Consider the following 71,515-nt stretch of genomic DNA (forward strand, 5'->3'; position numbering starts at 1 on the left):
CATTTTTCCGCCGTTTACGCCTGAAGGAGTATTTTCATCACACACAAGAACAAGACAAAGTAGAACAAACTACATCCCCACAACACAACACCTCTCAACTTACTGGGGAACAACCATCACCCTCCAAACGCATCAATGAACAGAACATTGACCACCAACTACCACCGAAAAGAAGTTACACAAAAAGGGACTCCACATGGACCCCTCCTGATGGACGCAATACCACACTAGATCTGTACATCGAATGCTTCCGCCACAGAATCCAAACGGATGTGACCAGAAAACACCATCGCTTACAACAAAATCTAAACCATGCTGAAAGGAGAGCCATAGAAAATCTCAGGAACAACCCAGACATTATAATTAAAGAGGCAGACAAGGGTGGAGCTGTCGTCATCATGAACAAAACTGATTACATCCAAGAGGCCCACAGACAACTTTCCAATACTGCCTTTTACATGAAATTGGACTCAGACCCCACACAAGCATACAAAAAAGAACTGAACAAGATTATTAAGGAGCTACCCCTACACATCCAAGAACAGATCCTCACAAACACACCAGCGGAACCTCGGCCAGGAACTTTCTATCTTCTACCCAAAATACACAAACCAGGAAACCCAGGACGCCCCATCATCTCAGGTATTGGCACCATTACAGTGGGTGTTTCCGGCTATATGGACTCTGTTCTGAAACCATATGCTATCAGTGCTCCCAGCTACGTACGTGACACCACAGATTTTCTGAGGAAAATACAATATTTGAACAATCTTCCTAACAATACTATACTAGCCACTATGGATGTGGAATCTCTATATACCAACATCCCACACAATGATGGTTTACAAGCCATAAGGAACACCATTTCAGATAAAACCACAGCGGACTTTGCTACCAAACTCTGCCACTTTGTCCTTACCCACAACCACTTCAAATTTGGTGATGACCTGTTCCTCCAGATCAGCGGCACAGCCATGGGCACCCGCATGGCCCCACAGTATGCCAACATCTTCATGGCAGATTTAGAACAACGTTTCCTTAACTCCTACCCACTCAAACCTCTCCTGTACCTGCGATACATTGACGATATTTTTATTATCTGGACACATGGACAACAGACCCTGGAAACCTTCCACCAGACATTCAATGACTTTCACCCCACCATCAACCTAACAATGAACCAATCTATGCAAGAAATACATTTTTTGGACACTACTATAAAAATACAGGATGGACGTATAGACACCACCTTATACAGAAAACCAACTGACCGACAAACATATCTACATGCTTCTAGCTACCATCCCAAACATACCAAACAATCCATCGTATACAGCCAGGCCTTACGTTACAACCGCATCTGTTCCAACTCTACAGACAGAGAATCTCACCTAAGAGATCTACAGCAAACCTTTTTAGAACTAAAATATCCACCTGATGAAGTTAAACAACAGATCAACAGAGCCAGACAGATACCTAGAGAGAACCTGCTGCAAGACAGACCCAAAAAAGAAAATAACAGAACACCACTAGTCATCACATACAGCTCCCAAGCTAAAACAGTACAACGCATCATCAGAGATCTACAGCCTCTCCTGGACAATGACCGCTCCCTTTCTCAAGCTCTGGGAGGAAGACCTTTCATTGCCTACAGACAGCCACCCAATCTTAAACAACTCCTCACCCACAATAATACAACCACCAGACTTAACATGGACACTGGTACCAGAGCCTGCAATAAACCCAGATGCCAACTTTGCTGCCACATACACCCAGACAACACCATTACTGGCCCCAACAACATCCAACATACCATCTCAGGACTATTTAATTGCTCATCCTCTAACATTGTGTATGCCATCAAATGCCAACAGTGCCCTTCAGCTCTCTATATTGGACAAACAGGCCAAACCCTACGCCAAAGGATAAATGGACATAAATCTGACATCAGGAACCAGAAGACAGAAAAACCAGTAGGAGAACACTTCAATCTCCCAGGACATTCTATACAAGATCTCAAAGTAGCTGTCTTACTACAAAAGAATTTCAGAAATAGACTGGAAAGAGAAGTTGCTGAATTGCAACTTATCACCAAGCTCAAAACCATGGAGGGACCTGGTTTGAACAGAGATATCGGGTTCTTATCTCATTATACATGATAAGCGATCTTCAGCCATCTCAACCCTTGCTTTTTCATGCAAAACCATTTGCAGTCGTTTGCGGTCATCAACAGCTATCAGTCAGTCAATCACCCATTTCCACCACCCTTCTGAGTGATCCCCCCTCCCCATCCCCACCCCTCCCCACCCCTTCTCTACATAAGTGCCTGGAAACTTCCATTTCACTGTATCTGAAGAAGTGTGCATGCACACGAAAGCTCATACCAAAATAAAAACTTAGTTGGTCTTTAAGGTGCTACTGAAGGAATTTTTTTATTTTACTTCGATCCAGACCAACACGGCTACCTACCTGTAACCTGCTGTGATCTGTACCCTCTCTACCCCCCATCTGACCCGTTTGAGAACCCAAAATAGCACGATGAACTTATCTCAAATGCTTGGCTGAGATAAAAGATAAATTGCATCTGGCACTTTTTGACACTTTTTATGAATTGATGAATTGTTATGAAGACTCCCTACAAAGCGACTCCTTTATAATCTATTCTGGTATCTCCGAGAGGCATAAATAATAATACAATTATTATTCTACTGAAGTCAGGCTGACCCACTGAATGTGCTCCTGATTCCTCTTTACTTTAGCCACATCTTGAAGTTTCAAGCGGCAGAGAAAGGTGCACGTTTTTTGTGTGGTGGGTTTGCTCAAAAACCACACCACTGTGATGCTCAACCCATCTTTATTTTGGCTAATGCAGTGGCTTCTGGGGAAATGAATCCCACCGCCAGGACACGCCAACTTTTATAAACTTCCAACTGAACAGCGCTAAGCACATCTTCACTTTCCAAATCGCATAACGGGTTGCAATCCGTCAACCGAGCAGCGACCTTATCGGATGGAACGAAAAGCAACGACACAGGGAAGATGCGAGGAAGGGTCGAGGCTGCAGATTCATCTTTCGGTGTCAGCAAATTCCTTCACGCTTCTTCACCGAAATCTCAACTTTATCCTTTCATCCTGTTTGCACTTTCTTTGGTTGCCTTAACGTCTTAGGCCAGTGGTTTTCAACCAGTGTGTTGTGGCATCCTGGCGTGCCTTGAATGCCGGGCAAGGGTGCTGCAGGCAACCGTGGCCACTGGCCTCTTTCCTTCCCTGCCTCCTATGATGCCCTCTTGCATCAAACAACAAGAAAGAAGTTTCTACCTAAACATTAGGAAGAACTTCCTGACAGTAAGAGCTGTTCGGCAGTGGAATTTGCTGCCAAGGAGTGTGGTGGAGTCTCCTTCTTTGGAGGTCTTTAAGCAGAGGCTTGACGGGCATATGTCAAGAATGCTTTGATGGTGTTTCCTGCTTGGCAGGGGGTTGGACTGGATGGCCCTTGTGGTCTCTTCCAACTCTGTGATTCTATGATTCTATGATCTCTGCCTCCCAAAGGCTTGCATAGCTGTTTCTTGCAGCAGCCCTGGCTATAAGCTCCCCAGGTGAATGGTGCCTCTGGGGCTGGCCAGGGGGTACTGGTTGCCAGGAGCTGAGGTGGCCTCAGAGTAGGCAAGCAAGCGGGCAACGGAGTCAGGCCTGCCAGTCCGCCAGCCCTTGCTGTTGGGAATGGACAGACAAGTCCCAGGCCCCTGTGGGGCAGTGTTAGGAGGCACCTCTCTTTGGGGCAGGGGGGCCACAGACCAGGGGCGGCAGCAGTGGCTACGACTCCCAAGGAGAGGGGAGAGGGCTGACGGAACACTCCAAAAGGGAGGGTGTTTGAAAAGGGTTGAGGGGTTGCCAGCTCAGCAGGCAAAGGGTGAGCTAACTGGGCTCCTGGACCCCACAGGGGTACCCCAGAAAGAAGGTAGTTGGTCAAGGGAGCCGTGGACTCAAAAAGGTTGAACACCTCCACCTTAAGCTATCCATCAATGCCGATACCATAACTTTCCCACTCCACTTGCCCAGAGCAAATGGGCAGGCTAGTCGCTGCGGCATGATAAGCCCTGTTGCCAAGTTCGAGGTATTACTGTTTGTCTATAAGGCCCTTAACAATTTGGGGCCAGTTACAGGAGCTGTTTATTCTACTGAGTAGATGTTCTTTGAATGGGTGTTTCATTCCAACCACTGCAGAGAGACTCACAGCTATCAGGAGACCATCTCTTCTCATTAACTCCCCCTCAGGAAACATCAGCCGAGCATCCTTCTCAGTCATAAACAATTAGATTCCCCGATGCTGGATAAAGAGTTCTGCAAAGCCCGCATCTTTTCCTTCTGTCATCTTCAGGACGAACAAAGCAATTGCTACAGACTCAGTAGTGTCCGCGTTATTGATATAGCACTCAACAGACTACAGCTGTGTCAGTCAGAGGAGGCACTGGGCAAGAACTGATTTATGTCATTGAGAAAAATAGATGTAATCTAGGCAGCAGAGTGCGGCGGAATTGGGTGCCATTGTGCTGGAATTGAAACGGCCGTGGATGTGGAGATGCAGCAATGCTGCAAAATGAATCTGAAGCATAATGGTTGCAAAGCGGAGCGCAGAGATATGTTGAGTTCTGCAATGCCGTAGTGAAGGCACATATCATTATATGCTCTCTCTCCACATCCTTGAGCGAAAAGTTGGTCTGGGCCACTGCTGCAGAGTCGCTCAAATGATTCTAGGACCTAAGGAAGTCGCCTGGGCGAACATTCAAAAGCTTTACTTGCAGAAACTTAAAGTTGTTGTTGTTTAGTCGTTTAGTCGTGTCCGACTCTTCGTGACCCCATGGACCATAGCACGCCAGGCACTCCTGTCTTGCACTGCCTCCCGCAGTTTGGTCAGACTCATGTTGGTAGCTTCAAGAACACTATCCAACCATCTCGTCCTCTGTCGTCCCCTTCTCCTTGTGCCCTCAATCTTTCCCAACATCAGGGTCTTTTCCAAGGATTCTTCTCTTCTCATGAGGTGGCCAAAGTCTTGGAGACTCAGCTTCACGATCTGTCCTTCCAGTGAGCACTCAGGGCTGATTTCCTGAAGAATGGATAGGTTTGATCTTCTTGCAGTCCATGGGACTCTCAAGAGTCTCCTCCAGCACCATAATTCAAAAGCATCAATTCTTCGGCGATCAGCCTTCTTTATGGTCCAGCTCTCACTTCCATACATCACTACTGGGAAAACCATAGCTTTAACTATACGGACCTTTGTAGGCAAGGTGGTGTCTCTCCTTTTTAAGATGCTGTCTAGGTATTCATCTATAACTTAAAGTTATAGATGAATTAAAACATAATATTTGCCGTCAGGTGCTTCTCCAACCATGGGCTTGCAGTCTCTTCTTCTAACTTCCAAACTGTATTTTCCTCTCTTCCCAGAGCTCAGCACTCAACCTTCTGTATCTCAGGCCGTGCCTTGCAGCTCCTATGAGAGATTCCCACTTGCACCTTCTCCTCCAACTTTTGTTCTTTTTCTTCCAAGCAGAGAAGAAGCGCTCCAATGCCCTGTTCAATTGAAACACATGCTAAAAACAGTTTAAAACGACTTACAGTCACTGAACATACCCTCCAACATTTATCCTAATTTTATTATTTGTACTCTGCCCATCTGACTGGGTTGCCGCAGCCACTCTGGGCAGCTTCCAACCTATATAAAAACATAATAAAACATGGAATATTGAAAAACGTCCCTATACAGAGCTGCCTTCAGATGTTTTCTAAAGGTTGTTTAGTTGCTTATCTCCTTGGCTCGGGGGTCGCATAACTCCATACCCTCCAACATTTCTCCGATTAAAATAGCGACATCCTAAGGAAAAGCGGGACATTCCAGGATCAGATCAGAAACCAGGACGGCTTCTGTAAATCTGGGACTGTCCCTCGAAAATAGGGACACTTGGAGGGTCTGAAATATCATCCCCAATGGAAATGCACAAAAGAACATAAGAAGAGCCTGTCTGGATCAGGCCAATGGCCCACCTAGTCCAACATCCTGTTCTCAGTGTGGCCAACCAGATGCCTGTGGGAAATCTGCAAGCAGGATCCGACCACAAGAGCAACTCTCCCCTCCTGTGGTTTCCTGCAACTGGGATTCGGAAGCAGTTCCTAGACGGAATCACTGACAAAGTAACTCTGTCTCCTACAAGCCTGACAATTTTGGTCTATCCGGAGAGGTATTGAAGGGGTCCTCTCTTGAGGACGGGTATTCCCTACTGTTGCTGCTCTCAGTCCACAAACAAGTCACAATTAATCACGACCCTCCCCCATTTGCATGGTTTCCCCCTTGCATTCAGATTAACGGAGTGGTATAACGTAATGACAATGAAATTTACGTAATTTATGTAATGACTTGTGTTATGCCATTTTGCCACAGCAGATTGTGAGACGAATCGTGTAGGTTTTGGCGGAGACCAAACTGCAGCAGAACGGAAGCATTGCTGCTTGCAATGGAAGAATGCCTTCCGACATCCCTGAACAGAATTAGCACGAGTCAAGAAAGTCAGTCTTGTGTTAATCACCAGAAAAAGGCCTTGCCTTGGGCAGTCTGAGGCTGATAAACCCAGCAAGGTACCTGCGTCACCTTGGAGCGTAGCCTCTGAGGGCAATGCCCATCGTGAATTTCTCCAGTCCTACTTTGACACGAGTTACGGGGCCGACCTTGGTGGCTTCCTGAGATGGGACAATGAGTTGTTGTACTCATTCGTTTCTGTCCTGGGTGTTCTAGTAATCTTCGGGAAGGCCTTGACAATACAGAAAAAGCCTTGCAAGATCAGACGAAACGCGTATCTAGTTCCCCCTTCAAGTTGGGCTATTATGGTTTTTGCGGGGTGCCTGTTTGTGTGAAGAAGGCATACCCGAGAGGGGGGAGTGCAGTTCCAGCCACCTTTGGGTGAGAGTCTCGGGTGGGAGCCAACACCATCGGTGAGAGCCGGGTTGCTGTCTAGGACACGAATACAAGTGAGATTGATGGGTGGAATCTTGTAACCCTATTCACTACTGTGAGGGACAGGGGATACCGGGAGGTCCCTCCCATCTTAAGAACCAGCTCATCGCCAAGCGCTGGGGAAAGCAGGGAGAGTTCCACCTCAAGCGGAGACTCAGGAAGTGGTGACTGAGGCTCCGGCAAGGTAGCGGAGCCCATGCACAAGGTAGGACAGCAAGGGGGGAGCAAGGGGGGAAGGCCGATCCCGCCGACCCTGGAATTACGCAAGAAACGTCGTGGGAGGAGATTAGGTCTTCCCAAACTTCTTTGCTGGAAGAAAACGCACCAACCTCCATTCCGAGGTACTGACACCTGACTGACAACATGTATATAGATCGCTCCGAGCACTGTAAATAATCAGCACTTAATAAAAGCCTAAAAGGACAAAGCTGTGAGGAGTCGTTACTCTAGAGTAGCCGCATCTGCATCTCTGACAATTACGATACGCTATTTTATACAGTTCACTCGGTGAGTGTCTCCTGCTGTTCTTGCAGTGTGTTTTTCGAACGGAATGAGTGATATTGGAAGAGTAGGCGGGAACAGCAAGATTTGTGTTTGTGTAGTAGGGAAATGAGCTGGCGGCAGGTGTGAGATGGAATCTGGGTGGGATGAGTCAGACTTAGTGGGGTGATCACTCCACGTTGTGAGCAGAATGTGGCTTAGCAAAAGCAAGCATGAAAAAGGATTCTTAGAATCATAGAATCGTAGAGTTGGAAGAGACCACAAGGGCCATCCAGTCCAACTCCCTGCCAAGCAGGAAACACCATCAAAGCATTCCTGACATATGCCTGTCAAGCCTCTGCTTAAAGACCTCCGAAGAAGGAGACTCCACCACACTCCTTGGTAGCAAATTCCACTGCTGAACAGCTCTTACTGTCAGGAAGTTCTTCCTAATGTTTAGGTGGAATCTTCTTTCTTGTAGTTTGAATCCATTGGTCCGTGTCTGCTTCTCTGGAGCAGCAGAAAACAACCTTTCTCCCTCGTCTATATGACATCCTTTAATAGATTTGAACATGGCTATCATATCACCCCTTAACCTTCTCTTCTCCAGGCTAAACATACCCAGCTCCCTAAGCCGTTCCTCATAAGGCATTGTTTCCAGGCCTTTGACCATTTTGGTTGCCCTCTTCTGGACACGTTCCAGCTTGTCAGTATCCTTCTTGAACTGTGGTGCCCAGAACTGGACACAGTACTCCAGGTGAGGTCTGACCAGAGCAGAATACAGTGGTACTATTACTTCCCTTGATCTAGATGCTATACTCCTATTGATCCAGCCCAGAATTGCATTGGCTTTTTTAGCTGCTGCATCACACTGTTGACTCATGTCAAGTTTGTGGTCTACCAGGACTCCTAGATCCTTTTCACATGTACTGCTCTCAAGCCAGGTGTCTCCCATCCTGTATTTGTGCCTTTCATTTCCCCCCCCCAGGTGTAGTATTTTACATTTCTCCTTGTTAAAATCCATCTTGTTTGCTCTCTCTCCAGGTGTTTCCAAAATCTGCTGTTGTGTTTTTGCTTTTGCAAGATTGTATTGTTTTGTTTGGTGTTGTAGTTTTTCAGTTTCGTTGTTTTATACATATTGCTGCATGCCACCCCTTTCTCCAAGCGGTGCAAGATTCCAGGGGTTTCAGGCAAATGCCCAGATTTCATGTTTCCTTTACAATGAGGCACAGCAGAGACTGTGGTGTCTTTCTGATATATGGTTTATTCACACATATCTACCACCTGAGCCTATGAAGGAGGAGGACTTCACAGCATTAACACCCCAATGAGTGTTACTACTACTAAACAACAACAACAACAACAACAACTACCAGTGAGTTGTGGGAGGGGAGACCACCCATTTTCTCTCTGGCACAGACCCACTTCCTTTGTTACCTTAACAACCCATACACAGGACACACCACCTCGCCAGGAAGCTGGCTAATCCAGACATTGGCTAATCCAGACATTGGCTAATCCAGACATTGGAATCCTTGCTTAGATTCTAACACTTGCTGGGTCCAGGAATTAGAAGACAGCCCAGGCATACAGCCCGTTGCCCCCGCACGCTCATAACACTATAAAACAAAGGGTCTGGTTCGGAAACTGCAGCTGGTGCACAATGCGGCAGCCAGATCGCAGACGGCGGTTTCTGGCTGAGAACATGCGACATCATAGTTGAAACAGCTGCACTGGCCGCTCCCTTCCTGCCCTGGTTCAGGGTCCGTGTATTAATTTGCAAAGCCCTGAACATCTTAGGTCCAGAATAGCTCAGGGATCACCCAAATGATCTCATATCCCAGCTCAGTCACAGAGATCATCTGCAGGAGCGTTCGTTCCCCGAGTTGGTGAAGCTCCTTTGACAACAATAAAATGAATATTTAGTGTCGCCAGCCCAGTCCTGTGGACTACTCTTCCCAGAGAGATCCAGCAGGCTCTTTCTGTGCCAACTTTTAAATGCTTGCTGAAAAAGTCTTTGTTCCTAAATGCAGGCAATCAGGAATACATCTTTCCACAATGCTTAATTGATGCCTGATCTTAACTTTTTTAAAAAAATCAAAGGGTTTTGTGCAGTGTTTTTTTCCTGGGGGGGGATGCAGATACCCCTAAACCAGGCACCCCCAACCTGCGGCCCTCCAGATGTTTTGGCCTACAAGTCCCATGATCCCTAGCTAACAGGACCAGTGGTCAGGGATGATGGGAATTGTAGTCCAAAACATCTGGAGGGCTGAAGGTTGGGAGTGCCTGCCCTATACATTTTGTGAATCTTTGTACTTTTATCCATTTACTGTATTTATTTTCCCCTGATTTGAACTATAAAATGGTGGTTTTCATGAGTCAAAACAAGATTACCCCTAAACATTTTTTTAAGGAAAAAAAAGCACTGGTTTTATGTTCTTATTGCTGTAAACCGCTTTGATTTTTTTAAAAAATAATACAGAAGTCTACAGATATTTTTATAACTGATACACACCCTCATGCCCCATTGATCCATACAGCTGTGAGCTCTCTGTGTTCTCTCCAAGAGCATCTCTCCAAGGGCTGGAGCAGACGAGCCCTTTGCTGCTCTGGTACATGAGATTTTGTTCAATCTGAGGAGTTGGGATTTTGAACCAAGGACCCCATTCCCTACTCCCAAAATAAAACCAGGATTTGAAGCCGGGACGTTCTGCCTGCCGGGGTCCATCGCACAGTGAAAAGGCAAGTTCCTCCTCTGTTAGTCTCAGAAAGGTTTCTTCAAAGTTTCTTCACTATAGATTTCAGCCTTGCGGGGTGGCAGGCTGTTTGAGCTGCGCTTGGCTTGGGTCCTTGCATTGCTTCCCACTTCCTCTTCCATGACTCCCAAGATATATATAAAGCATTCTTCTTTTCCTACTTCACAGGAATAAAAACGGCAGAATCTTTGCGCCAGCCACCCTGCTGTGGCAATTTAATAACGTAATAAAGCTGGGCTTTCAAAAAGGCTCCTCTGACCTTTCTTCTCCACCCAGAAAGAGACTCGGGGGGAGCACTAAAGAATCAGCTAAATGCCCGTATCAAAGGCTCTTTCAAGTAGATTCCACGTGATTTAAAATAACATATAAAGACCAGACGTCACCCTCTGTGAAGAGCTAAAGAGCGCCTTTGGGAGAAATCTGGATTTCTTAATAAACGGCTCATTAAACCAAGTTCTCCTGTTTGCCTTTAAAACGGTCAGTGAACCTGGATTAAAAATGGGATTCTTTTGCAATAGGAATTGAAATCAGAAGGCCAAGAGTTATGGTTAGCACCTGCTGTAATTGTGGTTTGTGTTCCAGGGGCGCAGGCAACCCATCATTTGGGCAGCTGCCCTCTAAATAATAATAATAATAATAATAATAATAATAATAATAATAATAATAATAATAAATTATTTATACCTTGCCCATCTGGCTGGGTTTCCCCAGCCACTGTGGGCGGCTCCTAACAGAACACTAAAAACAGAACAAACGTTAAAAACTTCCCTGTACAGGGCTGCCTTCAGATGTCTTCTAAAAGTCAGATAGTTGTTTATTTCCTTGACATCTGACAGGAGGGCGTTCCACAGGGCAGGCGCCACCACCGAGAAGGCCCTCTGCCTGGTTCCCTGTAAATTGGCTTCTCGTAGTGAGGGAACAGCCAGAAGGCCCTCGGAGCTGGACCTCAGTGTCCGGGCAGAACGATGGGGGTGGAGACACTCCTCCAAGTATACTGGGCCGAGGCCGTACTGGGAGCCAATGTAGGTCTTTCAGGACCAGTGTTATATGGTCTCAGCGGCTACTCCCAGTCACCGGTCTAGTTGCCGCATTCTGGATTAGTTGTAGTTTCCGGGTTTGCGCCCGAGAATCCCTTAGACGGTGCTGCAAACCATCATTTTGCATTACGTGAGCGTGGGGTGAATCAAATCAAACTGTTCCTTCAACTATGCAACTAATTATGCATTCCCCTGCCCAAAAAAGCAACATGATTATTCAATTGGACCGCTGCTAATTCCTCCAATTAACGTTTTCTTCCTGATTCAGCAATGCCATGGGATATACCTTGGGAATAGCTAATCCATTTATGCAGTGGAAACGGCTTGGTGCTGAAGTCAGCTTTGTTGTGAATGGGATTCTAGATGCAAAACCCAACACTGAGATCAAAGAGAAGGGGAGGGGGTTGTATCGAAAACTCTGGCAGAATACTTACCTTCCAAGTCCCGGACTGCATAATCCAGGACCGGCAGCCGTGTGGCACCAGAAGTTACGTCAACGTAACTTCCGGTGTCGCTTTGCCCTTCTATGGGCACCTAAAATGGCCGCTGCCGGCTTCGAAAGTCGCTTGTACGCATGTCAGGAAGTGCGTAGACGCAACTTTCAGTGTCACTCCGCCCATCTATGGGCACCAAAAATGGCCGCCACCGGCACCGGAAGTCGCGTCTATGCACTTCCGGACATGCGTAGATGTGACTTTTGAAGCTGGCGGCGGCCATTTTTGGTGCCCATAGAAGGGCAAATCGGAAAGGGGGGGAAAATGGGGTACTTGGCAGCTATGAGAATAGCATGTGAAGATCACGGCCCACAGGAAGATAGCAGAGAAATTTAAGTGACACCAGGATCAAGGAATCTTGTATTATTTGGCAAAGGAAGAGCAAAGCAATATAATTAAAGTAGGCCACTGTGAGAAAATATAGGCAGTGTGCCCTTTAACTAGTGAATTCCCTTCCCCAGTGTGGTGTAGTGGTTAAGAGCGGCAGACTCGTAATCTGGGGGACCGAGTTCGCTTCCCTGCTCCTCCACCTGCAGCTGCTGGGTGACCTTGGGCTAGTCACACTTCTCTGGAGTCTCTCAGCCCCACCCACCTCACAGAGTGTTTGTTTTGGGGGAGGAAGGGAAAGAAGATTGTTAGCCGCTTTGAGACTCCTTCGGGTAGTGATAAAGCGGGATATCAAAGCCAAACTCTTCTCTTCTTCCCCGGGGAAGGGATGCAATTTTTGGAAGAGGCTCTTTCAACTAACTACTCCTTCCTCTCCTGGTTAAATCTGTGGTTTTCAAGCTCCCTAGCTTCAGATTACAAGAAAGGAGATTCCGACTAAACATCAGGAAGGACTTTCTGACAGTAAGAGAGAGCTGTTTGACAGGGGAAAGGTCTCCTGTAATGTTTTTGTGTTTTAAGAGAATATTTTGTGGCCTGTTCATCACGCTGCCTTAAATGCGTGTTTCATGTTTGAACTTTTATTTATAATGTTTCAGTCTGATATTTTGCAGTGTTCCATTTGGAGCTCAAAGTCGGCCTCTAAATTGCCCTGAGGTTATTGGTTTTTTTAATAAAAAATAATTACATGAAGTGGGATGGGAAATGATGGAAACAAATAAATGGAATGGAATAAACAGATAAATAAAATCCCAGTTGCTAGGATTCGCAAGTGGCGAGACAGCAAACTTGCCACAGGGATCGGGTTGCCCACTGTGATAATGGCATCCCAGGCAAGAGGACTCTTTTATGATGTAGAGCAAGGTTTTCCAACCTGTGGCCCACAAGGCCTTTTTTGGAGGCAATATTCAAAGAAAAAAAACATCTTAAAGCCTTTGTGTTGTGCATATTTAACAAAAGCACATGGATCGGTTTGTTCATTAAAATGGTTTAATAATTAAATCTATTAATTGTGCATTTAATTGTGTCTATATGTAATTAAATATATTAATTGCATATATAAAATAATATTAAATACATTGAGAACACTGTAATTTATATTTTAAAAAAATCCTTCCAGTAGCACCTTAGAGACCAACTAAGTTTATTATTGGTACGAGCTTTCGTGTGTGTACATGCACATGAAGCCTTATTATAATTATTATTTTTATTACCCCACCCATCTGGCTGGGTTTCCCCACCCACTCTGGGCGGTTCCCAACAAAACACTAAAAAACAAACAAACCGTCAAACATTAAAAAATTCCCTGTACAGGGCTGCCTTCCCATGTCTTCTAAAAGTCAGATAGTTGTTTATTTCCTTGACATCTGATGGGAGGGTGTTCCACAGGGGGGGGGGTGCCACCACCAAGAAGGCCCTCTGCCTGGTTCCCTGTAACTTCGCTTCTCACAGGGAGGGAACTGCCAGAAGGCCCTCGGAGCTGGATCTCAGTGTCCGGGCTGAATGATGGGGGTGGAGAATGGGGGGGGGGAGTGAGGATGAGGCCTCGGAATAAAGATGCCCTGTAAGAAGTTCTGAAATGTAGCTCAAAAGCCACTGTTTTAAAAGAATATGGGAGTATTTTTAAAAAAATGTAAAACAGGTACATACAGTATTTGTTTTCCAACATCAAATGCAAAGAGATCCATCGACTGTTTTGCCTTCCCGGGAACTCAGATTACAAGCTGGAATTTACTCTCTCTGTTGCTCCGGCTGCAAGCTCCAGATTTCACAAGGACAGGAGGCTCCCAAATTTCCTTCCCCCTGCCTCTGTGACTCCCACTGGGCCACCCCGGTTCCACATTAGTGCTCTTCCAAGATTACAGCCTTAGGGTAAAACTCAGCTCGATGCCAAGATCTCCCAGCAGCTTTCAAGAGCTGCCTATGAAAATAAAATAAAAACTCGCACATATGAAAAGCTTTATAGGGGCCTGCAAATCGTTGCTCTGTGGCCAAAGGAAATAATCCCACCCAAAACCACAGAGTCCCCTGGCTAAATAAAAACACAGTTTTTATTGCAAATGAGTATGTTTTGATATATCTATCCTGGAGGATAAGAGAACGTAAGGGGAAATAGTAAAAATAATAATATGCAATTTACCTGGCTGCATGATGAGGCAAATTGCCTCCATGCAAAATGGGCTGTGTTTTCATTTTCTCTTGTTGTCTAAACTCAGCAAGTTTCAAACTCATCCAGTTCTGGATATTTTATAGATCAAAGGTGGTTGAAACATTTCTTCTGACTTTTCTCCCTTTGGGGTGTTTTGTGGATGTGTAACCCTTTGTACTCGGCATTTGGAATCTCCAAGCAATGGTCCGTTTTTGGCCTTTATTTTGGTTTTCATCTTAAATTGTCATGTAACTCATTACCCTCACGTTGCATCTGCAATTAAATCCCTTATTGCCTCATTATAACCCAGGCGGGGGACTCTGAACTTTGAATAAGCAAATTAGAGAGGCATTTTGCTGCAGAATATGTGATGTTATTCCTTATAGCTACTGACAGAACTTTTAATTTGCTCCAACACTGAGCCTTTTAAGTGGGGACAACCACATTATTATTATTATTATTATTATTATTATCATCTCTATGTGACCCTCTGGACTCAGCTACATTGGCAAAGAAAAAGCACTTTATATGTGTTGCATGTGCATTATAACACAGTGACACCAGATGGCGCTGTGGAGTTCCGTTTCTGCCAACTCGATTTCTCATATAAAGCTTACAATGTGTAGATTTCAGGGGGCAACAGAGTACATAACCACCTCCCTCCCATCCAGGGGCCGGCCAGATGCCTGTCAGAAACCAGCAAGCAAGAGCCCTCTCCCCTCCTGCGGTTTCCAGCAACTGGAGGCAGAACAGAGCCATCCTGGTTAAATCACCTAATCACCATTTGTAGCTTTATCCTCCTTTGTGAATTTGTCCTTCTTTTAAAGCCACCCCAGTTGCTGGCCATCACCGTCTCTTCCTGCGGAAGCGAGTTCCATAGTTTAACTCTGCATTGCTCAGTAAACAGGTCATTTAGGAGCAACCCCTTGCGCGTCTGTATCTGAAACCACGGGACTTCATCATTTGCCTCCATTTTCAGGCTGTAAAAGCTGGCTGGGAGATCCTTTTGGCTGGCCAAGCAGAGGGTGAAAAGAAGGGAATTTGCGTGGATGAATGGCAGAAGAAATTGATAGAATATATGGAACTGTCTGAATTGACGGGGAGACTTCAGGATCGGAGTAAAGAAGCAGCGGAAGAAGATTGGAAGAAATTCAAAATTTATTTGAAAAATAAGCGTATAATAGATTGAACCAATGGAAGTGAGGGAGATACAAATAGGTTGTAGATAATACAAGGGTGTGAAATATGTATTGAAAGAAGATAAGGATAAATTAATTAAGAAGTAGATATAGATTGAGTTTATATGGACAAGATATAAAAGATATGGTAATAAGGTAATATTGAGGTAATAATTACATAGCTGCCAAGTTTCCCCTTTTCTCGTGAGGAAGCCTATTCAGCATAAGGGAAAATCCCTTAAAAAAAGGGATAACTTGGCAGCTATGTAATTAGAGTTTATATAAGATTTAGAATTTACTAAGCATGAAATGTAAAGAACCGCAGTAGGAGGTGGAAAGAGGAAGTCAATAGATTAGAAATGAGGGTTATACAGTAAGTTAGAATTTTTATTTTTGTATTTCTTGTATTTTGTATTTTTTTGTGTTTTGTATTTCTTTTTTGTGTTTTGTATTTTTGTATGTTTTTGTTGTTTGGAAAAATCTTTAATAAATATTTTTTTAAAAAAAGGGGGGGGGATTTGCAATGTAAACTGCACGTGTGATAAATGAGGATCCGGACAATTACCAGCCCGGCTTTTCACTTAGAAGAATGTCCCCGGGGCTGGAGACTTGCATGTCTTCTGCCTCCTGCACCTGAGCGAATCTCAGCCTCTGAAACGGGAAGAGAGAGAGAGGCCCTTTTAAAAAGAAAAAGAAAAACCCTGCTCTTTGATCCTAGAATTATCTGCCCACAAACCAGATCCCACCCAAGGAGACTCAAGGAGATTTACCCGTTGTCTCCATGTGGCACGACAAATATTTGCCTTGAATTCCCGCACCCAAGGAACCTTGTTTCTCTTTGTTGGCCTCACTGAAATGTGCAAATAATGGCATGTGTGCTGTCCGAAGCGTCCCAGAAAAGTCTGGATCCTTCACAGGCGAGGTCTGCGTTGGTCTTCCACAAAGTTTTCTGGCCCATGTATGCAGAAGAGGGTGACAAGCCTTCTGAGGAACGGATGAGGGTGTTTAGCCTGCAGAAGGGAAGACGGACAGGTGACATGAGAGCCATCTTCATATATCGCAAGGGCTGTCACATGGAAGATGGAGCAAGCTTGTTTTCTCCTGCTCTGGAGGGTGGGTCCTGAACCAATGGAACAAGAGGACAAGGAAGCAGATTCCAACTAAACGTAAGGAGACGTTAAGTTTGACATTGGAACAAGCTACCTTGGAAGGTGGCGGACTCTCCTTCCGTGGAGGTTTCAAGCAGAGGTCGGATGGCCATCTGTCGCAGATGCTTTAGCTGAGATTCCTGCATTGCAGGGGGTTGGACTGGATGACCTTTGGGGTGTCCCTCCCAACTGGACGATTCTATGTCTGTATGCCTATGTGAGAGGGGCCTCAGTAACTGGTGAAGCACCAACCCAGTCAGGTACGAATGTGCATCTCTCTGCCTGCGCATATTTGCTGCCTGCAATGGGCTGCAGAAACCGTGGGTGCTGTTGTTGCCACGCACCTGGGCAGGCTCTGCAGCCAGAGCCGTCTTTCCCATTTGGCTTTAGTGGTTCGTTGCGCCAGGGCGCTGGCCTCTCGGGTGCCGCAGCAAGTGGGGGAGCTGCGTGGCTTTGCCGCCGGCCTCCCCTTTCCCTCCTGCATACCCACCAGCTGGCGGGCATGCAGCTTCCTTCCCATGCCTCCGCGGGAGGAGAGCGATCCCTGCAGAGGTTTAGGATGGAAGCTGCGCCCCGCCAACTATATGGATGGCGGGCGCACAGCTTCCTTCCCAAGCCCCTGTGGGAGGAGAGTGATCCCCGCAGAGGCTTGGGAAAAGGTTGACAACAACTCTGAGAAACAGGGGGGTGGGGCACCGGAGGGATCTTTGCACCACGGCGCCGGATACGCTTAAGATGGCCCTGTCTGCAGCATTGCCACATGACCAAGGCGCACATTGTGCTCATCCTGGTGGCGGCTCCCCTGCTGCGCAAAGCTTCTTGTGTACCTGCAGCAGCAGCAGCTACTCAGAGTAATAAGCGTAGCCGGGAGGATTGCAAACGGAAAATTGGATCGCGTGACCGGAACGATGCCTGTCAGAGTTGGGGGGGGGGGGATAGGTTTATTGCTTTGGCTGCATGCACACACCATACATTGAAAGCACGTTTCCAAGATTCTTGGGAATTGTAGTTCGAGGGTGCTGGGAACTGTAGTTCTGTGAGAAGCAACTTCCGTCGTTCCCAGAATTATTGGCGGGGCAGGGGGAGATGTGCTTTAAATGTATGAAAATTCCTTCCAGCAACACCTTAGAGACCAACTACTGTAAGTTTTAGTTACAGGTAGGTAGCCGTGTTGGTCTGAGTCGAAGCAAAATAAAAAATAAAAATAATAATTGTGCATGCACACGAAAGCTCATACCAAAATAAAAACTTAGTTGGTCTTTAAGATGCTACTGAAAGAATTTTTTTATTTTACTGTAAGTTTGTCATTGGTATGCGCTTTCGTGTGCATGCAAACGTAGTTGGTCTCTAAGGTGCTGCTGGAAGGAATTTTTTTATTTTGTTTCAACTACGTCAGACCAACACGGCTACCTACCTGTAACTTTAAATGGATGGTGTGTATGTTGGAGGCCATGGGTTCGATCCCCAGTGGAACCACAAAGGTGCCCCCCCCTTCTATTTCCTTTTCTACAGCATTGGTTGTTCAGTGGTAGAATTCTCGCCTGCCAAGCAGTAGGTCTGGATTCAATTCCCGGTCAATGCAGTAACATGTCATTAGCCTGGATGGCTCAGTTGGTTAGAGCATGGTGCTGATAACACCCAGGTTGCAGGTTCGATCCCAGTATTGCTTGTTGTTGTTGTTTAGTCGTTTAGTCGTGTCCGACTCTTCGTGACCCCATGGACCATAGCACGCCAGGCACTCCTGTCTTGCACTGCCTCCCACAGTTTGGTCAAACTCATGTTCGTAGCTTCAAGAACACTGTCCAACCATCTCGTCCTCTGTCGTCCCCTTCTCCTTGTGCCCTCCATCTTTCCCAACATCAGGGTCTTTTCCAAGGAGTCTTCTCTTCTCATGAGGTGGCCAAAGTCTTGGAGCCTCAGCTTCAGGATCTGTCCTTCCAGTGAGCACTCAGGGCTGATTTCCTTCAGAATGGATAGGTTTGATCTTCTTGCAGTCCATGGGACTCTCAAGAGTCTCCTCCAGCACCATAATTCAAAAGCATCAATTCTTCGGCGATCAGCCTTCTTTATGGTCCAGCTCTCACTTCCATACATCACTACTGGGAAAACCATAGCTTTAACTATACGGACCTTTGTAGGCAAGGTGATGTCTCTGCTTTTTAAGATGCTGTCTAGGTTTGTCATTGCTTTTCTCCCAAGAAGCAGGCGTCTTTTAATTTCGTGACTGCTGTCACCATCTGCAGTGATCAAGGAGCCCAAGAAAGTAAAATCTCTCACTGCCTCCATTTCTTCCCCTTCTATTTGCCAGGAGGTGATGGGACCAGTGGCCATGATCTTGGTTTTTTTGATGTTGAGCTTCAGACCATATTTTGCCCTCTCCTCTTTCACCCTCATTAAAAGGTTCTTTAATTCCTCCTCCCTTTCTGCCATCAAGGTTGTGTCATCTGCATATCTGAGGTTGTTGATATTTCTTCCGGCAATCTTAATTCCGGCTTGGGATTCATCCAGTCCAGCCTTCCGCATGATGAATTCTGCATATAAGTTAAATAAGCAGGGAGACAATATACAACCTTGTCGTACTCCTTTCCCATACTCCTACATTGCAGGGGGTTGGACTAGATGACCCTCAGGTTTCCCTTCCAACTCTATTATTCTTTGCACTTAGGTCCTTCCAGCCTGGGACGCTTTGGGGGTTAGATTTTTTTTTGTTCTGTTTGCTTTTCTTTTGTCATGTTTGCACTTAAAAAAAAATCAATCTGAAAAGAAAAGGGGGGAAAACAGCAGCGTGCCCCTGGGCATATGCAGAGCGCGACCCTCTCCCCATGGCAGAGCCACTGCCCCCTCCTTCCCTCCCATCCGAGGGCGGAGCTTTTAGCAGCAGAGAAGGAGCCGGCGCGATCCTGCTCCGCCTCGCCGTCCCGTCGGGCGTCTCGTGGCGCGGGCACGCCCTCTGGCGGCGCTTTAAAAGCCCTGCAAGCGGCGGAGCGAGCGGCAGGCAGGCGCTTCCGACGGCCGGGGCACCGGGCGAAGATGCAGCGGCGGCGGCGGCGACAGGAGACGGGCGATGGACGGAGCCGAGGTGAGCGCGGTCCCTCTTGGGGTGGCTGCAGGGGAAGCCCCCCTGGCAGCCGTCGAGGCGGACGGACGTGCCTGCTGCCTGCCTTGCTCGCGGGAAGGGGCGCGGGGACTGCGGGGAGAGATCGGGGCGAGCGGCGGTTAGGAGAGAGAGAGAGTTTGGGCTCTGGGCACTCGACGTGCGCTCTCGAAAGCCCTGTCCATGAATCCTAAATGGTGGTTATTCTGGAATTGCCAAGCGGAAGGCGGCATGCACTCTGCACATGCCTAGAGGCGATTCTCTTTCATCTTTGCCCAGTGGTTTTGGGGGGCTCGGCTGAGGCGCGGGATGAATAAGCCCGGTTGGGGGGGGGGGGAGCCTGTTCATCCGATGAAGAAAGCGGAAGGTCGAGGTGGAAGGGACACCACGGGTCCAACCCTAGTCCAACCCCGGCTGCAAGTGGAGGTGATGAGGGGTTAGGGAGCAAGAGGTGAGCCGGATCGACAGGGAGGTTGGGGTGGCGGCTGGATGGAAGGAGGACCCGGAGAGATCTAGTAGGCAGACAGCGAGGGTGCTAAACTAGATCCTTAGGAGCTGCCTTTGGACATTGGGGGCAGCAAAAGACTGCTTGTTGCAATACTTGTTGTTGTTGTTTAGTCGTTTAGTCGTGTCCGACTCTTCGTGACCCCATGGACCATAGCACGCCAGGCACTCCTGTCTTCCACTGCCTCCCGTAGTTTGGTCAAACTCATGTTCGTAGCTTCGAGAACACTGTCCAACCATCTTGTCCTCTGTCGTCCCCTTCTCCTAGTGCCCTCAATCTTTCCCAACATCAGGGTCTTTTCCAAGGATTCTTCTCTTCTCATGAGGTGGCCAAAGTATTGGAGCCTCAGCTTCACGATCTGTCCTTCCAGGGAGCACTCAGGGCTGATTTCCTTAAGAATGGATAGGTTTGATCTTCTAGCAGTCCATGGGACTCTCAAGAGTCTCCTCCAGCACCATAATTCAAAAGCATCAATTCTTCGGCGATCAGCCTTCTTGATGGTCCAGCTCTCACTTCCATACATCACTATTGGGAAAACCATAGCTTTAACTATACGGACCTTTGTCGGCAAGGTGATGTCTCTGCTTTTTAAGATGCTGTCTAGGTTTGTCATTGCTTTTCTCCCAAGAAGCAGGCGTCTTTTAATTTCGTGACTGCTGTCACCATCTGCAGTGATCAAGGAACCCAAGAAAGTAAAATCTCTCACTGCCTCCATTTCTTCCCCTTCTATTTGCCAGGAGGTGATGGGACCAGTGGCCATGATCTTGGTTTTTTTGATGTTGAGCTTCAGACCATATTTTGCGCTCTCCTCTTTCACCCTCATTAAAAGGTTCTTTAATTCCTCCTCACTTTCTGCCATCAAGGTTGTGTCATCTGCATATCTGAGGTTGTTGATATTTCTTCCGGCAATCTTAATTCCTGCTTGGGATTCATCTAGTCCAGCCTTTCGCATGATGAATTCTGCATATAAGTTAAATAAGCAGGGAGACAATATACAACCTTGTCGTACTCCTTTCCCAATTTTGAACCACTCAGTTGTTCCATATCCAGTTCTAACTGTAGCTTCTTGTCCCACATAGAGATTTCTCAGGAGACAGATGAGGTGATCAGGCACTCCCATTTCTTTAAGAACTTGCCATAGTTTGCTGTGGTCGACACAGTCAAAGGCTTTTGCATAGTCAATGAAGCAGAAGTAGACGTTTTTCTGGAACTCTCTAGCTTTCTCCATAATCCAGCGCATGTTTGCTATTTGGTCTCTGGTTCCTCTGCCCTTTCGAAATCCAGCTTGCACTTCTGGGAGTTCTCGGTCCACATACTGCCTAAGCCTGCCTTGTAGAATTTTAAGCATAACCTTGCTAGCGTGTGAAATGAGGGCAATTGTGCGGTAGTTGGAGCATTCTTTGGCACTGCCCTTCTTTGGAATTGGGATGTAGACTGATCTTCTCCAATCCTCTGGCCATTGCTGAGTTTTCCAAACTTGCTGGCATATTGGGTGTAGCACCTTAACAGCATCATCTTTTAAAATTTTAAATAGTTCAGCTGGAATATCATCACTTCCACTGGCCTTGTTATTAGCAGTGCTTTCTAAGGCCCATTTGACTTCACTCTCCAAGATGTCTGGCTCAAGGTCAGCAACCACACTACCTGGGGTGTACGAGACCTCCATATCTTTCTGGTATAATTCCTCTGTGTATTCTTGCCACCTCTTCTTGATGTCTTCTGCTTCTGTTAGGTCCTTACCACTTTTGTCCTTGATTATGGTAATCTTTGTACGAAATGTTCCTTTCATATCTCCAATTTTCTTGAACAGATCTCTGGTTTTCCCCATTCTATTGTTTTCCTCTATTTCTTTGCATTGCTCATTTAAGAAGACCCTCTTGTCTCACCTTGCTGTTTTTTGGAAATCTGCATTCAGTTTCCTGTATCTTTCCCTATCTCCCTTGCATTTTGCTTGCCTCCTCTCCTCCGCTATTTGTAAGGCCTCGTTGGACAGCCATTTTGCTTTCTTGCATTTCCTTTTCCTTGGGATGGTTTTCGTTGCTGCCTCCTGTATAATGTTACGAGCCTCCATCCATAGTTCTTCAGGCACTCTGTCCACCAAATCTAAATCCTTAAACCTGTTCCTCACTTCCACTGTGTATTCATAAGGGATTTGATTCAGATTGTATCTTACTGGCCCAGTGGTTTTTCCTACTTTCTTCAGTTTAAGCTGGAATTTTGCTATAAGAAGCTGATGATCTGAGTTACAGTCAGCTCCAGGTCTTGTTTTTGCTGACTGTATAGAGCTTCTCCATCTTTGGCTGCAGAGAATATAATCAATCTGATTTCGATGCTGCCCATTTGGTGATATCCATGTGTAGAGTCGTCTCTTGTGTTGTTGGAAGAGAGTGTTTGTGATGACCAGCTTGTTCTCTTGACAGAACTCTATTAGCCTTTGCCCTGCTTCATTTTGAACTCCAAGGCCAAACTTGCCAGTTGTTCCTTTTATCTCTTGATTCCCTACTTTAGCATTCCAATCCCCTGTAATGAGAAGGACATCCTTCTTTGGTGTCATTTCTAGAAGGTGTTGTAGGTCTTCATAGAATTGGTCAATTTCCCTTTCTTCAGCACCGGTAGTTGGTGCATAAACTTGGATTACTGTGATGTTAAAAGGTCTGCCTTGGATTCGTATCGAGATCATTCTGTCATTTTTGAGATTGCATCCCATCACAGCTTTTGCCACTCTTTTGTTGACTATGAGGGCCACTCCATTTCTTCTACAGGATTCTTGCCCACAGTAGTAGATATGATAGTCACCCGAACTGAATTCACCCATTCCCTTCCATTTTAGTTCACTGATGCCCAGGATGTCGATATTTATTCTTGTCATCTCATTTTTGACCACATCCAGCTTACCTCTATTCATGGTTCTTACATTCCAGGTTCCTATGCAATATTTTTCTTTACAGCATCGGACTTTCCTTTCGCTTCCAGGCATATCCGCAACTGAGCGTCCTTTCGGCTTTGGCCCAGCCGCTTCATCAGCTCTGAATCTACTTGTACTTGTCCTCCGCTCTTCCTCAGTAGCATGTTGGACGCCTTCCGACCTGAGGGGCTCATCTTCCAGCGTCATAACTTTTATATGCCTGTTGTCTTTGTCCATGGAGTTTTCTTGGCAGGGATACTGGAGTGGCTTGCCAGTTCCTTCTCCAGGTGGATCACGTTTAGTCAAAACTCTCCACTATGACCTGTCCATCTTGGGTGGCTCTGCATGGCATAGCTCATAGCTTCTCTGAGTTATTCAAGCCCCTTCGCCACGACAAGGCATTGATCCATGAAGGGGTGTTGCAATACTAAATACGTGCAAATGGTCAGTAACGGAAGTGTTCTTGGGGAGGTCAGGGACTCAGTGGTAGCACACCTGCTTTGCATCCAGAAGGTCCCATGTTCAATCCCTGGCAGTATCTCCAGGCAGGGCTGTGTGGTGTAGTGGTTAGAGAATGTCAGATTAGTACCCAGGAGACCAGGGTTCAAATTCCCAACTCACTGGATAACCTTGGGGGCCAATCACTGCCCCTCACCTTCGCCCACCTCGCAGGGCTGTTGTGGGGGGGGATTAAATGAGGGGGAGAGCTGTGTAGGCCACCTCCTTGGAGGGAAAGCTTGGATATCAAGGCAATAAATAGGGCAGGAAGCGTCGCCCGCTTGAAACTCTGGGGAGCTGCTGCCAGTCAGTGTAGACAGTATTGAGCTAGATGGACCCAATGCTCAGCTTTCTAGGTTCCTAAAACAGGCTTTGGGCTACAGGAGTGTGGTGGCTCAGGAGTAGAACACCTGAAGTCCCAGGTTCAGTCCCAAGGCAGCACCTTCCAGTAGGGTTAAGAGATGCCCCCTGTCTGAAACTCTTGAGAGCTACTGCCAGCCAGAGTTGACAGCATTGGGCTGGGGAGCTGAATGGATCTGGCTGAAAATAAGTCAGCTTCGTACATACAGTGTCCTTCTGCGCCATTTCTCCTCTTCCCGTTGCTGCTTACAGGGTCCCTCCAAAAGCCATCCGAAATCTGCAGTTTATCCATACGGATGGAGATAAGAAAATGCCCTGCAAGTTTCTGCCTTGGCCTCGTCTTTTAGCCATGGTTGGCAGGATGGAGGGAATTGTAACCAGAGGATTTAGGAAGGATGAGGCAATGATGCCTTGTTCTTAAACAGCAGGATCACAGCCTGAGCGCAGATCAGTTTTGCCTTTGCTGTTCAGAAAGCCTGAATATTTATATTCAAAATGCACCAAGCGACTAAGGAGACCAGCAAGGAACCCAGAGGTCATCTAGCCCAACCCCCTTCGATGCAGGAATCACAACTAAAGAGTCCCTGGCAGGTGGCCGTCCAATCTCTGCATATAAACCTCCAAGGAAGGGGGAGTTCACCGCCTTGGTATTTATAGCGCACCTTCTCTCTAAAGAGCTGGAGGTGGTGTTTGTGCCTCGCCGCTGTACCTTTCCCACAACCCTGCGAGGTAGGTTAGGCTGGCTCAGAGAGAGAGAAGCTGAAGCCAGGTCACAAAAGCGAGCTCCGTGGCTGCGAGGAGATTTGAACCTGGGTCTCCCCCCACTATGTTGCGCCGGTCTTCTGGCTCCTGGTCCTGGAAAAATCTCCTTGGGGTATGTGTGTATGTGATGTTTAGAGACGCCCGTGAAGCTGCGTGCAGCTCCCCTCTCCTTGCCACCAGTCCAGCCTCTGCAACATTGCGAGGGCAGTTGGGTGGGGCACCCACCACTCAGCTTGCAGTGTGATAAAACACCTTCGGGGAGGCGGGGAAAGCCCTCAGCACCCATCACCCACTTAATGCCTGTGAGAGCTGCGCTGGACTCGCTTCTGAGTCAGCGTGCATGGAATTGCACATCAGTTGCGCTGAGCGCTCCTGGCCATGCCAGCTGTGGGAAGAGTGTGGGCTGCTTGAAGAGCTGATTCCCCATCCCAGGGGTGTGTGTCTGGGCTGGGAGGGAGGGAGGGAAAAGACCCCCCCCTCGTGTGTATTCTCTGGACATCTCCTGAGCTCCTGGCCGCCTTCGACGGGACACAGGTAAAGCTTTGATATGGTGCCATTGGAATCTGCTTCTGGTGCGGGGGGGGGGGAGGGTAATTGTAGGGAAATACTTGAACCGGGAATAGAAGACAGCGCCCCTGAGCGTGTGCAGAGTCCCTTTCTTTCAATATTCGGTAAATTGGAAGGAGTTTGCACAGATCAATGGCCAGGGAAAGGATTTGCAAGCAGGAGGGTGTGGGGCTCCTCAATCTCGCAGACAGGCTGGAAAAACAAGGTCCCTTTTTCATAGAAAATCAGCACAGGGCACAAAATGCGATTAGGTCTGTGCAATGCTCAGCAGTGAACATAGAGAAATTTGGATTTAATGGTCTTACGGTAAATGCCCCCCCCTTAAATGGTCTTTTGTGTTATTTCACTTGCTCTGGAATGTGGGGTGCTGTGTTTGCAGACCTCCTGTTGCTTCTGCAAAGTGGGGTCCTGGACTCCTGCTCCGAGTGCTCCCTCGGCGATGTTGCAACGCTGATAACATAACAGTACGAGAGAAAGCGGTCCGTAGCTTTCCGTTGCTTAATAATAATATTGAACGACTGCTCCTACCTAATACGCTTAAAGCAGGGGTGTCAAACTCAAATTCATCGGGGGCCGCATCAGCAGTTTGGTCACCCTCAAAGGGCCGGTTGTATCTGTAGGACTATGTGTCCACTCTTTATTATCATAAATTATTGTCACTGCATTCAATTATTACTGTTTTTTGTAATAATGTAAGTAATAACTAGCTCTGAAAGCAGAAACATAGTCAGAATAATGGCAAGTAGATATTCAAATGTACAATTATTGTACAATTTATTGAAAAATTATTTTTGGTAACTGCACTGGGTGGTGGAGGCTCACTGGGGTTTCATGCAGGACCTTTGCAGAGCTACTAGTACCTGGAGATGCTGGGGACCTTCTGCATGCATGACAGATGTTCTGCCAGTGAGCCACCACCCTTCACCAAAGGGACTGGCTGAGGTTGACTCACTGGAGCTGCTCTCCTGGTTCCAGGGTTTAAGGGCCAGAAGTATAAAGCAGCATCCTATGTTTCTGAGGAGAGGGAGGGGAGAGGAGGGGAGGGGAGGGGAGGAAGGAAGGAAGGGAGAAAGGAAGAAAGGAAGAAAAGAGGGAGTGGGAGGGAGAGAGGAAGGAAGGAAAGAGGGGAGAGAGAGAAGAGTAGGAAATAAGGAAGGGAATAAAGAAGGAAAGAAAAAGAAAGAGGGAGAGAAGATGGAAAGGGAGAAAGAAGGAAGGAAGTAGAGGGAAAGAAAGAATAAGAATGAGGGAGAGGAAGAAAGATGGGAAGGACGGAAGGAAGAAAGGAAGGAAGTAAGGAAGGAAGAAAGAAAGAAAGAAAAGAGGGAGCAGGAGGGAGAGAGGAAGGAAAGAGGTGAGAGAAAGAAGAGTAGGAAAGAAGGAATAAAGAAGGAAAGAAAAAGAAAGAGGGAGAGAAGACAGAGATAAAGAAGGAAGGAAGGAGAGGGAAAGAAAGAATAAGAACGAGAGAGAGGAAGAAAGAAAGGGAAGGGGGGGGTCGCCGCCTTGATTCAGCACCAGAAAAGAGCGTGAAGGGACCCAGGGGCAAAAAGCATTTACCGTGCAGCGTGAGGCAGCGGGTGTCCGTTTTAGGAGAAGTGCGTAAAGCCTCAGAGTTGCACGTTTGTGAGGCTGAGCCGCTGCTGAGCTCACGTTCATGAGGCTGAGCCGTGGCAGGAGGAGGAGGTGAGGCAAGAGGAAGAGGAGGAGGAGGCTTGCCGAGTCGGTGCCCGGCAGCGCCGTGCGGAGAGTCCCGAGCCTCTGGGACGCAGCAGTGCTCTGTAGCACTTTGAATCCTCCTCCTCCTCCACGCGGCGCTGCTGGGTGCTTTGTCTGTGCTTCAGCAGCAGCAGCAGCAGCAGTTTCCAGGCGCCGAGCCATGGCAGGAGGAGGAGGATTCAAAGTGCTACAGAGCACTGCTGTGTTGCAGAGGCTCAGGACTCTCAGTGCGGTGCTGCCGGGCGCTGACCTGGCAAGCTGCCTCCTCCTTCTCCTGCTGTGGCTCGGGGCGCTCCACGCAGCGCTGCTCCGGCTGCCTTTCTACCCCCCCTGGCCCCAGCTGTTTGTCGGAGCTTTGTCGGCGCGGCGGTTCAGCAGCAAGGTCCCGCTGCTGGGTCTCGCTGGCTGGGGCGCTCGGCGGGCCGCATGACGAGGTCTGGCGGGCCGGATTTGGCCCCCGGGCCTTGTGTTTGACACCCATGGCTTAAAGTAAAACACTCGACAAAGGGGTGAGACCTTTAAAGGGCTTAAAGCCGGGGTTTTAAAGAGGGATGTGGCAAATTTGTGGAGGGAAACGGGTTTCTCCCTGTATATTTGCCACGATGGCTCTATGGAGCCTCCAGTTCGGCTGCAGTATACCTGGAGGGGGAGTTATTGCTGGGCTCTTGCCTTTTGTTGCCCTGCTTTTTCGATGGAGGGAAGGGGCTTCCCCAAAGCATCCCTTTTGTACGATCTTGAGTTGGATGGTCCTTTGCTCTGACCCAGCAGGGAAATCCTTGTTTTCTTATGGTATGCTTAGCATTATGCAGATAATGGAAGACTTGGGTTAGTTTGGTTTAACTGAATATCTTTGTCTAAGTAAGCTTTAGCAGAGCATCAGAGGAAAGAGAGGAGGGGGACCACATATATTCCTCAATCTGTGCTGTAAAAATGTATTTATTAGCGATGGGTTGTGCCGAAAAGGTGGACAGGGACATGCAAATGCGATCCAAAATGCACAGCCTATCGAAAGCAATGCAGTTAATTCCCTGCCCAGGAAGTGGACAACGGCTTGTGTGCAGATCTCTTTGGCTGTCTCGGGATGCAGGGAGAGGAAGGCAGAGCTGGGGAAAGATTGGTTTCATAGAATCATAGAATTGTAGAGTTGGAAGGGACCCCACGGGTCATCTAGCCCAACCCTCTGCAATGCAGAAATCGCAGCTACAGGAATCCCTGGCAGGCGGCCACCCGTCCTCGGCTTAGAAACCTCCAAGGAAGGAGAACCCACCACCTCTTCTGGGAGTCTGCTCCACTGCTGAACAGCTCTGACTGCCGGAAAGTTCTTCCCGATCTTAAGTCGGAATCTCCTTTGCCATTTGAATCCACTGGTTCTGATCCTGCCCTCCGGAGCAGCAGGAGGAAGACCTGAAATGTTTGGGAAGAGGGAGCGGCGAGAGGAAAAAGTGCAAGGCTGTTTAACAGGCCCATCTAGCAGAGCATCCTCTTTCTGATGGGGTCGTGTATGTGTTCTATAAAATGCATGTTAATGTGTAGAGCTATGGTGCCCTTTTGCCTGTAATCTGTCATTATTTTTCCATTTTCAGAAGCTGAGTGCTCAAACTTGGGGTGTGTGTATGTGTGTGTGCTTGTGAAGCCCTTTAAGTCCATGCCAATTCTTCATAACTATTTCCCCAGGCCAGTACAGTAGTAATGTCCTACATTCAAACCACGCTTAATTTTAGAATAAGAAGAAAATCTCGGAAAGTTGTCCGCTCCCCTCTCCTTTTCAACACTTGTGTTCTCTTTGTGTGTGTGTTTTGCAATAAGCAATGCGTTTTGTTGAGTGTCTGTGTCCCCTGCTGTTGGGATTGAGGCAAGTTTAGAGCAATTGCATGCTTGCAAGTAAAGGGAGAGAGGTGGCTTGTCGGAATGAAGGAGGGCAAAGCCAAGCCGTTGCTCTCTGTTTTGCACTCTCCACAAGGAGCAGATCACTGCAAAATGGGGAAGAGAAGCAGAACCGCAGGGGAGATCAGAATTGCCCATTTCTGCCTTCAAAAGGACTTAGCATCTGGGGAAGGGAAGGGCTATAGCTCAGAGGCTGTGCATGCAAAAACCTCGGGACCAGTTCCATGCCTGGCATCTCCAGGGAAAGCGGGGAGAGACTGGTCAACAGTGTGATGCAGCAGCAAAAAAGGCCAAGGCGATTCTAGGCTGCATCAGCAGAAGTCTAGTCTGCAAATCAAGGGAGGCAATAGTCTCGCTCTCTTCTGCCTTGGTCAGACCACGCCGGGAGTCCAGGGTCCAGTTCTGGATGCCACAGTTTAGGAAGGAGGTTGGGGAGAGGACTCCCTTGGAGGTGGTGGACTCTCCTTCACTGGAGGTTTTTAAACAGAGGTTGGGTGGCCATCGGTCAGGGATACTTCAGCTACGATTCCTGCATTGCAGGGGGTTGGACTAGATGACCCTCGGGGTCCCTTCCAACTCTACAATTTCTTGATTCCGAATGTCGTTGGGCTGCAACGCCCATCGGCTTTTACCGATGGCTCTGCTGGCTGGATCTGATGGGACTTGTAGTTCAGCAATATCTGGAGAACCAAAGGTATGTCTCCTCACCCGATGTCAAGAGTGCTGAGCTAGACTGGCTCTGACTCAGAGCATCCGGTGCTTCAGGAGCCAAAGGCTGGTGGAACAGGGGCGAATAAGGAAATCTCTCTCCTCTTCTGTCACTGAGTTGAGCCCAGGCTGGGTGGGGAGCTGTGCCTGGGAGTGGGCAGGCCCTGTTTTTTTTGGGGGGGGGCGCCTATGGCACCCCATCATCTCTCTAGGCGGCGACAGGGGAAACGGGGCGCTCTCCGGCTAAGCTCGCAACCCGAGCGGCGCAGTTTGATTTCATTTATTTACTTACTGCACTTTATATCCAAAACGCTTGTAAAATATTTCTGCAGCTCAAGCTGACTTGCTTAAGCCATCGTGATGCTTTTTGCTCTGAAAAGTTCTGGCAGCTTCTCCAGGATTCTGTCTTTTGCACATACATTTTGGCAGCCAGTCTAGACATTCGGTTCTTTTAAACCAAAACAACATCTGAGCCATTCCACCCCCCACCCCCACCCCCACCCCCACCCCGTGGGTGGGTGTTGTTTGGCAACCGCAAAAGGAGAAGCTATATGTTAGTGAGACTTTAACCCTTCCCCTCCAGGAGGGGACAGTTGCTCCTGTGTTCGAATCCTGCTTACAAGGTTTCCCAGTTTCCCATTTGGGCATTTGGTTGGCCACTCTGAGAACAGGATGCAGAACAGGATGCTGGACTTAGATGGGCCACTGGCCTGATCCAGCAGGCTTTTCTGATGCTCTTACATAAAAAGGAGAAGGGATATACCTGGAACTTCTTTCCCTCCCCCTTTAAAATGGCATCTCTGCTCCCACAATTGAAGAGGAGGGTTGTTTGGGGAAGACTTTAGCCAGGAGATGCTGGCCAAGATGCCCCTCTTCCCCCCCTGCACTTTCCACAATGCCCAGCTGGAATATTGCACAGCTAGTGCAGGTGGGGAGACAGGTACCCAAGATATAGCCCCCCCTCCGCCCCCCACCCATGCCTTGATGAATGCTTGTGGACAGGCAAATGAAAGCAATTCCTTGCCACGAGACAACCTGTCAGCTCTCTGACAGGGTAGATTTCCGCAGATGGATGGATAGACCGTAACTCACTTTGCGCTCCGGGTATGTACACAAGCGTGATTAATATCAGTGCTAAATTGTCAATTGGAGGAAGGTGGGTGGTTTGGCCAGATATGGGGAAACAGGTAAGCAATCTTCTGGGCTTTTGATGGGTGAGGTTGTCAGGTGCGTTAAAGGGGTTGTTTTAAATAGGGATGTTTTTAAAGAAGAAGGATATAGAGCATTGCAAAATCTATAAACAAACCCAAACCTCTGCTGGCTCCAATACGGTATGCATGTCTATATACTCTTCAGTTGGTCCCCTTCATATGCGAGAGGCAGACCCAGGGAACTAGTCTGATCTGGCCTGCCTCTTCCTATGTCCCTTGCATAAAACTTGGTGGCAGAGCAGCTGCTTTGATTGAAGAAGGTCCCATGTTCAGATCCTGGCAGCATCTCCGGGTAGGGCTGGGAGAGACCTTGGAGAGCTGCTGCCAGTCTGTGCAGGCAATATTGAGCTAGACGGGCCTAATCATAGAATCATAGAGTTGGAAGAGACCACAAGGGCCATCCAGTCCAACCCCCTGCCAAGCAGGAAACACCATCAAAGCATTCTTGACATACGGCTGTCAAGCCTCTGCTTAAAGACCTCCAAAGAAGGAGACTCCACCACACTCCTTGGTAGCAAATTCCACTGCCGAACAGCTCTTACTGTCAGGAGGTTCTTCCTAATGGTCTGATATTCTGCAAAAGGCAGTAAAATTCAGCTTCCTATGTTCCTAAACATGCCTCATTTTATGTCTTGGATTCCCAGAAAATGCTTGAGCTTGCTGCTTTCTGGGGCCAGCCCCACACCAATATCAACCCGCCTGCCGGCATCACCCAATGATGGCAACAGCTCACTGGGAGAGGCATCCTACAGGCGCCCAGAAGCCCTTTGCTTTACTACGTTGCAGGTTAAACACAGGGGAGCTTTCCTTCCCAGGCAGAGCAGCTTCTGAAGACTTGCAAGCAGTGATATCTGTTTAAGAAAAAGGGCGATTTGAGGCTTATGTCTGCCTGAAACGGGGGTCTGTTTCTTTGACTGTCCTGCCCCACCAGAACTGCAGTTATTGAGGGGGTTTTAAGTGCTTTACGCTGCCCTGATGGTTTGAGAGGGTGCTATATAAATACCAGGGTTCAGACAAGGGTCTCTCTGGGGGTGGGGAATTGGATTCAGTTTGCATTTTAAGTTGAATTTATTAAATTCCCAGGTCCCGAAACAATATGAGAACTGAAGTACCACCATCTTCCAAGTTCACACTTATTTGAATCTGCAACACTGTTCTCCAGCCAAGCAAACATTTACAAAAATGTTATTATGATATGTGTTTTTGTGTTTTTATACTGTATGTCGCCATGTGGTCCTCGGATGAAGGAAATCAACAATGAGTAGAGGGAAATGTGCAAAAAAATCAATATGAAAACAGCATACAAAAATCATCATATTAGGAGCAATTGCTGGCAATAGTGTGGACATTGGTTAAGACTACAAGCAAAAAATGTGTCTATTGAGGAGAATTCGGCCCTAAAAGTGGAATAATATCCATGAGGTTTTTAAAAATAAATTAAAAATTGCAAATTGCTGCAGAACGAAAACTTTGGAGAGCTGAATTTAAGGCTGGAAAAATTGAGAAATGGAGAGAAATGAAATTTGCAGATCCTTCCAGCCTTACCTGGGGATACAACTTGCCACCTTCTGTATTCAAAGCAAATGCTCCACCACAAAGCCACTAAGCCAGCCTTCTCCCAATCCACCTGTCTTCCAGATATTTCTGACTACAACTCCTATCATCCATGACATCTGTTTGCAAAGTGTTTTGTCTGCCCTGCAGCCACAGAGATCATTTTACTGCTGCATACATAACAGGGTTGAGTTCCGGGACCAGATCTTTCCGGGAAAGATAAGAAACTTATTTTTCACTTATGGTCTCTTTACTGTTATTATTTTTATCCCTTTGCTTATTTTTTATCTTCTTCATTTTCTTTCTTTCTTATTTCTTGTTCTGTTTCTGTTTTTTGTTATATGTTGAAAAGTTTTAATAAACCAGTTCCCTGATGACGGAGGCCTGGCTAAAAATATACCGTACTTCGAAGCAAGGTTTGGGTGTGCTATGTTACCTTACGGTTTGATTAGAAATTCTACTGCCTGGCCCAAAGTGAAGAACTGTGTATGAATACAAAGGAAAGAGACAGCAGAAGTACAATGGACTCAATCAATCAATCAATCAAAAAGAGTATAGAATGCCAAATATCGCAAAATAGCCCACCATGCAAACAGGAAATGTTTTAGGAGTGCCAGTTCACCTTGTGGCAAAAGACACAGAAGATCCATCCATTGTTCCAGCCCCATCTCTCCCTCTCACCGAATGTATACACACTCCCTTCTCATCTCTCGCCCAGGGGGACAGGATACCGAGAAGTCAGTACGGGGCAAAGTGACAAACCTGCCAGGGCTCTGGAGAGATTACAATCAACCGGCTGCAATTCATTACATCTCCATTTTGAATTTTCATTTAACCCAGTAATCGGATAATGGCCCACTCGTGAATCCATCACTTAAGCCAGTCTGGTATCTCAAGTATCGGACAGGTGCTTGTTTAGTCTTCCCTGCGGCCTCTGGCCTGTCCACTCTCTGCCATGAAAATGATTGAACCCTTCTCTGTCTTTTGCTGTCCCCCTGGATTCTCCCCATGCCTGCTGGCCAGCCAGGGAGTGCAGGAGATTGCTTGCAGAGAAGTCAGACTGCGTTCAGCGGCGCTTGCTCCCAGGCCGGCACGCAGACGATGGCAGCCAGGATCACTTGCCAAGTCGAAAGAAAAGCGCCAGGGCTTTCAATGAGCTGTCATGTCCTTCACCCACCGAGAGCCCTCCAGATGTGGACTACAGTTCCCAACCATCACAGTCCAAAACCAGAGAGAGCCACTTTGGCACAGCCCGAACTAATAGCACCAGCCACCTTATGCTGTCTATCAACTCTCTAATTAAATGTATTTGGGTCGAAGTCAACAATAAAGATGAGAGAGCCTGGAAAAATAACTGAGGGGTATCTCCCCACCCCCCCACCCCATGCTCCGGCACCTAGAATAGAAATTTGAGGAGTGGGAGAAAGCTCTCCTATGGATTGCTCTTAGTTTGCAGCCTTTGGTCATGCTGTCGTGTGACAAAGAGACCCTGCCTATTTACCTTAACTACGGCTTGCTTGATAGCAGCCAATTTCATTCATAAGCTATAGTTTGCAGTTGACTTTTTTCAATTAACCGCTGTCTGTCGGGTTTGGACAAATGCCAATGTGGGGTTAATTAAAAAATGCAAGTGGCAGTTTTTGAACTTCCCCAGGGAAGCTTGAGCTTCATTGTAGCTGCTCAGTTTTGGGGATATTTATTTTCTGCGCTGTGTGTTTCTCTAAAAAGTATGGCTATCTTCTTCCCATTATGAGGAATTCTTGCGGGCACAACTGACAAATGGATGGCTGAAAGTTGCTTTTACTTATCTTTCCTGTTATTATTCTTATCTCTTTGCTTATTTGCTATCTTCTTCATTTTCTTTCTTTCTATCTATCTTATTTCTTGTTCTGCTTCTGTTTTTTGTTGTATGTTGAAAAGTTTTAATAAAACTATATTTGACGAAGAAGAAGGTAATTTGGCCTGATTAGATAGATTTCAACACTTGCTGGATCTAGGGATTAATTACAGGAATCCGACACCCACAAACTCATAACTGTGTACAGACTCTCACGAAGGCAGAAATAAAGAAGAGAAAGCATATTGCCATTTTCCACCATCACGGGTCAACTCGTCAGTTTTTAGCTTGTGTGATACCTTGGTTTTATTTCTCAAGTTGAGCCTCTGGAATCTCCCTTCTTAAGCCTTTTGAGGGGACAGTTCAATTTGCTTCCCCCTCCCTCCCCGTCAACTGCATCTAAGGCCAGTTTTGAATTTTCTAAAGCTATCGTCACAGCTGCTCTTCGGCTGCATTCATTGAATCGTAGAATTGGACAGGACCCAAGGGTCATCTAGTCCAACCCCCTGGAATGCAGGAATCGCAACTGAAAAATCCCTGGCAGATGGCCATCCAACCTCTGCTTTAAAATCTCCAAGGAAGAAGAGCCCGAAAAAGAAGACAAAAATCTATTTCTGTATGCGACAACAGCGGCCAGAGTTTTGATAGATCAAGGATGGAAACATTAAGATCTGCCGACTATCGAGGAATGGCAAACAAAGATGGTAGAGCACGCAGAATTAGCCAGGCTGACGGGACGAATTCGTGAGCAGGATGACCAGACGTTCCAAAAAGACTGGAAGAAATTTATAACTTACCTTGAGAAACACTGTTTACATATAAGAACACTGGCAGGTCTGAGATAAACCTTACAACGTATAATTGATGGAGCATTCTATATGAGATTATAGAAAGAACCATGTATAGATATGAACAGTTGTTGTTGTTTAGTCGTTTAGTCGTGTCCGACTCTTTGTGACCCCATGGACCAGAGCATGCCAGGCACTCCTGTCTTCCACTGCCTCTCACAGTTTGGTCAAATTCATGTTGGTAGCTTCGAGAACACTGTCCAACCATCTCGTCCTCTGTCGTCCCCTTCTCCTTGTGCCCTCCATCTTTCCCAACATCAGGGTCTTTTCCAGGGAGTCTTCTCTTCTCATGAGATGGCCAAAGTATTGGAGCCTCAGATTCACGATCTGTCCTTCCAGTGAGCACTCAGGGCCGATTTCCTTCAGAATGGATAGGTTTGATCTTCTTGCAGTCCATGGGACTCTCAAGAGTCTCCTCCAGCACCATAATTCAAAAGCATCAATTCTTTGGCGATCAGCCTTCTTTATGGTCCAGCTCTCACTTCCATACATCACTACTGGGAAAACCCCTTCATGGATCACTACCTTGTCATGGCGAAGGGGCTTAAATAATTTAGAGAAGTTATGTTTTGACCAAACGTGATCCACCTGGAGAAGGAACCGGCAAGCCACTCCAGTATCCCTGCCAAGAAAACTCCATGGACAAAGACAAGAGATATGAACAGTATGCTGATATAAATCAGTGTGTAAATATTATAGTGTGGAAACAAGAAAACCAGAAGAGGGGTAGAGGGAAGTGGTAATCCTGAGAGTTTTAGGTTACTAATATTGTCAAGGTAAATGTACCCCTGACCGTTAGGTCCAGTCGCTGATGACTCTGGGGTTGCAGCGCTCATCTTGCTCCATAAGCCGAGGGAGCTGGCGTTTGTCCGCAGACACCTTCCAGGTCATGTGGCCAGCATGACTAAGCCGCTTCTGGCGAACCAGAGCAGCGCACGGAAACGCCGTTTACCTTCCCGCCGGAGTGGTACCTATTTATCTACTTGCACTTTTACGTGCTTTCGAACTGCTAGGTGGGCAGGAGCTGGCCACCCATGTCCCACACTAATATTGTAAGAATGTATAAATATATAAAAACAATTGCAAAAAAGGAAGGAGAGCCTGCCACCTTCCGAGCACCTTTCGTTTGCTTCAACACAACGAACAGTCTGCACAACTCGAAAGCTTACATGCTTTCCCACCATTTTAATAGAGAGAGAAAAATATCTCTGACATCAGTTGTTGTCCACCTATTCCAGTATAGCTTTAACGATTAAATCAAATGCCAACAACTGGAAATGCAATTGGTGATAAAAGCCTGTCCTCAAGCACTCTCTCACTCTCTTTCTCTCCCTCACACACACACACATAAAGAAACAACCAGCCAGTTTTTCTGTTTCTCTGCTGCTGCTTATCCTTCCCTTCTCGAACCTGCTGCCCTGCAGGCATTTTGAACTAGTTTCGTGACAGAGTCCCTTCCCAGCATGCAACAGCTTCCCATGTTCCCAGAGGGTGGGGCACAAGCTCTGCATGCAGACTCATAGAATCGTAGAGTTGGAAGGGTTCCCATGGGTCATCTAGTCCAACCCCCTGCAATGCAAAGCCCCGGGTTCAATTCCTTATGCCTCCAAGTCATCCTGGGCTGGGCTCAGCTAGATAGATCTTTAGTCTGAGTCAGTATACAATAAAGGAGCTCTCCAAGGACAAAGAGTATAAATCAGGGGTCCCCAAACTAAGGCCCGGGGGCCGGATGCAGCCCAATTGCCTTCTCAATCCGGCCCGCGGATGGTCCGGGAATCAGCATGTTTTTACATGAGTAGAATGTGCCCTTTTATTTAAAATGCATCTCTGGGTTATTTGTGGGGCATAGGAATTCGTTCATTTTTTTTTCCAAATATAGTCCGGCCCCCCACAAGGTCTGAGGGACAGTGGACTGGCCCCCTGCTGGAAACGTTTGCTGACCCCTGGTATAAATGGATGGGTGTAATAGGAGTAGTGAGGCTGAGTCTGCTCCCTGTGTTGTTTAGATGTGACTCTTCTCTCGCAGGAAGAAAAAGAAGAAGTTCGGTGCATCTGTGGCCAAAGTCAGTTGTGTACAGCTCCGACTGGCAAGAAACCAATAACGTCACTAACCCACCTCCCAGTTCTGATTCTGCTTTTGGAAAAAGAAAGGAGACGAGCAAATGTAAATTTAATTCAGTAATGTGTGTGCGGCATTTTATGGGCCTTTCACAGCGTGGGGGAATCACAGGGATGAGGCACAACAAAAGGAGGGGGAAAACACATAGCCATTGGGGGGGGTAGGACCCTGAGTCAGCCAAAGCAGTGGGGGGTGGGGACATTTTCAGGAACACGCGTGGGTGGGGGAGTCTTATTTTTGAAACTTACAGTAGGGGAGTCAGGGTTGGGACAGGGCAGGTGAGGGGACTCTAAAGGGAGACTCCGAAGGTCCATTGAACAGAGAAAAAGGTCCATTTAACACAAAAACCCACAGCAACGCGTGGCCGGGCCAGCTAGTTTTACTAATAAAAAAGGCAGACAGTCTGCCTGGAGCATGGAGGGGCGGAGGCAAGGAGCAGGTCTGGTGACTGAATCATCCTACGGTATCTGTCAAACACGTTGGGGAAGCAGGGGCAAGCCGAGCTTGATCCTGCTCTGTGCTCTTGCTCATCTAAGCCCCTGCAGGGGCAAGATCATTCAGTGGAGGACGAGAAGGCTTGGGGCTGGAGCTTGTTCTACAGCAGAGCTCAATAATATTTCTGGGCTCTTACCATCTTGCATAATGCAAATTAATTAATGTATATGCACGGTTGATTATCAAGGGGGTGGGGAATCTTCGTCCTTCATCACCCGGCATTGTTCCATACAACTGAGTTACAATTGCAGGGCTGCGTCCCGTACAAGCTGCAATTTAGAAAGTTTGCCGCTTGCTGCGGGTTTATCCCGTTGCTCTGGGACTCAGGCCATTTGCAGAGAAGGAGTTGTGTCCAGCACCGTGATGGATTACAGGGTCCTTTGGACTGGCTGACGGTGGCTTTTGCAGGCATGCGTTGCCTACTTGTCTTCCCTTTGGGTTCCGAGGGACTTGCCGTATCAATAGCGTCACTCATGTTCAGACAAACTACTTGCACATTCATCTCTTTGTATTGTTTGCTGTAATGAATGCTTCCAACTCTGTTTGGCTTAAGCATTTGCTAGTTTTATTCTGGTTTAGTCCCATAGGATCCCCACAGGCAGAGGCTTCACTAGCAGTTTGCCAACTTGGACAGGACAGCTGCAGAAGAGGATTAGATGACTCCGTGGAGGATCAGGCTCTCAATGGCTGCTAGTCACGATGGCCATGCATTTCACCATGAGAGGTAGTGGGAATCACAGGTGGAGAATGTGCCATCGCATGAAGGTCCTGCTTGTGGGATTCCCAAAGGCATCTGGCTGGCCACTGTGAGAACAGGCATACGGTAGAATCATAGAACGGTAGAGTTGGAAGGGACCCCCGAGGGTCATCTAGTCCAACCCCGTGCAATGCAGAAATCTCAGCTGAAACATCCATGGCAAATTACCATCCAACCTCTGCTTTAAAAACCTCCCGGGAAGGAGAGTCCACCTCCTCCGAGGGAGACTGTTTCACTGTAAAACAGCTCTTTTGCCATCAGAAACCTTTTCCATATGTTTAGATGGTGAAGTGTAGGTGGGTTCTCACAAGGCAAGACACATCAATAACAGCAAGAACCTTTATTGAACTACATAACTGGGAAACGGGGGGCAAAGCAACTGCTCATATATACATTCCTGGAAACCTGGGCCACTCCCACTCCCAGCGTGATTGGCTGTCTAAGCTTCCAAGCTGCGAATCACGACTCAAGAGTTCAAGGGCCAATGACAGAGGGCCAAATCCTGAAATGTTTTGTGATTGGACATCATATATCGAATCAGAACACAGGAGCTCAGAATCCTTAGTCCAGACTCAAGCTCAGGCAAGCACAGACCACTGAATACATAACGGTTGGGATCTCCTTTCATCTAACTTGAAGCCATTGGTTCGAGTCCTACCCTCCAGAGCAGGAGAAAACAAGCTTGCTCCATCTTCCCTGTTACAGCCCTTGAGATATTTGAAGGTGGCTATCTTATTTCCTGTCAGTCTCCTCTTTTGCAGGTTAAGCATAACCAACTGACTCAGCTGTTCCTCATAAGGAGGCAGGATCAGAATGGTCTTTGGCCTGATCCAGCAACCAGGCTCTTCTTAACTCCTCTTCTCTCTTTTTTCCAGCTCGGGGCCATGTATTCCTCTGTCAACTGCTCCCATTTGGGATTAAAGCTGTCCGCCCTGGAGGTGCTGGAGAAGGACCTGTGCAATGATAGCAGTCGAGAAGAGCCTTACTTTGACCCCGAAGACCTGAACATGACCATAGAGCAGCTCCGCCTGAAGTACTTGGGGCCGCGCCGGTCGGGGTTCTTCGTCCCCATCTGCACCACGTACCTCCTGATTTTCGTGGTTGGTGCGGTGGGCAACGCCCTCACCTGCCTGGTCATCATCCAGCACCGATTCATGAGGACGCCTACCAACTATTACCTCTTCAGCCTGGCCGTCTCCGACCTGCTGGTCCTCCTGCTGGGCATGCCGCTGGAGATCTACGAGATGTGGAGCAACTACCCGTTCCTGCTGGGTGCGGCCGGCTGCTGCTTCAAGACGCTGCTCTTTGAAGCCGTCTGCTTCGCCTCCATCCTCAACGTGACGGCGCTCAGCGTGGAGCGCTACATTGCCGTGGTGCACCCTCTCAAGGCCAAGTACGTGGTGACCAAGAACCACGCCAAGAGGGTCATCGTCACTGTCTGGGTCCTGTCCATCGTCTGCTCCATCCCCAACACCAGCCTGCACGGCATCCAGACCCTCCGCGTCCCCGCCCGGGGGGTGGTCCCCGACTCAGCCACCTGCACCCTGGTCAAGTCCCGCCTGATGTACAACCTCATCATCCAGGTGACCACCATCATCTTCTTCTTTGTGCCCATGGGAGTCATCAGTGTCTTGTACCTGCTCATCGGCCTGCAGCTGAGGAAGGAGAAGATGCTCGAGGCTCTGGAGGCCAAGTCGGCAAGCAACTGCGACTACCACAGCGTCCGCCTCCAGCAGAAGAAAGTCCGCAGGAGGCAGGTGACCAACATGCTGTGTGAGTCAAGGGACCCCGGGAGCCGTGTGGGATTGTGGGGGAAATATTGTGGGGGGGGGGACGCGTTACTTGCATTCTTCTTATTCCCAGAACTAGGGCTACAGTCTTTGCCTTTATGTTGCCCATTCATTACTTTCACCAGTGAATGTGGTGTCAGAAAAGGCATATACAGGTGAAACTCGGGAAATTAGAATATTGTCAAAAAGTGCATTTATTTCAGTAATGCAACTTATTGTTTTTTATTTTTCTTTTAATTTTTACAAATGCTTTCTTTTGGAAATTCCACAGTAATAAAACAAATAGTTACAATACAGTAATACAAAAATAAACACCGCTATTGTTGTTTAGTCGTTTAGTCGTGTCCAACTCTTCGTGACCCCATGGACCAGAGCACGCCAGGCACTCTTGTCTTGCACTGCCTCCCGCAGTTTGGTCAAACTCATGTTCGTAGCTTCGAGAACACTGTCCAACCATCTCGTCCTCTGTCGTCCCCTTCTCCTTGTGCCCTCAATCTTTCCCAACATCAGGGTCTTTTCCAAGGATTCTTCTCTTCTCATGAGGTGGCCAAAGTATTGGAGCCTCAGCTTCACGATCTGTCCTTCCAGTGAGCACTCAGTGAACACCGCTATTACATTTCATTAATTACACTCCATTTATAATTGACCCGTCTAACGACAAATAATTACAATTACAGCAAATAAAGGCTTGACATATCTTGCTTTGCATGTCATGCATCTATCTCATATATTGGTTTCACCTTTTAAGTTGCGTTACAGAAATAAATGCACTTTTTGACGATATTCTAATTTTCCGAGTTTTACCTGTATTATCTTTAGCTGTCATACTACCAGGAATTGGTTATGTATCTTCTCTGTACAGTGGCACCTTGGTTCTCAAGCTTAATTTGTTCCAGAATTCTGTTCCAAAACCAAAGCTTTCCAAAACCAAGGCGCACTTTCCATTAGAAAGCAATGCAAAACGGACTAATCCATTCCAGACTTTTAAAAACAAGCCCTAAAACAGCAATTTAACATGAATTTTACTATCTAACGAGACCATTGATCCATAAAATGAAAGCAATAATCAATGTACTGCACTATAAAATAAATAAGACAGTATTGTAGATGATAAAAATTAAAATTATTATTATTTTTTTAATCTGCACTGATGATAGTCATTGTTTGGATGGGGGGGGGGCTTTTTATCCATTTCCGCAGTCACACACTCAATCAATCAATCAGTTGCTGAACTGGGTTCTACACAGTCACAAAAGCAAATTAACCGAAAAAGCCTCAAAAACAAATAGCAAAAACAAAAGCGCCAAACTTAATCCGTTCCTGAGGTCTGTTTGACTTCCGAAATGTTCGAAAACCAAGGCACAGCTTCTGATTGGTGCAGGCGCCCCGGAAATAATAGCCGACAGCCGCATTGGATGTTTGGCTTCCGAAAAACGTTCAAAATCTGGACCTTACCTCCGGGTTTTCGGCGTTTGAGAACCAAGGCGTTTTGAGTACCAAGGCATTTGAGAACCAATGTACCACTGTATTTCAGCTAAAGTAGAACCTTTTGTAAATGTGTGCATGCACGCACGCACGCGCACACACATGCATGGTGCTGGAACTCACCATGAATACCACCCTTGTTCTCTTAAAGCGACAATGGCACCTACCTGAGAAGGGTCGGAACTGAGTTCCGGCTGAAAGAAAGCACTGGGTATGTAGTTTAAATTTAACATTAATTTCAGCATAGGCGGAACAATGGGGGTTGTGGGGAGGATGACGGGGAAACTTTGGGACAGGGAAAAGCAAACTCAATATTTGAAGGGCGGGGATCTGCTTCAAAGCTTCTTATAAGCTGAGAAGCAAAGAGGGACATGGCAGGGGACTTTCTGTAGGCAGAGCCGTCTTTCCCATAGGACCTAGTGGCTCGCCGCGCCAGGGCGCCGGCCTCTCAGGGGTGCCCCAGTGAGTGGGGGACCTTTGCCGGCAGCCTCCCCTTTCCCTGCATGCCACCAGATAGTTGGCAGAGCGCAACGAGCCACTAAGCCCTATGGCTCCTCCACCGCCGACGCTGCCTTCTCTCCCTCGGCCGCGGGAATCCCCTCAGCCGCCGCCCGCTGAGCCCCTGTCATCTGAGGGAGCGGCGGTGGCAGGAGCGGCTTCAAAGGGGCCTCCTCTGCGTCACCAGTGCCCGCCGCCCCACTAACCACCACTCCCCGGAGCACAGGCGGCGGCATGGCAACCACTTCCTGCTCCTCGGGCCACTGGGCAGCAGCGAGAGCGCCGGCAGCGAGCTGTCATTGTCAGGCAGCGGAGAAGGAGGAGGCGCCCCGGAGCCTCGCAAGCGAGTGCAGGTTTCCAGCGGGCTGGCCAGCTGCGCCGCGGCCACCACATCGGGGGCGTCTTCTGTGGGCGGCAGCTCCTGGGGCTACGAGGTGGTCCGCAAGTTGGGCCCCAAGTTCTACATTCTGGGAAAGGGAGGGGGCGCCAGAGGGATTTTTGCGCCATGGCGCCTGATATGCTTAAGACGGCTCTGTCTGTAGGAAAGCTGGCGGAAACCCAAGTGCTGGATTTAAGACAGAATACTTTCCTTCTTCCCCCACCTCACCTCCCTTGCTTGGGGGGGGGGGCAGAGAGCTTTTCTTGTTCATTCCCCCCCCCCCAGTTGCTAATCAGCATAGAGAATTCTCTGCCTCTCTCTGATTTTGTCATTAAATTTCCACCTGTCACAGCAGAGGCTAACACCCCTTGGAGCAACGCAATTCCAGCCCAATCCAAATGAATAAACAGATTCTAGCTAAAAATTATATACGCCAGAATATTTCCCGATGTGAGGGAAGGTTCTTCCATGTCTGCCTTAGCTAAATACAGTGGAACCTCGGTTTACGAACACAATTGGTTCCAGAAATCTGTTCATAAACCGAAGCGAACTTTCCCATTGAAAGTAATGGGAAGTTGATTAATCCGTTCTAGACGACGAAAAACACCCCCTAAAGCAGCAGGGCCTTCACTCCGATGCCTTCGCGGAGGCCGGGGAGTGCTCCCTGGCCTCCGCGAAGGCATCGGAGAGAAGGCCCTGCTGCTTTAGGGGGTGTTTTTCCTCGTCTAGAAGGATTAACTGCTTTGCTCCGATGCCTTTGCGGAGGCTGGGGAGCGCTTTCGCGGCTGCAGCCCAGTCGCGAAAGCGCTCCCCAGCCTCCGCGAAGGCATCGGAATGAAGTCCCGGCTCCGATGCCTTCCGGAGGCTGGGGCTTCGCTCCGATGCCTTTGCGGAGGCCGGGGAGCGTTTCCGCGACTGGGCTACAGCCGCGAAAGCGCTCCCCGGCCTCTGGGAGGCATCGGAATGAAGTCCTGGCCTCCCCGAAGGCATCGGACGCTCAGTAGGCCTCGGGCACCTTGGTTTACTAACTTCCGGGTTAGGATAGTTCGTAAACCGAAAGTTCGTAAACCGAGGTGTTCATAAACCGAGGTTCCACTGTACACAATAAAGATATACTGATCCGCTGTAAATGTGCCCTTTTGCTTCAAACCCCTCACAAGCTTTAATTTGTTAGGTTTTGTGCCACAGCTAACTGCCATGCTCTCTTACACCACGCTCCTTCCAGAACTTTCCAGTACTTTGCTACTACCACCAAGGGGCCTTTGGTTCCTAACCGCCATTTCCTCCATTGCTTTAAAAGAGGATTAAGAAAAATTCCCGCAGGGGAAGGCTCTCGATGGCTATTAGCCATGATGGCGATGTTCCACAGGGAAAGAGTGGTCTTGTGTTCGAATCCCGCTTGCGGGTTTCCCACAGGTGGCACCCAGTCGGCCACCTCGAGGACAGATGTTCTCCTCCCTCACGTTCTTCTCTCTGCCCCTCAGTTGCGCTTGTGGTCGTCTTTGGGATCTGCTGGGCTCCCTTCCACACCGACCGCCTGGTCTGGAGCTTCGTGACCCACTGGACCGACCGGATGCTGAGGATGTTCCAGTACGTGCACATCATCTCGGGTGTCTTCTTCTACCTGAGCTCGGCCGCCAACCCCATCCTCTACAACCTGATGTCCACCCGCTTCCGGGAGATGTTCAAGGACGTGATGTGCCGCCGGCGCTTCCAGAAGCTGCGCTCGCGCAAGCACTCGCCCAGCAGCACCCGCGTCACCATGCGCAGCACCGTCTCTGAGCACGTCGGTGGAGGCGATGGGCAGCCGCTGTCCGACCTGGAGGACTATGAGGCCGACCCGGAGAGGGACAAGGCCGAGGAGTGTGAGGGCCCTTTCCTCTGAGGAGGAAGCCACTAGTCCAGCCGCACATGTCTTTGGAGGACGGAGCTTTCCTCTTGGACCGCAAGGCACCACCGACACTTGGCAGCATTATGTAAAATAATGGGTCTGGTCTTGCCTGGACCTGCATCCGTTCCCGGCTGCTTTGCCCTGAGGAACTCAACCGTGTTATGAACAGAGGGCTTTCTTTTGTAAGGGGTCGCACAGAACTGTCTTTCTCGGCCCCTAGTTGTAAAATCATCACCGTCATAAAGGGTGTGTGGATGTGAGTGCAAAGGGGAGCCTCGTCCCCAGGCTCCCTGGTTCGGCTTGCGCTTTTCAAAATGGCCACTTCTGACGCCTCCGTCAAAATGGCGGCCACAAAGAGGGCGGGGCTTGAGGCTGCTCCCAAATCCATGCTCGGCAAGGCGCATGGCGGGAGGTTCTAGAAAGTTCTGTGGGATTCCCACACCCTCTACCCTTTCCAATTTTGGATTTAATCTAAAAGAGATTAGGGGAGGGGAGTTCGCTCTTGGCGGTTCATGTCTCTCCCATCGTCCCTGTTTTTCTAACTGTGGTTGCCTCGCGACTGCCATGTGCTTGGTTTGAACCTATTTATTTATTTATTTTGTTGTGGCGATATTCCCACCTTTTTCTCCAAAGGCAGCATATGTGGGTCTCCTCCTTTCCTCCTGGTTTATCCCCAGCACAAAACCCCTGCGAGGTAGGCCGGGCTGAGGGGTGGCGAGGAAAGAAGACACTGGAGGCCGTATGCATCCTTCAGCTCTTTCAGAAGATCACCCATTGTGCTCCACGGAGGATTAGGGACTTGAACCCTCGTCTCCAAATTCATGCCTGTGTGTACTGGCCTGCTGCTGCTCTAAAATCTACATAACTGTACATTTGTTTCTTTATTTTTCTAGGCTTCAGTACCCCGCCTTTCCCTCAAGATGTTTCAGGTGGCTTAACCCAAAAGAAAGTATTTTTCACTTTTTAAAAAAGTAAGCATAACTCAGGGTTGCCATACCTCCGGAATTTTTCCAGACATAGCCAGAAATCAGCCATCGGAAACAGCGTCCGGTTGGAAATCGCATTAAACTTCCAAGAAAATCCAAATGTAGGGCAACTCATGTCGGCACTGTCATTGCTGGTGATTTCCCTTAAAAACAGCTCAAAAACTCTGTGGGGGGAGTTGGGTTTTTTTTTTGAGATTTTGCAAGAAACAAAAAAACTCAGCAACTTTGGGCAAAACTAAAAAAATAAACGCCAAAACTTTGATTTTCACTTTTTGAAATATGGCAAATAAACTCCAGAAAAGACACACACACCCCTGATCAGGCCAAAAGCTCATCCTGACCAGGAGCTCCAAAACTTAGTGCCCAAGGAGGACCTGAATACAACATCTATATTTTGTATTCTGTCATCTGCCATGCTTTTTTTAAATCCTCAAAGGCAAATGCAGGGCTAGGGGCATGACTGAGGTGGGAAAGATTATGCATGGGGGGGGGGCCCTTGGAGAAGATGGATATTGATAATTTTTTTCTCCCTGTCTCACCATACTAGAACTCAGGGGCAATGAAGCCGATTGTTGGACGATTGGGGGCAGGCAAAAGAGATTTGTCACACAGTGCCTAGTTTAACTGCGGAACTCCCTCCCACAAGGATGGAGCAATGGCCACCAAGTAGAATGAAGACTGGACACATCCAGGAAGGATGAAGGCCATCAGTGGCTACTCACAGTCGAGAGGTCCCTGAATGCCAGGTTCTGGGAGTCCAAAGGTTGGGGCTGGGGTCCTCTGGCGCCATACCTGCCAAGTTGCTGTCCGAGAAATAAGGGACCGGGCCGAAGTAGCAGACCGGAAGTAGCACTGCCGCCATTTTGGAACTGGGCGGAGCATGCTCAGAAGTGACTTTTGATTATGCTTTGCCCAGTTCCAAAATGGCCGTCGCGCCAGAATAAACCGGGGAAAAACAAAAAAATCCATTTTTCCAGCTAAGAACAGCTGGAAAAACGGGGATTTCCCGAAGAATACGGGAGACTTGGCAGCTATGTCTGGAGCCACTTGTGGGCTGCTTCTCAGATCTATTTTGGCTGGCCACTGTGATCATAAGACGGTAAGAAGAGCCTGCGGAGATTTAGGGCGGTGCTGGAGGTTCCCCCACAGGGCACTGAGCTGAGGGGGTGCAAAATTGAGAAGATCCCCCATTAAATTTAAATTTAACATTTTTTTTATATCGCTAGCTAAAGACTACGGCAAAACAGCAGTCTACATATGCAGAAAAACCAGGGTCAGATCCGCCAGAATTCCTTATTGCACAGAATAAAAAGTAATTCTCAAATAAAATGTGCAAATGAGTATATCCATTCGGGGGGGTTGCCCAATTTTGGCCTCACACAGGGTGCCAGGATATGAAAGACTGCCAAAGTCCACCCCTGGTCAAGCCAAGGGCCCATTTTGTCCAGCATCCTGTTCTCACAGGGGCTGACCAGATGCCCCAATGGGAAACCTGCAAGCGGGATTCGAACACAAGACCCCTCTCCCCTTCTGCAGTTTCCAGCAACTGGCATTCCGAAGCATTGCTGCGTCCGACTGGAGGAAGAGCAACAGCCAAGCTAACATTCATCAGTAGCCCTCTCTGATAATTTGTAGTCCTCTAAGAGTCTAGCCGCTAGAAAACCAGGCTTTATTTCTGTCAATTGAATCAGAACCCTACTTTCTTGTGGATAAAACCCTACAGCTGTTTCTCTTTTATTTGGAAGAACAGAGTTGGATACAAAGCGATTTCAGGGTCAAGCGATTCAGTAAATATATTAAAGAGAGTTCTCTAAAGCCAGCTGGGTCATTCACAAAAATCTTATTTTTCCCTTCAGGCAAATATTTATTTTTAAAAGTGTGTTTGGCATTTATAACTGCGTTGAGAAGACTTGACTGGCAAGTCTGCAGGCCACAGAATTTTTTATTGCTGCCTCTTTTCTTTGTCAAAAAATAAGAAATAAATAGATTTGCTGCAATTCTTATTACCCTTCCAGCAGGGAATGTTCTGGTTTCATCTAAATACGTAAAAATAATACCAGCAGTTCTGCCCACCATTCTTCATCTAAGTGAAAGAGGTCTCTGGGGGTATTACTTATTCCTGATTCTTTATTACTGTTGAGAATAGATATTTAAAACTCCCCCCTTCTTAAAAACCCTAAAACTAACAGCATTTGTAAGTGGGAATATAGTTTTGAAAGCAAAGAAAGAACAAAGAACAATGGCCAAGGAGAGGATCAGCCCACAAAAAAAAAATATAACGGTGGAAACGGGGCAAAATGATCCCATCAAACAATGGCAAATTCAGGATATTTGGGAGGTTGTGCAAAACAAGCCAACTTCCCCAAAAGATCAGACTCTGCAACAAGGAAAGGTAGAGGAAAATGCACTGGAAAGTGTGGAACATCACTCGCTTTGACACAACTGCAGGAGGTTGGACTAGATGACCCTTGGGGTCCTTTCCAACTGTACAATTCTATGATTCTATGATGACATCTAACCTCCATGTAAGTACTTCTGTTTTTCGCCTGCAGGCCACTCTTGGTTCCTCGTGGGGTTCAAACTGAGCCGTGAGGCCATTTCCCCAAAATGACGCCAGGCTCTCCATCAGCTGATGTCACTGGGTGATGTCAGAAGTGGGTGGGTGATGTCACTGGGTGATGTCAAAAGAGGATGGAGGAGCGAATATGACTTTTATCCTTTGTCCAGTAAAAGCCAGGGGTCTCTGCTTACAGCCATCTCTGTCATGAAATTCTGCTCAATATGATCCAGAGCAGGACTCGGACGTATCGTTAGCAGAGTAAAAGCTTAAACACATTGCAGGATTCCCCAAAAATAGTTAATCCGGCAGAGCTTTGCTGCTACTGAAGGCAAATGAGCATAATGGTCACAAATTCAATGCATTCAGGATTGCCACTGTCCATAAGAAATCCAGTTGCAGCAGACTTCGCGGGTTGCAAACGCTGCGGGTTGCGAACGTGCGTCCCTCACGGATCACTTCGCAACCCGAGCATCCACTGCAACTAGCAGCAATACTGATTAATAGCCATGAGTTATTTTCATGTTTCTACCTTTACAAGTTTTAATGCAGTTTTAACCTTCTGATGGAAGCCACGTAGAGTGGCTGGGGAAACCCAGCCAGATGGGCGGGGTAGAAATAACAACAACAACAACAACAAGCCAGTCTGCCAAACCCCTTTGCATACAGATGCAAACAGAATCCAGCAGGGACTAGGCATGGCTAGGGAGCATCCATAAAGGATACTGTCACTTTAAAGGGCTCTTAAAGAAACACACACCCTGTGCCAGTACCTCAGTTTATGAACACCTCGGTTTACGAATTTTCGGTTTAGGAACACTGCGTACCCATCTGGAATGGATTAATTCACTTTCCATTACTTTCAATGGGAAAGTTCACTTCAGTTTATGAACGCTTCAGTTTATGAACAGACTTCCGGAACCAATTACACCCATGCTTCGGGTTAAGTATGCTTCAGGTTGAGTACTCCGCGGACCCGTCTGGAACGGATTAATTCACTTTCCATTACTTTCAATGGGAAAGTTCGCTTCAGTTTATGAACGCTTCAGTTTATGAACAGACTTCCGGAACCAATTGTGTTCATAAACCGAGGTACCACTGTAATGGGCAATGCCTTCTGTGATGCCCATATTTTATAGACAGTCCCTTAGCCCCTGCCCCTTGGTGAACTGTGAACTATTCCAGAAAACCCCATATGCAGGTATGTGGACTGTCTTTGTTGGAGCAACTGAAGGGATGCTCAGAGTTTTGTGGGCAGAAGAGCTATATTAGAAGAGGGAGGCAGCAGACACCTTTAATTCACCGCTTTAATAGTTCATAGATTGCTCATCCGCACACTGTGGCAAATGGCTTTCGGACAGCATGTTTTGAAAATGCCACTGAAATGTCAAGGCCTATTACTGTAACAGCCATGTGGCAATTGGCTTTGGACAGGCAAGAGATGCTCACCGGGGATAAATAGTTCTTATTTCCCTGGGAAAATGAACAAGACACCTTTCCCGAAATACCACGAGGGAAAACTGATCCCTACTCCCTCATCAAGAAACACTCCCAGGGTAGATAGAGGTAGAGAAGGAGAAGGGAACTGCTGCATTCACTCTGCATCAGGAATAGCTGGCGTTGTGTCCTCTGCATGGACTACAATTCCCATCATCCAGTGTCAGTTTCCAATCTACACTAGTTTGTAATATGTCAATGAGTCCATGCTAAGTATGTCCTTTAATCAGGGGTTAAATTTCCTTGGCAGTGACCCTGGGCTCTTCCGGACTGTCGCTCTTTTTGGGTGGGATTCTACCACCTTCGGGCAAATTGGGGTTGCACAATTACAGTTGATTGGGAGGCAGTGCATAATAGATCTGCTTCTCCAAAAAAACATTAATGTGTAATGTTTTATTACGTTTTAATATATGTTGGAAGCTGCCAATCAGATGGGCGAGATGCAAATACAGTAATAAAATTATGATACTTTTTGGGATAAAGAGAGCGGCAGGAAAACACCTGGAAAGACTTGCTTTGATGCATGTTCAAACCAATGAGGATTAAGGATCAAATGAGCAACAAACAGCTTGCCTGGAAGCAACATGAGACAAAACAGTTTGTTTATTGATGTGCAAAGCTTAGTGGCGTTGTGAAATTTGAGGGAAACAAAGCAATGGAATAAATGAATAAAGGGAGTTGCATTGGTTTAATAATGGCATGAACTAACAGTTGCATTGGCAAAGCCTAAAAGAGCCCCTACTAACTCCCTCTAACCCATTTATCTACAAAACAGACGTAATGTTTTGGTTCAGCTTCATACCATGCAAATCCTGTCTCTCAGGATTGCCCACCCTAAAACACACACCCCTCTAGAGCTTTTTCAGGATCAGCATGCGTCTGTCTCAAGAGACAATAAAAGATGGGGTGGGGGGATTGTGGCTATTTGAATTGTTATTGTACACATATAAATTCACAAGCAGGATTAACTTAAACCAAACAGTTAAAATTAATGTGAGAAAATAACTAGGGATAAATTATTAATTGGAGTAATGAAGGAGATGCAGTGTTACAAATTTTTAAAATAATGTATAAGAAACCGCAAAAGGAGTGAGGGGAAGTCAAAATACATATATTTGTTGGGAAATACTGGCTTGTACTTGTGTCAGAGTATTTCAGAAAAAATGAGAAATAAAATTTATAGATACATACCGTATTTTTCTGTGTATAAGACAATGTTTTTTCCCTTAGAAATAATAGGCAAAAATTGCTGGTCGTCTTATACACAGATAGCAGTGGGGAGACAGGCGATTGGTGGTAGCAGCCAGCAGGAGATAGAATCATAGAATCATAGAATCATAGAGTTGGAAAAGACCACAAGGGCCATCCAGCCCAACCCCCTGCCAAGCAGGAAACACCATCAAAGCATTCTTGACAGATGGCTGTCAAGCCTCCGCTTAAAGACCTCCAAAGAAGGAGACTCCACCACACTCCTTGGCAGCAAATTCCACTGCCAAACAGCTCTTACTGTCAGTAAGTTCTTCCTAATGTTTAGGTGGAATCTTCTTTCTTGTAGTTTGAATCCATTGCTCCGTGTCCGCTTCTCTGGAGCAGCAGAAAACAACCTTTCTCCCTCCTCTATATGACATCCTTTTATATATTTGAACATGGCTGTCATATCACCCCTTAACCTTCTCTTCTCCAGGCTAAACATACCCAGCTCCCTAAGCCGTTCCTCATAAGGCATCATTTCCAGGCCTTTGATCATTTTGGTTGCCCTCTTCTGGACACGTTCCAGCTTGTCAGTCTCCTTCTTGAACTGTGGTGCCCAGAACTGGACACAGTACTCCAGGTGAGGTCTGACCAGAGCAGAATACAGTGGTACTATTACTTCCCTTGATCTAGATGCTATACTCCTATTGATGCAGCCCAGAATTGCATTGGCTTTTTTAGCTGCTGCATCACACTGTTGACTCATGTCAAGTTTGTGGTCTACCAAGACTCCTAGATCCTTTTCCTTTTCCTTTTGGCATCAGCGATTGGGCGTGTGATTTGTAGCGAGCGTGCTAACGATGCATGAAATTTGTGGGCAGGCTGCAGCGCGATTGGCGGCGGTGACACCCCCCACCCCACCCAAAAGCTCAGAAACTCTGGGCAATCTCCCCCCCAAAATAGATCAACAACTCTGGGCAATTCCCCCCCCCCATTTTTTGTCGTAGTCCCAAAAAATAGCTGTTGCCTTATACACGGAAAAATCCGGTGTATATATAAGAGACAATGGAGTGTCCCCCGAGGGTGAAGTCAAACTGCTGGAGAATCACAGCCCTTGCCGTGGCTGCAGAGACCAGTACATTCCGGGATCAAATCAGAAACCGGAATGGCTTCTGTAATTCCAGGACTGTTCCTGAAAAATTGGGACACTTGGTGGGTATGCAATTCTACGATTCTATGAAAGATGATGATGAAAAGTGCAGGTCTCACGCCCCTGCCACCCCAATTTTTTTAAAAAACGTTTCTGTCTGAATTGGTGGCATTGCTGCCAGCGCAGCCACCATCAGATCAATAGTGGGACAGAGGAAACAATAAGCCTGGCCGCCCCTTGGCATGGGGAAAGGGGAGCAGCAGGAAATTAGTCTCCTTATCTGGACTGACTCAAGTGCCACTAACTTATCAGCTTTAATGAGCTGGGCTCATCGAAAGCACAACTCCTGCACAGGATTTCAGGAGAAACAAATGGTGAGGAGGAACCTTCAGTCTCCTTGAGTCTTCCTTCAGAAACATACTGGGAATATGAAATGTACTCGGAGTCGGGAGTGAATTTCATGCTCTTTATTCAGCTCATAGTCATCAAGGAGAAGAGGAGAAGAAGAATGGCTCTTTTCCCAAAACCATCTGCTTATATACATTATTTACACAATGGGCCTTGCGTGATTGGCTACTTCAGGGCTACACCTGTGGGCCAATTATATTGTGGATTGACTTCTGCCTGCAGCCTGATTGGCTGCTCCTACAGGCCAATCAGGTAGCAGATTACTTCTGCCAGCCGCCTGATTGGCTGCTCCAGCAGGCCAATCAGGTTGCGGATTCACTTCCACCTGGAGTTGGATTGGGAAGCTCCCGCTGTTTCTGAATCCTATTGTTCTAGGATTCAGCTCAGTACATAACAGAATAATATTTTTAAAAAGAGAGAGAAAAAACAAACGCAGATGCATTTCAATATCTCAGAAAGTGCCGCCAGTGTCTTCATTTTCATAAAGATCATGTTGAGCTGGAAATTTCATTCCGAGTTCTCAATAACCTACAAGGGAAATAATCCAGGGACCAACTTGTGCATTGTCGCCGCTAATAGCCCCTGGTTACGCAGAGATACTGAAGCGTGTGTGTCTTCCGCTGTTCTGTAATTGCTTTGTGCAGGATGAGAATTTGATGTCGGGTGAAGATATCGGAACTTTCTTAGCTTCTATTTTGAATAGTGTGGGTGGCAAGGGAAGCAAGTTACTAGAAGACCCTAAGACTCTGAAACTGTGCCTGACGGTGTGTGCAATGCCCAGTAAAATCTCACTAATGGGGCAGGGAGATTTTTCACGGGTGGGGTAAAGGCAGGGCTTTGAATTCAGCATCCATTCAGGTATAAGTAGTGCTTTTTTTCCTTAAAAAAATGTTTAGGGTTACTCTCGTTTTCCTACTCATATTGAAATACTGCCCCTCAATGAGGACAGACTTAGATTAACAAAATGTTTAGGGATATGCGTACCCCTGCATCCCTCCAGAAAAAAACCCACTGGGTATAAGACTCAAAAGCAGTTTTGTACCCGCTGCCTTGCGGGACATCGTTGGGAGAATAAAAGACGGAGGAGCAAACCCTACACAATCTGGAGTAGAGTTCCTAAAAGGGCTTTATTGTTTACATTCTTAATCTGAGGAGTAAAACAAAACAGTGGGGTTAATATTTGGTCTGGTTGTGGCAATTGTCCTATCATTTGGTTATTCAAAAAACCTTCCCCCAAAAGGGAATAGTTTTGGTGCAAAACCACCACATACGTACTAGAGAACGAGGTAAATTGCATTCATGCCAATTGCCAGCAAAGGTTGGAAGTGTTGTGATTAATTCTATATACAGTGGTACCTCGGGTTGCGGACCCGATCCGTTCCGGGCGCCATTCGCACCCCAAAAAGTCCGCAACCTGAGCAGCGCTTTTGTGCATGCGCGAAAGTGTGATAGAGTGCTTCTGCGCGCAGTACATTTCTGCACATGCGTGCGGGGCGAAACCCAGAAATAAACACTTCCGGGTCCCCCACATTCGTAACGCAAAAAAAACGCAACCCGCAATGGACACAACACAAGGTATGACTGTAATCTTGCAGGGCAAGTGTACTAGCAATGTGCTATTTTAAAAGCATTTTCTAGAGTTCTAACTGAGATGGAGCCAAAAGGTAGTTTTTATTCCAAACTTGTTCCTCTAGTTCTTCTGCAAAATCTTTTCCCCATTTTAATCTTAATAAAGTGACAGGAAGGGCAGCCAATTGTGTGAGTATTTTATATAGTTGGGAGATGATTCCCTTTCCCCAAAGCAATAAAACAATAAATGTAACAGTAAAAAAAAAGTAAGAACAACTCTTTAAAACATTCAACTTAAAATCAGCAATTAACTAACAACAGATTGAAATATACATCGACATTTTACATGCCTGGGTGGGCTTCTCTAAACAAAAATGTTTTTAGCAGGGGCCAAAAAGTGTATGGTGAAGACCTGCTGCCAAGAGGCAGGGAGTTCCAGAGTTTAATTGCTGCCACACTAAAAGATTTGATTTCTTACAAATGCAGAACAGGGATTGTGTGGCACCCCTAAGAGTGCCCGTTCCATTGATCGAAGCAGTCCAGTGGGTGTCTATGGTATGGTTACCAGACATCCCCATTTCCAAATCTGTCCCTGGACAAAATCCGTCCCCAGAATGTCCCCGGATTTATATTTTAAGTGTTGTAGATTTATTAGTAGGGAATGAATGTTGCATGATTGGTTCAACGGCACAAGACACATCATATGGGGAGCACCCGGCCAACTGCCCAGCAGCACTCTGGGGCCAGGAAAACCCCAGAGCCGACGCAGGGAGAAGGAAGAGAGAGAAAGAGGAAGGATTAAAAAGAGGGGAGCCCTGACCTTGCCGCACTGCGGGGAGCACCGGGAGGGCAAGGACACATGGCCGAGCCCAGGCCTGACCCAAGCCTACTCCATGGCGGCTAGCGCTCCAAGAGAGCATGCTGGGGCCCAGAGGAAGGCCACGTGACAGAGGAGACCACAGAAGAGAAGAGATTACTTCTTTTTAAAAAATTAATAACTTTTTTTAGTTACAGGTAGGTAGCCGTGTTGGTCTGAGTCGAAGCAAAATAAAAAAATTCCTTCAGTAGCACCTTAAAGACCAACTAAGTTTTTATTTTGGTATGAGCTTTCGTGTGCATGGTATCTGACGAAGGGTGCATGCACACGAAAGCTCATACCAAAATAAAAACTTAGTTGGTCTTTAAGGTGCTACTGAAGGAATTTTTAAAACTTTTTTTAGTAACTTTTTTTCTCTTTTCCACAAAAAAAAAAAGTGTCCCCGGATTCTTTGAAAAAAAATCTGGCAACCTTAGTCTATGGGGTGAGGCGATCTCGCAGGCTTGCGGTGTCTGAATGGCAACACCCAAGTCCCTTCTGGACTCTGTTCCATTTCATTATTTTGAGACAGCTCCAGAAGTGGCGGCTTGTCCGCTCCACAGCCGTGAGCCACATAGAGCACCGAGCAGCATCGCAGCCCCCCTGGGTGCTGCTTTTTGGCCTCATCTGCCCAGCAGTGCTTTAACCAAGCAGTGAGGAAGCCGTCAGGGCTGCGCTTGACATCCCAGCGCCAATTTGCATTTGGCCTCGCTTCCTTCTGCAGGGGCTCCCGAGAGGCCATTGCTGCTTGTTATCTCTAATCGCTCAGAGGAACGGCACAGGCAGGGCTGCCCCTCATCTTATTAAGCTACTTTTCCAGATAAAGAGAGTTCAGCAAATTTCTCCCCAGCGTGGAGAGGTTTCCAGATGTTCACGCAGGCGGCCTGAGGGCTCTGTCCAGCTTTGCTTTCTCCTTAATTACAGTATTCCCTTCTCTCCTTTGGTCTGCTTTGCTGTAAAAACCACCGCAAAAATCTAATGCCGTTCCTGGTTCAAATGGAGTCACAGTGTGGTGGCACTGGCTGGCTGTTCATATTGCTTGGGGGGGGGGGTTGCCCCAGAAGTATTTGGGTGATCTTGGGGTGGTCATTGCCTCTCAGCCTAACCTACCTCACAGGGCTGTTGTGGGCATTAAATGAGGAGGGGGAGAACCACGTTCACCACCTTGAGCTCCTTGGAGGAATAGGTGAAATAAATAAATAGCGGAGGGGGCACAAAGGGGCAAGTCACAGAGGACCCCCCCCCCTGTTTCTCTTGCTAAATGTGCAAGAACAACTTGCCATGCAAGTGAGTGGAAGAGCAGATCAATACCGGTATCTGCCTTCATGTGACACCTGAAAATGCTTTGTGGATCAGAGAGGGTCAGACCCCACCTGGAGTCCTGTGTCCAGTTCTGGGCACCACAATTTATATTGGATATTGACAAGCGGGAAGATGCGCAGAGGAGGGCCACCGAGATTATCAAGGGTCTGGAAACCAAGCCTGATGAGGAATGGTTGAAGAAGCTGGGTATGTTTAGCCTGGAAAAGAGGAGACTGAGAGGAGATATGACAGACACCTTCAAATATCTGAAGGGCTGTCACATGGAGGAGGGAGGAAGCTTGTTTTCTCCTGCTCTAGGGTAGGACCCAAACCAATGGCTTCAAGTTACAGGAAAGGAGATTCCAGGTGAACATCAGGAAAAACTTTCTGACAGTAAGAGCTGTTTGACAGAGGAACGGTCTCCCTTGGGAGGTTATGAACTCTCCTTCCTTGTAGGTTTCTGTTAGGGAATTTTATGGGGGGGCACCCAAACGAGGCTTCATTTGGGAATCAAGATTGGCACAAATGCCCTCAAGAGGGGACCCCGTCTGATCCTACAACACCACTCTAGTATCGCACCAACACGAACCCCTCAAGATCAAGCCCTGTGTAATAAAGGCTCCCTTTCCTACCCTTTCTATGTAACCATATTTCTTTATGAATGAATACCGTGTATCTGTATTTCTATACGAAACCCCCTTTTGCGACTCTGGCCAAGGGCTCTCAGGGATGCTGGGAACAGCCATAATCCTTTAAGCGAGAGGTCACATAGCCAGGGTGGTGCTCCTCTGCATATCCATAAAACATTCAGGCACCATCTCCTGCCATTCCCGACCCTCCGAAGCCAGAGGCAATACACACACCTGGACCCATTGTTTTTCCTGCCAGGTACTCAAGGATCCCCTCCCAGATACTTACTGGTACTTGCTTATCAATGTCCTGGGGCATCATGCATTGTTACCTTATGTTAATCCTGTTTACCTCCTGCTTAAAGGTAAAGGTACCCCTGACCATTAGGTCCAGTCGTGACCGACTCTGGGGTTGCGTGCTCATCTCGCATTATTGGCCGAGGGAGCCGGCGTATAGCTTCCAGGTCATGTGGCCAGCATGACAAAGCCACTTCTGGCAAACCAGAGCAGCACATGGAAACGCCGTTTACCTTCCTGCTGTAGCGGTTCCTATTTATCTACTTGCATTTTGACGTGCTTTCGAACTGCTAGGTTGGCAGAAGCTGGGACCAAGCAACGGGAGCTCACCCCGTCACAGGGATTCGAACCGCCGACCTTCTGATCAGCAAGCCCTAGGCTCAGTGGTTTAACCACAGCGCCACCTGGGTCCCTCCTGCTTACCTGTATGCTAATGCCCCTTGCACCTTCCCCTTTTCTGATGTTTTACCCTGTCACAAGTGATGTATGTATGATGCTTTCGATGTGCATTATGGGATGGTGGTGGGAACTTTTAAAAGTGCTTGCAGCCCTGTTCACGGTGTTCAGTCTGGCATTGAACCTGCTGCGCAGTAATAAACCTTGCTGTTTGCTCCGGATCGTGGCTGGACTCCTTCCTTTTATACTCCGCAACGACCACAGACTCTTGCCTGATGAGCTGGGGGGCTGAGCATTCTCGCACCCAGAATTTTGCCCTTACAGTTTCTAAGCAGAGGCTGGAGGGCCATCTGTCAGGGATGCTTTAGCTGAGATTCCTGCATTGCAGGGGTTGGACTAGATGACCCTTGGGGGGTCCCTTCCAAGGATCATCTAGTCAAACCCTCTGCAATGGAGGAGGCTCAGTGGCATCAGTTGCACTATTAAAGTCCTGATGTGGAAGGAACTGAATGGAGCAAGGAGATTAACTGGAGGCCTGCTGAGTGAAGGAACAGACCCTTGCAATAAACTATCCTTCTATAATTTTTGTTCCCTTCCTCCTCCTCCTCCTCCTCCTCCTCCTCCTCCTCCTCCTCCTCCTCCTCCAGCTGCTCAGTCATGGTTTGGGCTTGAAAGAACCACCAGTGGTTTTGCAGCTCTTTCAGGAGGATCATGAGCAGAAGGTTTGCATGCCGTCCTCACCGTTAAAATGCCAACGAGAAATAAATTTTCTCTCTCTTATTTTTAGGCTTCCTTCTCCTTCTCCTTCTCCTTTCCCCCCGCTATTTTGCAAAGCAGCTCGTTTATCTTCGTTTTCTCCTTGCCCTGCAGAATCCTCAAATAAATCAGATCAACGATGTGAAACAAACAAAAAAAACATTGGAGCTGAAGGGGAGAAGAGCTGCCTCTTCCCAGTTGGAAGCAAAAGAAAGAGATCTGGCTGGTTTGCCACTGGAAAGATGAAGAGAGGCCAAACTTGGAAGTAGCCTCCATTAACGTGATTCCTTCCAGGCACTCTGCAGGAAAAGCGGAATTATTTATGGGCTCGCTTTACAACAGATGGGAGATGGAATTCTCTTGGTCGGACTCGGGAGCAGGTTGTGGCACACATCTGGGGAAAGGGGAGAGTCTTTTGAGGTGGGATTCAATCACATACTCACAAATTCAGGCAGAGCAATTAAAGCTGATTTGGAGTTCTCGAAGAGCAAACCCACTCCTCTCTTCCTCCAACACCGAAAACTGGACTTGGGGGGCAGGGGAAGGAAAGTAATAGGAAAATGCAGCAGAAAATGTAGGCTAACCTTTGCTTTGATTCAACATTGCCTTGCCTCCCCACAAACAAATCAGGGTGAATGGTCAATTTAAAATGCCACCTGGAAGAGCTCTTTCTCCCCCCCCCCGGGGTTTATAAACCCAACTCCCCCAGACAGGTACCCCAAACACTGAGCTCTCATCATTATTATTTTTTTAAGTATTTAAAAAAATAAGTTTCTAGCCCTCCTAGAAAGTTATGGAGCAAAATGTGCAGGTACCTTTTCAGCGGTTTCTGTGAAATGAGAGTTGCATATTTTCCCCCAAGTACAGTGGTACCTCTGGTTGCGAACGGGATCCGTTCCGGAGGCCCGTTCGCAACATGAAAACGCCGCATTCTGAAGCGCTGAATCTGCGCAAGCGCGTGATGCAATTCGGCACTTCTAGCGCATGCGCTGAACCCGAAAGTAACCCATTCCGGGACTTCCGGTTTTGGTGCAGGACGCAACCTGAAAAGATGTAACCTGCAGCGGACGTAACATGAGGTATGACTGTACTGAGGAATGCTCCCTGTTGCCAACAGCACCAGTGTGCAGAGCCCAGCTCAAGACATTTTGACACCTGCGGCAAACCACAAAATGCCACTTCCCTGCCGGTTGAGATGAGTTGGGGGAGATAAGATCACATACCCTCCAACATGTTCCAGAGGGAAACCAGGACACTCATCTTTCAATGCCACGCTCCCACACGAGTCCCATGACCTGCACAAGAGCATGGCACCCAAAATTGTGCATAATCCGGGGCTGTCATCCCAAGGGAGTCAGGTGACTCGTGCGCGAGTACACCCCTCCCCCAACGGGATGTCCTGATTAAATTGGTACAGTTCTTTCTCTTAAAAAGCAGAGACATCACCTTGCCTACAAAGGTCCGTATAGTTAAAGCTATGGTTTTCCCAGTAGTGATGTATGGAAGTGAGAGCTGGACCATAAAGAAGGCTGATCGCCGAAGAATTGATGCTTTTGAATTATGGTGCTGGAGGAGACCCTTGAGAGTTCCATGGACTGCTAAAAGATCAAACCTATCCATTCTGAAGGACATCAGCCCTGAGTGCTCACTGGAAGGACAGATCGTGAAGCTGAGGCTCCAATACTTTGGCCACCTCATGAGAAGATAAGAATCCTTGGAAAAGACCCTGATGTTGGGAAAGATGGAGGGCAGTAGGAGAAGGGGACGACAGAGGATGAGATGGCTGGACAGTGTTCTCGAAGCTACGAACATGAGTTTGACCAAACTGCGGGAGGCAGTGGAAGACAGGAGTGCCTGGCATGCTATGGTCCATGGGGTCACGAAGAGTCGGACACGACTAAACGACTAAACAACAACAATCTTTCGGTTGGAGGATGGATGGCGGCTAACAGATTGAGATTGAATCCTGACAAGACAGAAGTACTGTTTGTGGGGGACAGGAGGCGGGCGGGTGTGGAGGACTCCCTGGTCCTGAATGGGGTAACTGTGTCCCTGAAAGACCAGGTGTGCAGCCTGGGAGTCATCTTAGACTCACAGCTGTCCATGGAGGCACAGGTCAACTCTGTGTCCAAGACAGCTGTTTATCAGCTCCATCTGGTACGCAGGCTGAGTCCCTACCTGCCCACTGACTGTCTCTCCAGAGTGGTGCATGCTCTAGTTATCTCTCGCTTGGACTACTGCAATGCGCTCTACGTGGGGCTACCTTTGAAGGTGACCCGGAAACTACAACTAATCCAGAATGCGGCAGCTAGACTGGTGACTGGGAGCGGCCGCCGAGACCACATAACACCGGTCCTGAAAGACCTACATTGGCTCCCAGTACGTTTCCGAGCACAATTCAAAGTGTTGGTGTTGACCTTTAAAGCCCTAAACGGCCTCGGTCCGGTATACCTGAAGGAGCGTCTCCACCCCCATCGTTCTGCCCGGACACTGAGGTCCAGCTCCGAGGGCCTTCTGGCGGTTCCCTCACTACGAGAAGCCAAGTTACAGGGAACCAGGCAGAGGGCCTTCTCGGTAGTGGCACCCACCCTGTGGAATGCCCTCCCACTAGAGGTCAAAGAGAACAACAATTACCAGACCTTTAGAAGGCATCTCAAGGCAGCCCTGTTTAGGGAAGCTTTTAATGTTTGATGGATGTCTGTATTTTAATGTTTGATGGATCTCTGTATTTTAGAATTTCTGTTTTGTTGGAAGCCGCCCAGAGTGGCTGGGGGAACCCGGCCAGATGGGCGGGGTATAAATAATAATTATTATTATTATTATTATTATTATTATTATTATTATTATTATTATTATTCTCAGCTTCCAACACCTCCTCTTCCCAGTCTTCTCCCTCATTGTTGTCCCACCACCACTGCCTGGGCTCTGAGCCTTCTTCCCCTGGTGGTTCTCCAGCTGGTTCTTCTTCCCACCATTCTTCTGCGTCCAACCAGTCCCTGACAGTCGCTCCACATTTACGCGGAAAGAGCTGCTCAGGTGGCAAAGGGAAGGAGAACTTGATTATCATTCCTGCCAGGTGGAGAAGAGGGTTAAAGAGCCCGGTGCCTCTGCCTTGGTTCAAGAAGCCATTTTTTAAAAAAGGAATTGCATCACTAGTGAATCACCTCTTCCCTGCAGTCTTCTTGGATGTAGCCAGGAGAGGGATTATGTATCTTCCTAATGGGTTTTCCAGATTGCGCCTTCTTTCCCTTGTTCTGTGGAACTTGATGGAGTGCAGGAAGGAACGGATGAAGCCCAAGGAAGGAATTAGTACTCTGTCTATTTGTACTGAACCAAGGGAAAAGGCTGCAATCAGGGGCAAATTGCACTTGTCCACCTCACGACTGTGCTGTCCCAAGTGTCTGTGGAGCAACATGTATTTATTTTAGGGAATTTATATCCTGCACACCCACAATTTTTTAAATAAAAGAATAGCATTCAGGACACCAGTGGCCTGTAAGCTGCGTTCAAGTCGCCCATGGTGTGTCTGCATTAGATATGCATAATGATTTCTAATTGTATTCTAATTTCTCCTTTTCATATTGCATTACAATTTGAATTCTACAGAGCCTAAGGCTGGCCGAGGGGAAAACAAGCCTTTTAGGGAAAGTTTCAGTGACGCCATCCTTTTCGCCAGCTTGATTCGTGATGGGTTGACAGATCATGTGACCATCCTGAACGGGCTTAGGATCCAGCCTAGGGCCCCCCCTCTCCTCTTCCACCACTTCCCCAAACACACCCTTTTCAGGACTTGCACTGGCTTAACATCCAACAGGCTCAGCTGGCTGAGGCTGGTTGAGCCAGACTTACCGGTAGTATCAGGATCACATACCCTTGTAAGTTCAGCCATGGTTGGGGATTTACAATGGTCATTAGTGTTTTTTTTTTGGGGGGGGTGCAATCACTGACAGCCGGTGTGGTGTAGTTAGAGTGTCAGACTAGGACCAGGGAGACCAGGGTTCAAATCTCCCACAGCCATGAAGCTCATTGGAGAAAAAAGATGACCTATAAATGCTTTGCAAACAAACAAGCAAACACATTTTTCTCCCTTGGAAAACTCATTAAGCTGGAAAAGGAAGTTGGAAGAAGGATGTTTTTTTCCCAAGTTGCTCCTTCAGCTCTATATGTGTTTCAAGGTTCAGATCAATTTCTACTGCATCCGCCTTTTGCTCAGAACCCTTGGTGAAATGATGCCTGTGCACTTTTTCTTTCTCTCTTGGGGGTTAGGGTAGGGGGGCTCATCCAAGGGAAAGAAGTGGCCAGAGGAGGCAGTGTTCAAAAACTCACTAAAAAAATCCAAATTAAAAGGCTTGAGATCATGCTTGCAAACAGCTGTTCACCTGGGGTGAGGCGAAATCACCTCCAAGCGATCAGGGCTGCTAAACTGCAAAGTTCCTGGGTGAAAAGCATCTTTCTGGGGTTGGGGGTTTCTGTGGACTGATCTGCAAGTCTGTTTTGAACAAATTAATTAATGTCAAGCTTTATTGGTCAAAACAAACATCGTTAGGAACAATGTCAAAATGGCTGCAGAATCAGCAGCATAGTATTCTCCTTGCATCCCAGAGGCTGAAGATAGGGAAGGATAAAGGATAAGTCCCTGCGGTGGCATTCTATGGAAGCATTTATCAAAATCTATTGGGCTGCCTCGATTCTCTTAATTTGTCTTTTTTGCAGTCTTCCTTCCAGGCATATAGAATAATTACCAGCCCCATTTGACAGTCAGATTCAAGGAGCCATTTGCAAAGATGTGTGAGAAGCAACAGTGGGGAAGTTGGCAGCCGCAAGGAGAGATGCCCCCTCACTTATTACAATTTCTCCTCTTAACTAGATGGAAATTGCATTAGTGTCCAGGCAAAGCTGAGAATGTGGCATCCAAGCCTGACAGTTTACCAGGAATCGCTCAGAGCTAATGCCCCTCGAGAATCCCTTTCCAGAAGAAGCAGAGGGCCACGAAAAAATAAAGCGCAAACACAGAGGCATCCGGGTGCTCACAGCTCTCTGCTAATGTGAGCACATCTTAGCAAGGAGAACTTAATAGCTTGAAAGGGGCAGGTTTTCGCCTTTTCCCTAAAGCAACTACCTCTTTGAGCATTGTCAAGCCTCTGAGAAGATCCAGACCCTTTTTATGCTCTTAAATTTATCTGGGTCTTCTCCCCTCCCCTTTGGGCCCATCGCCCATGAAGTCCAGCATCCTGTTCTCGCGGTGGCCAACCAAACGCCCACGGGAAGCCCGCCAGAGGGACCTGTGCACAATTGTGACCCGTTTGTGGCACCCAGGATTCAAAGGCTTGGGGGTGGGGAGAGGCCCAGCCTGAAGCAATCGGATGCATAAAAACTAACTCCTCTTGGAATAAAAAAATTGTCTGGCCCCCTAAATATGATTCAAAGCTTTACTCACAGAACTTTCTTCAAAACAGGTACAGAAACAAATAAATAATACATACAAATAGTTCCGTGAGAAACATGCTTGTCAAAGCATAGGCTCATCTTCTTAGTGAATTTGTTGTTGTTTAGTCATTTAGTCGTGTCCGACTCTTCGTGACCCCATGGACCATAGCACGCCAGGCACTCCTGTCTTGCACTGCCTCCCGCAGTTTGGTCAAACTCATGTTCGTAGCTTCGAGAACACTGTCCAGCCATCTCGTCCTCTGTCGTCCCCTTCTCCTACTGCCCTCCATCTTTCCCAACATCAGGGTCTTTTCCAAGGATTCTTATCTTCTCATGAGGTGGCCAAAGTATTGGAGCCTCAGCTTCACGATCTGTCCTTCCAGTGAGCACTCAGGGCTGATTTCCTTCAGAATGGATAGGTTTGATCTTCTTGCAGTCCATGGGATTCTCAAGAGTCTCCTCCAGCACCACAATTCAAAAGCATCAATTCTTCGGTGATCAGCCTTCTTTATGGTCCAGCTCTCACTTCCATACATCACTACTGGGAAAACCATAGCTTTAACTATACGGACCTTTGTAGGCAAGGTGATGTCTCTGCCTTTTAAGATGCTGTCTAGGTTTGTCATTGCTTTTCTCCCAAGAAGCAGGTGTCTTTTAATTTCGTGACTGCTGTCACCATCTGCAGTCACAGATAGTGAATTTAAATAACTAAACAGACCTAAAATCAAAGGTCTCCCTCTCTCTCCACAGCCTCCATTATCCTGGAACTGTTTTCCCTTCTGGAGAGACTCTTTCTCCACTGTAGCTGGGGACAATTTAGTCCCTTCCAACTCCCCATGATTCTATGTGGTCCAAATAAGTTTTGGCACCAGCTTGGCTTGAAGGAGGCATAAAGACGCCATCCAACCGTCCTAGGGACTCCACTCCGGATTTGTGTAGGGTCTTGGCCTTTTCTTCTCCCAAAGATATCCCACAAGGCAGTTTAAGGTTTCGGATCAGAGCTTTGCTTATCCTAGATGGGCTTCCTTCCCAGGTTGACAAGCTCCATCTGCCCCTCACTTCTCTCTACAGCATGTGCAGAAGAAACTGTTGGAGCCACTCTCGATCTCATCCACTGTATCTACTGGAGTCTGTCTTTGCATGCAGGGGAAGTCCATAACTCACTGAGGGTTGGAGACCCATTGCCTACCTAATGTAGCCGGCCAGTCAAAGCCATTTCGGGGGGGGGGGCGCTGACAGCTTGTAGGAACCACAGGTGAGAGCTGAGTGCAGGGTGGAGACCAAAACTGGACAAACTACCCCAGAAGATACCCAATATGTCTCCCGTCAGAAGCACTGCCCCTCTCCTACCATCCCAACCCATACACCCCATTATAGTTCAATTACTTTTAAGCAATTATCATGTATACTTTTTTGGCCTTCTGTGTTGTTTCAATTTGCGTAGATCGCCTTGAGTCCCAGTCTGATTTGCTTGCACACCTTCCCATTAATCACACTGCTCCATGCATTTCCTCATCACTTTCCTAAACACAAAAGTGGATTTGTTGCGGCAGTGTTTGACACAAACTTAAATCTCCAGCAAGCATTGAATCCCTCCTGCAAACTACTGACAGTCTGGAGACCCATGCATTTCCAAAAATCAATTAATTTGCAGGCTCAGAAGGATTTATTTATTTTTAATCCAACAGCAACCGCCTGCAAGTCAAGGATACGGTCACCGTATTTATTTAGCAGTCATACTTTTTTCTTTGCAGAGCAATGTTTAAGGATTGCAAAGGAGCTATTTAATTAAGATCCATCCTGATTTGTTTGTGAGGAGATGAGACAACAGTTGAGTCATGCAAGTATTATCCCATACTCTCGGATGCCTTCCCCCCATCACTTTCCACATTGCCAGTCTTTTGCAAGAACCAAAAGCCAGCTTTTGTTTTGCAGCCTGTTTGCTGCTAAGTAACTGAACCCCACTCAAAACCAGTGACACACTGGGAACACCTTAAGGGAGGATTGCCCTCAGGGTCCTGGAGGAAGAAACCCCAAATTCTTTTAGGCCTGCCAAGCTGAGTGTGGATCATTTCACAGCCACCTCTGCCAAATATAAAAACAGATCCATTAAAATACACATGGTAAAAACAGCACAGTATTATTTTAAAAACCTTTCCTAAAAAAACACCCCAAAAAACAACTACCGGTAGTCAGTGTCTGAAAGCCTGTTTGAATAAAGCAGTTTTCACCTGCTGGCAGAAGGACAACAAGGAGGGAGCCAATCTAGCTTCTCTAGAAAGGGAGTTCCAAAGTCTGGGAGCAGTTGAGAAGAATTACTGCTTGGTGCCTGAAAGCAAATCAGACTGAATGTCTGATAAAGACGGTATCGTATTGGCCCGAACATAAGCCGCACCTGCAAATAACCTGTTGTGTATTAAAGTAATAGCACAGCCAAGTATGTACTGTAATATAGAGTTTATTGTAGTGTATTACAGAGTTTATTTGAATGTACAAGTTCCAGCGGGAACGTCTTATCATTTGCTGGTTCAGAGTGCAGGATTTGGATCCACTGCCGGATTGGTTTCCGCTGGAGGGAATCCTTGCCATTGGTTCCGGCCAAAATGTATCTTTTCCCTGCTAGTTCTCTGTTACTATATAAGTCCCAGTTTTCCCCATTCCCTGTGTTCTGGCTCTTACTTGTTCTTTGAAGTAAAGAGATGTTGTACCAGACCCTCGCCTCCTGCTTCTTATTTGCACTGAGCTGAAATCACTGAAGACCCACTACACTACATAACCCTCGTCTTTAAAATTCAAGGTGGGGGAGAGAGAGAGAGAGAGAGAGAGAGAGAGAGAGAGAGAGAGAGAGAGAGAGAGAAGACAACTTTAACTTTTTCACAGTCAGAATTTGGAGGGAAAGTTTGGCTTATATTCAGGCCAGTACGGTATATAGTCCAAGCACATCAGGATGAATGCCCCAGTTGTCTGGAGAAGCCCATAGACATTAATGGGGGGGGTCAAAAGCCAAATCTGGTTGCCAGGGGACTTTCCATCTGGCTAACCCTACAATGCCCACTTACAATTATATTTGTTCCAGTTAAATTCTGAAATGGTATGCCATGTACACCAGAATTCAGATGCTAGGTGTTATGTACTGAGCTGAATCCTAGAACAATAGGATTCAGAATCAGCGGGAGCTACCCAATCCAACTCCAGGTGGAAGTGAATCCGCAACCTGATTGGCCTGCTGGAGCAGCCAATCAGGCGGCTGGCAGAAGTGAATCTGCTACCTGATTGGCCTGTAGGAGCAGCCAATCAGGCTGCAGGCAGAAGTCAATCCACAATATAATTGGCCCACAGGTGTAGCCCTGAAGTAGCCAATCACGCAAGGCCCATTGTGTAAATAATGTATATAAGCAGATGGTTTTGGGAAAAGAGCCATTCGTCTTCTCTTCTCCTTGATGAATATGAGCTGAATAAAGAGCATGAAATTCACTCTCGACTCCGAGTATATTTCACTGGCGACGAGGATGGGATCCTGCTGAGCTGACCGCCACCACGCACTGCACCGCAGCACCGCCACCTGCTGCACCGCTGCATCGCACCGTGCATCCAGGCTTCAGCTCCAGGACCCAAGGAACCCAGAATGGCAACCGACAGCAGCTTCTTGCCATTCAAACCAGCATCAGGAGACTGGGAAGGGTACGCCGCCCGTTTCAACTTCCTCCTGCAAGCGAAAGAAGTCACCAACGATGCCATGAAGAGGGCGACATTCTTCAGCGTTTGTGGAGAGGAGACGTTTGAAATCGCCCGGGCTCTCCTTGCACCTAGAGATGTCGCTACCGTCTCTTACAAAACAATAATGGAACGGCTGAAGGAGCACTTTTCACCACAGCCCTCGGTGGTAGCTTGCCGAAATGCCTTCTACGCAAAGCGGCAAGCCCCGGGGGAAACCATAACTGGGTTTGTGACCTCCCTCCGCCAAGCCGCCCGGTTATGCAACTTCTCAGAGTTGGAGAACATGCTTCGTGACCGCCTCGTCGGTGGCCTGAGGGACGAGATGTTGCAACGACGCCTCTACGCCAAAAAAGACCTCACGTTCCAGATTGCTCTGGAGGAAGCCCTGGCAACCGAAGCCGCCGAGAGGTCAACGCAAGAGGCACGACCGGCCCCGCCATCCCAACCGAGGGTCTACCACGAAGACCTCACCGACGAATCCGAATCTGACAGGGAGGAAGTACACCGAGTACAGCGGCGCACTCAAGCAGCACACACACCACAGCAGCCTCGACGAGAAGGAGGGAACTGTGCAAGCTGCGGGGAGAACCACGAGAGGAGGACCTGTCGTTTCCGCAACGCAGAGTGCAGGCAGTGCAGAAAATTGGGACACATCGCCCGGGTGTGTCGGGCTTGACTCACCCGTCGACAAGCATCAGATGACCGACCCAGGAGCCCCAGGTCACACAGCACCATGCACCAAGGCAACTCGACGGAGATCACGGACTACCAGGTATTCCAGTTGCCCCATTCCAGCACAGAGAAAATTTATATAGAGGTACAGATAGAGGGAGCCCCATGCCGCATGGAGCTGGACACGGGTTCAACTCTATCCATAATCTCGGCCCGAACATTAAGGGAACTGTGCCCTAATGGGGGTCCCAAACTAAGGCCGGCCCCATTCACCCTCCGGGACTTCCAGAAACGTAAGGTCCCTACAATGGGGGTGGGGACCTTCAGGGTGCAATATCGAGGGCGAAAGCAACAATTGGACTTGCTGGTAGTTAAGGGCCCCTACGTTAGCTTACTGGGACTGGCATGGTTTGGACCTCTGGGGCTAGCCGTTACTGGGGTGAACCGCACTAGCTTACAAGTGGACGTGGACGCCATATGCAAAGAGTTTCCAGGGGTTTTCGATGGGGCATTGGGACGATATACAGGACCCCCCATTGCCCTACAGCTAGACCCCGCTGTACGACCCATCAGGCACAAGGCCCGCCGGGTCCCGTTCGCCCTGAAACCCCGCATAGACGAGGAATTGGACCGGCTCGTGGAGCAAGGAGTGCTGGAGCCGGTGCCCAACGCCCCCTGGGAAACTCCAATTGTCACACCCGTCAAGCCTAACGGTTCGGTCCGCATCTGTGCAGACTACAAATGCACCATAAACAAGGCTCTCACGGCCCATGCATACCCAGTGCCAGTGGTCAGCCATGTCCTCGCCACCCTGGCTGGGTCAAAAATCTTTGGCAAACTGGACTTGGCCCAAGCGTATCAACAGTTGCCTGTGGACGAAGCCACAGCAGAGGCTCAGACGATTGTGACGCACAGAGGGGCATTCAGAGTAAAGCGGCTGCAATTTGGCGTTAGCGTGGCACCAGGCATATTCCAGAATCTAATGGACTCTCTCCTTAAAGGGATTCCTGGCGTCACCCCCTTCTTCGATGATGTACTGATCGCCGGGCCCACACCAGAGGAATTTGAGGACCGCCTCCGCTCCGTCCTGCACCGTTTCCAGACGGCGGGCCTCAAGGTGAAGCGGGAAAAGTGTTTACTGGGAGTGCCGCAGGTGGACTTTCTGGGATTTAAGGTGGACGCAGAAGGGGTCCATCCAACCGGTGACAAGGTACGGGCCATTTGTGAGGCCCCAGCGCCCAAGAGCAAGCCCGAACTTCAGTCATTCTTGGGACTATTGAACTTTTACCATGCCTTCCTTCCCCATAAGGCAGCGGTAGCGGAGCCCCTACACAGACTCCTAGATAAAAGGGCCCCTTGGGTGTGGGGCCAGCGACAAAGGGCCGCATTCCAGGCAGTCAAGGACTTGCTCGTCTCAAACTCGGTCTTGGCACACTTCGACGAGAGGCTGCCAGTGGTGCTGGCATGCGACGCCTCTCCCTATGGCATCGGTGCTGTCCTGGGACACCAACTCCCGGATGGAAGAGAGGTGCCGGTGGCATACTTCTCCCAGACGCTTGCTGCAGCCGAACGAAACTACTCACAGATTGACAAGGAGGGTCTGGCAATCGTGAAGGGCGTAAAAAAATTCCATGATTTCTTGTACGGGCGGCCCTTTACCATAGTGACTGACCACAAGCCGTTGCTTGGCCTGTTTGCCCCCGAGAAGCAGACCCCCCAAGTGTTGTCTCCACGTGTCCTCAGGTGGTCAATTTTCCTTGCCGGCTACCAGTATGCACTAATCCACCGCCCTGGGAAGGCGATGGGCCACGCAGATGCCCTCAGCAGGCTACCACTACCAGAAACAGGCCCCGACCCAGCGCCTGCGCAAGAGGTTATGACCCTGGAGCTGCTTCCCGACCGACCCATTCAGGCACAAGAAGTTGCGCACCATTCCACAAAAGATAGGGTCATCTCCCGGGTCCTGGACTGGGTGTGGCGAGGATGGCCCAGCAGCAGCCCCGGGCCAGAATTCGCTGGCTACACAAACCGCAAACATGAACTGTCGGCCCACAAGGGGTGCCTGTTAAGGGGAAGCAGAAGCAGTAGGCACAGAGGGGCGCCCCGAGGCTGAAAGGACACCGGAACCAGAGTCACAACCTAGTGGTTCAGTGGTGCCAGACCAGACAGCCCCGGCACAGCCAGCAGCCTCGGAACACGAGCCAGAACCAGAACCCCTGACCATGGAACACCCCAGGCCACAACGCACACGGAGGCGGCCAGCAGACCTTGGGGACTACGAATGCAACTTCCCGGGCAGGACTGGAACTTAGAGGGGAGGGGTGTTATGTACTGAGCTGAATCCTAGAACAATAGGATTCAGAATCAGCGGGAGCTACCCAATCCAACTCCAGGTGGAAGTGAATCCGCAACCTGATTGGCCTGCTGGAGCAGCCAATCAGGCGGCTGGCAGAAGTGAATCTGCTACCTGATTGGCCTGTAGGAGCAGCCAATCAGGCTGCAGGCAGAAGTCAATCCACAATATAATTGGCCCACAGGTGTAGCCCTGAAGTAGCCAATCACGCAAGGCCCATTGTGTAAATAATGTATATAAGCAGATGGTTTTGGGAAAAGAGCCATTCGTCTTCTCTTCTTCTCCTTGATGAATATGAGCTGAATAAAGAGCATGAAATTCACTCTCGACTCCGAGTATATTTCACTAGTGAATCAGATATTTTAATTACAGGTAGGTAGCTGTGTTGGTAAGGGACCCAGGTGGCGCTGTGGTTAAACCACTGAGCCTAGGGCTTGCTGATCAGAAGGTCGGCAGTTCGAATCCCTGTGACGGGGTGAGCTCCCGTTGTTCGGTCCCAGCTCCTGCCAACCTAGCAGTTCGAAAGCACGTCAAAATGCAAGTAGATAAATAGGGACCGCTCCAGCGGGAAGGTAAACAGCGTTTCCGTGCACTGCTCTGGTTTGCCAGAAGCGGCTTAGTCATGCTGGCCACATGACCTGGAAGCTATACGCCGGCTCCCTCGGCCAATAATGCGAGATGAGCGCGCAACCCTAGAGTCGGTCACGACTGGACCTAATGGTCAGGGGTCCCTTTACCTTTACTAGCTGTGTTGGTCTGCTGTAGTCAAAACAACAACAAAAAAATTCCTTCCAGTAGCACCTTAAATGTCCAGCCGTGACAGACTCTGGGGTTGTGGCGCTCATCTCGTGTTATTGGCCAAGGGAGCCGGCATACAGCTTCCAGGTCATGTGGCCAGCATGACAAAGCCGCTTCTGGCGAACCAGAGCAGCACACGGAAACACCGTTTACCTTCCTGCTGTAGTGGTACCTATTTATCTACTTGCACTTTGATGTGCTTTCAAACTGCTAGGTTGGCAGTAGCTGGGACCGAGCAACGGGAGCTCACCCCGTCATGAGGATTCGAACCGCCGACCTTCTGATCAGCAAGCCCTAGGCTCTGTGGTTTAACCCACAGCGCACCTTAAGACCAACTAAGTTTGTCATTGGTATGAGCTTTCGTGTGCATGCACACTTCTTGGGGCTAATGGGAGTTGTAGTCCAAAGCATCTGGATGGCACCAGATTGGGAAAGGCTGCTGTAAAGTGTGCTATGTTG

The 71,515-nt window shown here is 47.9% G+C and overlaps 1 protein-coding gene and 1 non-coding gene across 5 annotated transcripts; both read left to right on the forward strand.

Moving 5' to 3' along the window:
- The first annotated feature begins 19,508 nt into the window (after nt 1-19,508).
- NMUR1 (neuromedin U receptor 1) lies at nt 19,509-50,730 on the forward strand. 4 transcript variants are annotated; one of them, XM_060274293.2, is made up of 3 exons: nt 19,509-19,708; nt 39,328-40,225; nt 44,089-50,730. In XM_060274293.2, the coding sequence occupies exons 1-3, from the start codon at nt 19,694-19,696 to the stop codon at nt 44,487-44,489; spliced, it is 1,314 nt and encodes a 437-aa protein (XP_060130276.1). In that variant the 5' UTR covers nt 19,509-19,693; the 3' UTR covers nt 44,490-50,730. The 4 variants fall into 4 exon arrangements, with proteins under 4 accessions (XP_060130276.1, XP_088525430.1, XP_088525429.1 ...); XM_088669304.1 differs by lacking the exon at nt 19,509-19,708 and adding an exon at nt 20,074-20,174; XM_088669303.1 differs by lacking the exon at nt 19,509-19,708 and adding an exon at nt 25,112-25,287.
- Nucleotides 40,334-40,399, forward strand: LOC118094113 (small nucleolar RNA SNORA13). The gene has a single exon (XR_004693722.1). It is a non-coding gene; the product is annotated as a small nucleolar RNA SNORA13 (small nucleolar RNA).
- Nucleotides 50,731-71,515: the final 20,785 nt, after the last annotated feature.

The sequence above is a fragment of the Zootoca vivipara genome, chromosome 5 (genome assembly GCF_965207765.1).
Source record: "Zootoca vivipara chromosome 5, rZooViv2.hap1.1, whole genome shotgun sequence".
NCBI lineage: Eukaryota > Metazoa > Chordata > Lepidosauria > Squamata > Lacertidae > Zootoca > Zootoca vivipara.

What these genes read in the sequence shown, in the direction of transcription:
- NMUR1 (XM_060274293.2), top strand. An exon ending in GCAGGTGACCAACATGCTGT is followed by an intron (nt 40,226 to 44,088) that starts GTGAGTCAAGGG and finishes TCTGCCCCTCAG; the next exon opens with TTGCGCTTGTGGTCGTCTTT.